The sequence below is a fragment of the Magnolia sinica genome, chromosome 10 (assembly GCF_029962835.1).
Source record: "Magnolia sinica isolate HGM2019 chromosome 10, MsV1, whole genome shotgun sequence".
Classification (NCBI taxonomy): domain Eukaryota; kingdom Viridiplantae; phylum Streptophyta; class Magnoliopsida; order Magnoliales; family Magnoliaceae; genus Magnolia; species Magnolia sinica.
Window position 1 is genome coordinate 41847326 of NC_080582.1, and position 72089 is coordinate 41919414.

The 72089-nt window shown below is 40.0% G+C and overlaps 3 long non-coding RNA genes across 3 annotated transcripts; 2 read left to right on the top strand and 1 right to left on the bottom strand.

The window, feature by feature from the left end:
• Positions 1-20626: 20626 nt before the first annotated feature.
• LOC131257443 (uncharacterized) lies at positions 20627-22476 on the top strand. Its single transcript, XR_009177406.1, has 5 exons — positions 20627-20970; positions 21067-21225; positions 21312-21394; positions 21738-21780; positions 22289-22476. It is a non-coding gene; the product is annotated as an uncharacterized LOC131257443 (long non-coding RNA).
• Positions 22477-25134: 2658 nt separating this feature from the next.
• On the bottom strand, positions 25135-25590 carry LOC131257444 (uncharacterized). The gene is made up of 3 exons (XR_009177407.1): positions 25530-25590; positions 25418-25457; positions 25135-25316 (listed from the first exon to the last, which is right to left on the bottom strand). It is a non-coding gene; the product is annotated as an uncharacterized LOC131257444 (long non-coding RNA).
• A 4646-nt stretch (positions 25591-30236) lies between these two features.
• On the top strand, positions 30237-30851 carry LOC131257445 (uncharacterized). The gene is made up of 4 exons (XR_009177408.1): positions 30237-30344; positions 30442-30497; positions 30621-30704; positions 30812-30851. It is a non-coding gene; the product is annotated as an uncharacterized LOC131257445 (long non-coding RNA).
• The last annotated feature ends 41238 nt before the right edge of the window (positions 30852-72089 follow it).

The following is a 72089-nucleotide window of genomic DNA, read 5'->3' on the forward strand; positions in this document are numbered from 1 at the left end:
CTTCTGGAAAGAAGAAGTCAAGTTGCTGGGACATGTGGTGTCCAGAGAAGGGATAGCTATGGACCTTGCCAAGGTAGCCACAGTTCAGGACTGGAAGCAGCCCGGTTCGGTTACTGAGGTGAGGAATTTCCTTGACCTTGCAGGTTACTATCGCCAATTTATTCGGGATTTCTCAAAGATAGCTAGACCTTTGTCTCAGTTGACACGGAAGGATCTGAAGTTCGCTTGGAATGAAAAGGCGGAAGCAGCTTTTCAGGAGCTGAAGGACAAGTTGACGTCCGCCCCTATGCTAGTATTGCCAGAGTAAGGGGTCAAGTGTACGATATACACGGACGTGTCTCGCATCGGTTTGGGTGGTATTTTGATGTAAAAGGATAGGGTTATTGCCTACCTGTCACGACAGTTGAGGAAACACGAGGAAAACTACCCTACGCATGACTTGGAATTAGCTGCCATTATCTTTGCCTTGAAGATCTGGAGGCATTACCTCTACAGAGAGGAGTTCGAGCTCTTTTGCGACTACAAGAGCCTCAGATACATATTCACTCAGTGGGACCTGAATATGAGGCAGCGGCAATGGATGGAGACCTTGAAGGACTTCAAGTTCGAGGTTTCTTACCATCCCGGTAAGGCCAACCTTGTGGCAGACGCACTGAGCCGTAAGAAGGCATTAGTATTTACGGCTCCGTTGATGCTAGCAGAGTGGGACATGGTAGAGTTCGTGCGAGACTTTGAGCAGAAACTCAAAGTGGAGGAGTCGTATGAGGGCATTGCACATATTCGACTACAGCCCCTCATTGGTGACAGGGTTATCGCGGCTCAGGCAGACGATGAGCTGTTGGTGAAGATGAGAGAGCAGGCTAGCAGTGATGAGGACTCAGAGTGGTGCGTTGGTACAGATGGGGGCTTACGTTACCGTGACCGCCTATGCGTCCCAAACCTCCCTGACTTAAGGAAGGAAGTTCTTGAGGCTGCTCACGATTCTAGGATGGCTATGCATCCAAGCAGTACGAAGATGTATTGTGACATGAAGAGGTCGTACTGGTGGGACAATATGAAGACTCACATAGCAGATTATGTATCCCGTTATCTCACGTGCCAGCAGGTCAAGGTAGAGCATTGTCGACCTCCTGGTTTGCTTTAGCCCATGCCCATAGCAGAATGGAAGTGGGACTTCATCTCTATGGATTTCATTTCAGGTCTGTCGAAGACGAGGAAGGGATATGATTCCATTTAGGTGATCGTGGACTGGTTGACGAAATCAGCTCATTTCCTCCCTATCGGAGTTTCGAACTCTGCAGACGAGTTGGCCAGGTTGTACATCAAAGAGATTGTACGTCTGCATAGAGTTCCCTTGGAGATCGTGCGGACCGAGACACGCGATTCACATCTATATCTGGACTCGTATCTAGGAAGCGATGGGTGTGAAGTTAAAGTTGGGTACCGCGTTCCACCCACAGACTGACGGGCAGATGGAACGGGTGAATCAGATTTTGAAAGATATGTTGCGGGCCTGTGTGCTGAATTTCAAGGACAGTTGGGACGACTGTCTTCCCTATGCAGAGTTCGCCTATAATAATAACTTCCAGGCGAGTATTGGCATGGCTCTTTATGAGGCACTGTATAGGGGCCCGTGCAGAGTGCCGCATTGCTGGGCAGAGATTGGCGAGAAAAGCTTGATAAGACCAGAGTTAGTACAGGCGACCTTAGAGAAGATCGACATTATCAGGCGCCGACTGCTGACAGCGCAGAGTAGACAGAAGAGCTACATCGATACGAGGCGGCGACTGCTAGAGTTCGAGGTCGGAGACCATGTGTTCCTCAGAGTTTTCCCTATGAAGGGAGTCCTTCGATTTGGCAAGAAGGGAAAGCTTATGCATCGATTCATTGGCCCATTCTAGATACTTGATCGAGTGGGAGTGGTAGCGTACCGCCTTGCTTTGCCCACACCACTTGCGGGCGTGCATAACGTATTTCATGTATCTATGCTGAAGAAATACGTTCCCGATCCTTCCCACATTATCAGATGGGAGCAGGTACAGTTGAGCGAGGACGCTACATATGTACTGCGACCGATGCGTATCCTAGACAGGAAAGAGCAGGTATTGCGTAACAAGGTCATTCCACTTGTGAAAGTGCTGGGGACGCATCACGCGGAAGAAGAGGCTACTTGGGAGACAAGTTGATGTTCGAAAGAACTATCCTCAGATTCTCGAAGAGTACGAAAATGTACTAATTTCGAGGATAAAATTTTTCTTTAATGTGGGTAGATTGTAACGTCTTGAAAAAATCGGTACCAGGACCCGAGTACCACCTCAGGCAGAAATTACCTAGGACCAAAACCTTTTAGAAATTAGGTTAATGCTAGCAAGTGCTAAACTAGAGTGCTTATGAAATTAGCACTAATCACTTTAAATATGATCTGCAAGACTAAAAACGTGCAGAATCATTGACGCTACATTACCCTGAAATCTAGAATCCATCTCAAAACCCAGTTCCTCTCGGGAGCACACCGAAACTCCGTATCGGACCTGGACCTCACGTCGAAAGTCCGATTACCCCGAAACTATACGGATATGACTGCATTACTGGACTTGACGACCCCCTCAAAAATTAAGTCTTAATTATGTCTAGAACTACACAACTTGAGCCCGGAGTGAAGAGTGTGAGAAATGTGAAAATATTTAGAAATAAAAATCTGAATTTAAGTAATCTGAGTCATGTCGCTTGCGGGCCAAATATAAGGATTCAGACCATCAGAATCTGACCCAAATACACCTTCGGATCAGGAGAAATGTCCCTCATATGTCGATGTACTTGTGGCCCTGATCGAGTGACCGTGACCGTTGAACTGAAACTGATCCACCACGGCTGATCTGTAAATCCGATCGGAACGAAAACTCAGCCTGACCTAGATCCATGGTCAGGGAGCTTAAGTCCGACCGCACGTGGAAAAGGGGCCACCAGAAGTGCTCCGTTGGACCGGAACGGCCCATATTTGGATATAACCTAAGTATACCTTGGCCCTGGGGCCATTCCCATCAAACCTGGGCCTAGATAAGGACCTTAAACACCCTCTCTCATACCCCATACAATTTGATAAAACCCTAAGAGAGAGAGAGAAGAGAAAAGAGAAGGGAAAAGAGTGAAAGTGAGAGTGAGAGTTGGAGATTCTTCTTGGGATTCGATCCCGCTACTCCACGCACTCAACCGCTGCTCCTGTGTCACTATACGGGCAATCCCAATCCCATTCTTAGGTAAGAAAACCTAACCTTAATCCATTTTAAGATTTTAGGTAGTGCAAGTTATGAAATAGCTAACCTAATTTATGCTATAGGTTGCCAATCTGCCGTAGACAAAGACCTAGCTTTAAAACTGAGTTTGTTACAAGTCTACAGGCGAAAGGTGCGGATTATAAATGTATAGGTTATGGTTTTCAAGGCTTTCAATGTCGGTTAATGGTTTATTATTGATGTGGGTGCAATTTCACATGCCAAATGCGATATTTGTATCGTGTTTCTGATATATATGAACTATATTGAGTTTAGTGTATTCCATGTATATGTAGAAAGTATTGTATACGTATGAAATTTGAACATGTGTTTGCCATGATTAATTGTTGTGTGTTTGTGCTAGTTGTATGTGTAACAACTCCTTGGCAAAAGGATTTGTCCTAATATGTGCCATCACCAACATACATCATGTATGTTGGAATATGTAGTCTAAGTGTTTGTAGAAATGTCTGAATGAACAAGTGTATAATATATTGTACTTTATATGGGCGTTGAGAAGAGATTCTCAACTACCTTAACGATGTGTATGATTTTCTCCATGTAACTTACATTCTTTGACTGTTTTACTTAGACACTGCTTATGTGTAAATTCATGTTTAAGTTGAAATCCATCAAATGCTCACATGGTTGTACGAATGGAATTGTTGATTCATTACTGTTCTATTTTGCTTGTATGATTATCTGTTATAATTGAATGGGTTTGGGACTACGAAAGAGTCCAGGCAATCGGTAACAGGTACTGAATAGGTGGCTGAGGTTGTCTCGCCACATAGGACGTGATCGATGAATCCGAGCCGTACTTGGGATGTCGGCAGTGGTTAGGCCACACGGAGTGCTTACGCACTTCATGTCGATTAACTTAACGTGCGCTCGTACTAATCGAGCTCGTCAAGTAACCCGATTGACCCAATGTATGTTCACCATGTATGGACGCTACTGCTTGAATCTAAGGTACCAAACTCACCAGTGAAAATCCCTTTAACCTTAGTACCTCGATCCGCTAAGACTCATAAGTCGGGTATGGTGGTATGGGACACCGTGGTCGAGCTGTCAGCCTACACTGGGGTGACGAGCTTCCCCGTAGTGACCAGTGAGTAACCCAGACTTGTGAGCCGAATACGGTGATATGGGACGCTGTATTCGAGTTGTCGGCCTACACTGATAAGGTGACGAGCCCTTTGTAGTGACCTCGAGCGTACACTAAGACTGTGTAGAGGCACGATCCCTTACGTAGTAACAAGAGTACACTAGGCCTGCACTGATAAGGTGACGAGCCCTTTGCAGTGACCTAGAACCATATCATCGTATGAGATTTACTAGGACTGACGACCCTAGAATGGATCATTGTTTGAGAATTGATATAAGGGAGGTATCTTAGCTTCCCAATCCTGCTATATGAAAAGGACTAATAATAACTCGGTAATCACGCTCATGTCATCGCATTGCATGTGCCCCGGGTTGAAGAGCACAGAGGGAAGAAAGCATGTCTCGACCGTAAGATGGTGTCGCACGAGGGAGTGTAGGCGAGGGCATGCATCATGCTTACATTTCATCCTTGCATTAATCAGAGTACTTAGGGATGTTTGATTATATTGCTTTATCATTACTGCTTAACTGAATTGAGAACATATTAACCTTTGCTTTATTGTTCCACTGAGTTGATCACTCACTCCCACGTTCTGGGACGATGTTCTGAACACCCACCAGACTTTGTCTTAGTTGCAGATGATGATGTGACTCAGGAGGAGAAGCCCGATTACTATGACGATCAGGATGAGTTCTCATATATGCAGTTCTCCGGTAGTTTCGCTTAGGCCATCCGGATCGACAGGGCTACAGGGTTTATTTTGTAGTTGAACTATTTTGAACTATTACATGTATATGATGACTCAGTAATGTATTCATACTCTGGAGACCGATCATGATCATTTTGGTTCATACACATCTATATACATTTTTCAGTTTTCCGCTTGCGTTATATGAATTGATTTGGAGTATGAATTACTGTTTTGTTATAATCCTACTCATGATTAATGCACTAACACAGACAACATTTAATCATCATTATTTATGTTGCATAAGTGATGCGTTGGAACTCGTGGATTGATTTTATGCTCGACCCCCGATTTTCAGGGCGTTACAACGCTGATATCCACTATGTGAGGATATTAGGAGTGGAGTAGCAAGCTGTATGGCTGTTGCTTAACAGTTGGTGTACACATAGGCGAACCACTATAATCTTTGTGTTTTGTGGATGTGTGGTTTATTTTCTATATCTTTTATCATTCAATATTGTGGAATGTATTTGTGAATGTGAATGTTGTAATCTTTTACGTTTCAAGCATTGTGGGGAATGTTGTAATAGCTTAGAATTTCTTTCTTGCTATTTATTTATTTATTCCTCTCTATCAAGTTTGAGTTTTTGGTACAAAGAACTTTCTAGGAATCAGGTTGTCCTACCATAAACCTTTGTTTTTGGTGTAAGGTTGTCTTTAGAATAACATTTGTATCAATCTCTCAATACTCATACATTTGAGGTTGCTTTACATTTCAGTATTGTGAATTGATTATAGTGCTATCTTTCCTTTATTTGTTTAAATTCCGCTGTTATCATTTTAATTTGGCATAGTCCTATTCACCCCCCTTTAGGACATATAGCTTGGCCTTTTCAACGTTGTGAAGAAGGAAGGTATTGCGGTTGATACAACCAAAGTCGAGGCTATAGTGAAGTGGCAAGGACCTGATATGGTCACCGAAGTCTGGAGCTTTTTGGGACTGGCTAGATATTATCGGTGATTCATAAAGGAATTTTCTCGTATCGCTCGACCCCTAACTCAGTTGACTAAGAAGAATGTGAAATTTAGTTGGAACGCTGAAGCAGAGACGTCTTTTCAAGAACTTAAGAAAAGACTCACCATGGCCCCTGTGCTCACACTTCTAGAAGAAGGGGTTAAGTACGTGGTCTATAGCGACGCATCACAGACTGGACTAGGATGCGTGCTCATGTAGAATGAGAAGGTGATTGCTTATGCCTCTAGGCAATTGAAGACACATGAAGAAAATTATCCTACCCATGATCTGGAACTTGCCGCAGTGGTCTTCGCCTTGAAGATTTGGAGACATTACTTATATGGTGAGGAATTCGAATTATTCTGTGATCACAAGAGTCTGAAGTATCTCTTCACTCAGAAAGATCTGAACATGTGGTAGTTTCAATGGATGGAAACACTGAAGGACTTCAGATTTGAAGTATCCTATCATCCTGGCAAGGCGAACCTCGTAGCAGATGCCTTGAGCCGAAAGAGGAATCACAAAGTTATGGCCGGTCTCATGATAAGGGAATGAGAGATGCTAGATTTCATTCAGGACTATGATGCGCAATTCTCTTTTAGAGGACCGATTGTTCTGGTAGCCTCATTGGTTGTGGAACCAGCCTTAGTATGTCGCATCATCAAATCGCAAGATCAGGACGAATCACTGAAGAAGTTGAGACTAAGGTGCGAAAGTGAAGGAATGTAGGACTGGTATGTCAATTCGGACGACGGCCTAAGATATCGAGGTCGTATCTGCGTACCTGCAGTGCCGGAATTAAAACAGGCAATATTGAACGAAGTGCACAAGTCCCGTTTGACCGTTTGTCTTGGCAGTACAAAAATGTATCGGGACGTCAAGAGTCAATACTGGTGGGAAAATATGAAGCGGGATATTGCAGAATACATTTCAAAGTGTCTCACCTGCCAGCAAGTAAAGGCAGAACACCGCAAGCCGCTAGGTCTTTTGTAGCCATTGCCCCTCGCCAAATGGAAGTGGGACTGTATCAGCATGGACTTCATCTCGGGACTCCCAAAGATAGGTGGGAACCATGACTCCATCTGGGTGATAGTTGACAGACTTACCAAGTCAGCTCGGTTTCTCCCTATACGTGCGAGTAATTCAGTTGACGACTTAGCTAAGTTGTATATTCAGGAGATTGTTCGTGCATACGGTATTTAGCGGGAAATTGTGTCAGATCGCGACACCAGATTCACCTCCACCTTTTGGAAAATGCTGCAAGAAGAAATGGGTACAAAGTTGAAATTTTGCACAACACTTCACCCCCAGACAGACGGACAGACCGAGAGGGTGAATCAGGTGCTAGAAGACATGTTGAGAGCTGGACTTTAAGGGCAGTTGGGATGAGCATATCCATCTCGCAGAATTCCCTTATAACAACAGTTTTAAAACCAGCAATGACATGGCACCATTCGAAGCTCTATACGGACGACCTTGTCGAACACCACATTGCTGGGCTGAAGTTGGAGAGAGGAGCTTATTGGGACCAGAGATAGTCTAGGAAACTACAGAGAAAATTGACCTAATCCAAAAATGTCTGCGCATGGCTCAGAGCAGGCAGAAGAGTTATGCAGACAATCGTAGGCAAGATCTGGAATTTACGGTTGGTGATCAGGTATTCTCTAAGATCTCTCTTATGAGGGGCGTCATGCAATTCGGGAAGAAAGAGAAGCTCTCTCCCTGATTTATTGGGCCTTTCAAAATCATGGACATGATTGGAGCCGTTGCCTACCGCCTAGCTCTACCACCAAAGTTTGCCAATGTTCATAATATTTTTCACATATCTATGTTGAAGAAATATGAACCGGATGCATCTCATATCATTAGATGGGAAGAGATCGAGTTAAACGACGATGCTAGCTACATAGAAATTCCTGTTAGCATTCTGGATCACAAGGAACAAAACCTGCGCTCCAAATCCATTCCATTAGTGAAGGTTATTTGGTCTCGTCGTGGAGTCGAGGAAGAAACATGGGAGCGCCAAGCTGAGATAGAAGAAAAGTTTCCACTCCTTTTCAACGACCTCACTCAGGTACAATTTCAAGGATGATTTTTTTTTTTAGGAGGGGAGATTGTAACGACTCTCAAATGTTTTTATCATGAATCTCAACTTGAAATGGGACCAACGACCTCACTTTCCAACACTATGAACTAACATAAATCCAGTAACTATATCCCAGTCCGAAGAAAGATTCTATCTTCCTTTAAACACACTTTGGGATTGCTAATCTACAGCCAAAAATATAAACTAACGGCCCCAAATTGAAATGATCAATACTCATGAAGAGTAAATCCGCAAGTAGGACCTATCTTTATTTTCAGTCCAGAGGGTTTAAAATGTCTGCCAAGAAAAAGGTGGACGGTCCAGATCATGTTGGTCATCACGGGGACCCCACTTTTGAAATATGCGGGTACACAGATTGTGTGCACTCGCTGTACACGAGACCATGTATATGGTCAAATCGGGTTTGACCCAATAAGAACCAAAGCAAATTCAAATTCCAGATTCTTTCTCCTGTCTGTTGTGAATTCAAACGAACTGCACCATTCGTTGATGTGAATCAGACCACCATACAGGGCCACATCGATGATCCGAGCCGTCCATCACGATCAATAGAACCCACCGACCATAACCTAGGTTGGATTTAGTGTCGAACAGGCCGCTTGGACGCTCGAACAATGGAGCATCAAATCCACCTTGGCACAACGTCTGGATGAGAAATCTTCCCAAGGCGCGCTTCTAGCTGGCAATCCAGACGGCCAGGTGGACGTAAGGCCACGCGCATATACAGCGTGTAATGCGCAGTCACTGTCTATTTCTGGTGATGACACGGCGACAACAAAAGGAAGAAAGAATCATTCCGTTTATGGAATGATCCATCTCAGCCGACCATTGGCTGCTAAATATCTCTCTCAAACGAATCCCAGACGTCGTCTTTAGGGGTCTTTCAAAATCTCGTAGCTAGCCGAGAAATCAAGGAGAATCTGATGAGATGACAAATCGACATAAACCGCCTGCATTCAGCTAATCATGCTTGATTTCTCAGCCATCCATCACCGTGTGATGGACCCCACAAGCCTGATGGACATCATCTGGACCATCTGAACGCCCTAGATCGACCGATCATTCGTCCGGCTAGAAAACACCATTAACTAGAATCCATCTTCTCCAATCTGACGAAGAAAACCACATTCGGAGGAAGTGGCCCTCTCTCAAATCCAAACCGTCTATCGTGTGGCCCACCCCATTTGAAGTCCATCAGGGTCGAAGGTATAAACCCGTGCACACATCCAGTCAATAGAGAGACGGCTGATGATGGGTTTCTTAGCACCTCTTTCATTAAAAGTGCACTAACCCATCTGATTAGCTGTGGAAGCATCTGGAAATAGAATGGCTATATATAGCCATGCATTAGGTTGGATCCCAAAGTAAAAAAAGAAAGAAAATAGTAAGAGAGTGAGAGAGAGAGAGTTTTTTGCGCCGCTGTAGCGAGTTGCAAGCTTCGTAGCAACTCGACTCAGCCACCTAGCCACTGAGTCAGTAACAGATCCTGACTCATTTCTTTGCTGAGAGAGAAAGAGAGTGAGAGATTGAGGGCTGCATTGACCTCAGCAGTTGGTTCGTACCAGGCATGGATCAGGAAACCCAACCAGCCCATGTGACCTCCTCCATCAACTAGCTATCGCAGGTAACTGGTTGTTATTCTGCAGAATTTTTGGGCGAGTCTCTAGCGAGCCATTAACTCTCTGGCTTAACCCAAATCTACATTGCATGGTAAGAATCCCTGACTCAGATTGGGTTGGGAAGCAGTCCGCTCCATCTCTCCAAATCGCCAGGTAACCTAACTATCACCCAGCTGTTTAAACAAAACTACACTCAGCTCGGTAACGGATTAACTCGGTGTTAATATGCTAGAATGGTGTCCACAGGGATGCCTTCAGCTGATTTCCTGGAAGGTTAGATGACTCATCTTCTCTAATATCGGGCCTGCATCAGACTTCCGACTCGACATTGTTGAAAACGAGTTGGGAATCAACTTCCCCTGTTCAACCCAGTTCAGCGCCGAGTCACAACCCTGGGACCCGATTCAAGCCAATCAGAAACTAACCCTCTTGCTACTAGCAAACGGTTCCACTCCAGTCCAGGTATGAAGATAAATCTCTTTCCTATCACCACCTTACTTCAATCCGCTGGTGACTCAATTCTAACCGAGTCAAATCCTAAGGCTACCAGTAATCTAAGTTTGGGTCGGGATTGTGTGTCCCTGGCTTCAACAAACTCGGGTCAGGACTCCTCATCCAAACAATCTCAGCAGCTCAAATCGATCATTGAAACCAGGTTGAAACTCTATAACCAATAGCTGGTATTCCCTCAACTCAGTGATGAGTTGACTCGGCTGATTTCCCCAAACGAGTCAACTCCACCCTTAGTAACGCGTCAACTCGGCCAGTTTCCTGGCTGTGTCTAGCTGACTCCAATCATCTGTGGATGATTTGAGAAGCCCAGGGTTCAGTGGATCTTCAATCTCACCTTTTAGGTGGTATAACTCTTGGAGCTACTCAACTCATTGATGATTGAAAACCCCGACCGAGTCAACTCAGTCATGACTCACTAGTGTTTTATAACAATTCCGCCAGGGACAACCAGTAACTATTTTACCCTAGAAGACACTCTACTTGCAATCTGTTGCATTAAGTAAGTAAAGGTCTAAGTGTTTATAGCTAGTAGATTATTGGAATTAGAAGATTAATTATACATTTACTTGGATTTCAGGATCTTTACAGCCACATCTCACAACAAGAGGGACTTCCAATCTAGGTGAGGGATATCCCACATGGCTTCCTCATTTCATGGAATTCCAAAATAGTTAAGCTTAAAAGTATAATGATCTTGTGATTGCATAGTAGTTACATTTCTCTTAAAATTTCATTGATAATTATGTGAGTAATGTCCCACACTACTTCTTCATCCATTTAAGTCATGATTAATTTAAGCCTAACTTGTGGGAAGCGTTATAGTGTTTACTATCATTCATTTACCTTAAATTTACATAGATGATCATGGAGGAATGTTTATAACCCTATTGCTCAATTTCCATTTTTATAGAATTTTACCTTACAATTATCATGCCACCGTTGTGTTCGTTTGATCATGGTACGCTTCTATTAATCATAATGTGAGGTAGGAAGTCCTATGTAAAACTATCATACTAATTGTGTGGTGAGGAATCACCTTTATAGCTTCCTATGTCCTTACGATTCCTAAGTTAGTTTGAATCCAACATGTTGTAAAATTTCAGATTATGGTGAGTTAAATCTACTGTTCGATTGAACACTTTAATCCTGTTGTCCAAAACTCCATGATTACATTTATTCTAAATATCAAGACATCACATGGATAGCTATTGCTTATGAGAAAACTTCTAGTAATGTGACATGAGTCTTGCAAATTCCATTTCACTTTTTTATTACAAGGATTTCGTAGGGAATATCCTGCTTATTGGAAAGATAGTATGTACTTTTAGTAAACCTAAACTACCTAATCCTACTCGAGATTGACAATTTGTATTGGTAAGCAAGCACATGGACTTAGAGAAATTATCAAGATTCAAATGAATTCATGCTTGGATGGTGGTTACCTTACTTTGAAAATGCCTTTGAAGTAAGGAGTTATTTTACAAAGTCTATAGAATGTGCTTGAGTATCATGGTGCATGACATCCACGCATGACATATGAGATTTTTTGAGTTCTCAATGTAAGCCACACTCTGCACGATCTACTGATGGTTCTATCACTTCAGTAAATTCCCAGAATCTGTGCATTTAGGTCACTTTGAGCGCTCTTAATTTACTTGAGGCTTTTCCGAGATTAGACACTCCTCGGGCGTACCCCGTGTATTTTTTCAGGAGTCAGGATATCTTTGGGCGCTCTCACTTGCATGGTCTTTTCCAGGTAGTTTACCTACCACGGGTGATCCTTTAGTTTGACAACTGGATGTGCATCCCAAATTTGTGACTTGTGCACGCATTTATACACCCATGTACTTGTATTTATGTTCACATTATCTTCCATATGATTGAATATGTTTGGTTTGAATTGTTTTGGAATGATGTGGTATGCATGAATCCTTACAGAAAATTCTCTCTGAGTTTGCACTCACCCAATAGTACGGTTGCACCAAATAGATACAGGTATGATGGAGGAAGATGACGCATATGATGGGATCCCTAGCACAGCTGATAAGGAGTATGGAGAGGAAGGACAATATGTTGATACGGTTGAGCCGTTGGAGCTCAATTGATGATATAGGATCTATCTACTTTTGTGTTTTCAGACATTATCTTCATGTTATTTATTTTAAATTTTATAATTAAAAATCCCCTGCTATGGGATCTTGCTTTATTTCCTTATGTTCCACTCACATATGTTGAACTCTTCTTAACAGTTTATAAAATAATTACATTTCAATGTCATGAAATATGTTAGATATTAGATGAATGGTTGTTACATAGCATGACGTAACCCTCGGGATTCTTGTACTCGAGCGATCATCCTCGGGTTATGAGAATCAGGGTGTTACAATATAGCAACTGGTAATGCTTGTGCTCAGCTTATTTGGATAAAAAGAATGTTAGCTGATAATGGTATTGCGCAAGATACAATGACATTATACTATGATAATTCGAGTGCAATTAATATTTCAAAAAATCCAATCCAACATTCTCGTACTAAACATATCGATATTCGATACCATTATATTCGAGAATTAGTTGAAGATAAGAGTATTGTGCTAGAATACATTCAAACTGAGAAGCAGCTTGTAAACATACTGACCAAACCACTCAACAGGAATAGATTTTTCAATTGAAAGAATGATATTGGTTTGTGTATTATTAATTAATCATATTGTTTATGCATTTATTTATTTTATGTTTATACTAATTAATGCATAAAATGATAATAAAGTGATAAATTAAAAAAATATACATAAAATATAAAAAAAAAATTCAGATTTTTATGTTGCTCGACGAGTTGAGTACATACTCGACCAGTCGAACCCTTGATGAGTCAAGTATGTGCTTGACTAGTCGAGGACCACACGATTTCACCCAAAAAGGGGAAAAATCACTTTTTTCATTTCATTTCCACTTTCTTCCTCAACTAGCCGGTGCTCCACTCGACGAACCCAACTTCCAAACTCAGTTGTAAGTGTTTATTTTTTGATTTCCTTTAAGTTTTGGGTTAATCTTTGCTAGTCAATCTCATATTTGTGGTTTATTCTCGATTTCAAACCCTCTTTGTAGTGGGTTTTGGGTAAAATTTGATCTACCTTCAATCCCTCTACTCTCTTTAATTATTTCTTGTGCAAACATTAAATGGAGCATCATATTAAAAGAACGACAACACACAAGAGTCATGGTAGCTCGTCCTCTAGGCCGAATCCAATTAGTGTGAGAACCCTCAGGGGTCCCGAAGAAGATTCGGAGCAAGTTAGGGATTTCAGATCAAGAGATATAATTATCAAGCGTACTATCAATCTTAATCACATTGCACCATTTGAACTTGTTCCTCTTCTTTCTAATGTTGGTTGGGATGACATTCTTAGTTGGGGCAGAAAAACTTGCCGTTCCATAGAGCAAGCGATGTACGCTTCTATCTGTGATGTGTCTCTAGAAGACCTTATATTTACAATTAAATTCGTTGAAGGGACATTCACAATAACTCACTATACTATCTCAGCATTGAATGAGATTAGCATTGCAGAAGATGCAATTCTAATTGATAATTTAACTGATAAAATGAGTATAATTTAACTGAGATTTTAGGTTTGGGGTGTGGATTAAGTAAACTAATCAGTATAATGAGTGTTTTTCTTAGTTTTGAGCAAAAATTGTGGAAATTTTCAATTTTTCAAAGTAAAAACCTGTTTGAAAAGCAATAGTTCATGCATTCTTTAAGAATGTTTTGAGTATGATAAGATGAAGATTGAATTCTGAATTGTTGGATTTTGATCAACTGATTAGTCTATCACTTATAGTTCTTGCATTCAATTGATTACGAGGAAGTTTGAATATCATGTTGATCTAAATCACAAGACATTCAATTTGCTTTCTGAGAGTTGTACTAGAATTACTGATTGTTAGTATGTGAATCATTGATAGATGTTGAAAATTAAGTCTGGAGAATTTTATCTACCTTAAAAGATGAAAAGAATCAGTTAAAAAACAGTGATCGAGATCGACAAAAAGGTCATGTATGATGAAAAGACTGTAAAAGAATGAAAAGGAATAAAAAGTCTGAAAAGAATAAATAAATAAAAAGAGATCATCGATATAAAATAAAAAACTGAAAAAAGAAGGAAAATGGGATAAGTTTGGAATCAGTACTTGATTATTCAATTAATCTTGAGGTGATGAGCATGACTAATATTATGTAATGATAGTATGTTTTTATGGAAAGTAAACTGGAATTCACTAAGCACGTTAGAAAAACTTGATATTTGAGCTTATGCTCTTAAATGATTAATGAAGAACCTATTTGATTGATTGCTCACTTGGTTCGGCTCTAGGTTTTCAAATTTTCACTTTTGCTTCTTTGGATTATACTCATTCATACTCATCTGCACAAAAGATTGTTTTCCGAAAGAAGTTTTGAACTTTGAGAATGGAAGATTATTTGACACATGTTTTGCTCGGGACTAGCACAATGTTGGTTGCAGAGTGTGTTAAGTGTCAAATATTGCATATTTTTCCCCTAATTATATCTTAGTTTTAGGAATATGATAATGCTTAATGGTATATATTATACATGTTTGTGTTGCAAGGTGAATGTGAGAACTTGGATTGAAAAGAATGCTAAAAACATGGATTTGACGCTCAAGAATCACCAAGGAAAAAGATGGATCTTAGGAGACCAAGAATGAAGAGTTCATATGCCAAAGATCCAAGGAAACCAAGTACAAAAGATGAAGAAAAGACTTGAAAGACTTCAAAATTTGTAGCAGAAAATAGACAAGTTTGATCTGACTGAAATCGCACAAAACAGTCGAGCGACCAAAGATGGAATTCAGAAGTTAATTTGGTCCAAATGAAACCCAGTTTAGTCCGACCAAAGGGAGGATTCGGTGCGACTGAAAGTGCACAAAAAGCTCCAGCGCTGAAAGGAGTTAATTTGGTTCAACCGAAGATTAATTCGGTCCGACCGACAAGGTAAGTTTGGTCTGATTGAACCTAAGCTCAGTCCAATTGAAATCGGACAATTGATGAAATAGAATCCTGTCAAGCTTCGGACTCGACTTCGGTTCGACCGATGCGTAACGTGAAAAGGCCGAGCTATATGTCCTAGGAGAGGAGGGGGGGTGGTGAATAGAACTATGCCAAATAAAAATTAATAAGCGGAATATAGACAACAAATAGTAAAAAAGAATGTAAATAGAAAAAAGAAATAACAACCTCAAAAATCAAGTATTGAGAGGTTGATACAAACTTGGTTCTAAGGACAACCTAATACCAAAAACTAATGGTTTATGGCAGGACAACCTTACTAGAACGTGGGTGAGTATCAAAAACTCAAAGTCAAGAGGATATGAAAGAAATAGAAACTAATCTATTACAATATTCATCATACAATGCTGAAATATAAAGATTACAACATTCACATCCACAAATACATCCCACAATCTTAAACCATAAAAGATAAAGAAATAAATCACACATCCACCAAACACAGAGAATTATAGTGGTTGGCTTGTGTGTACACCAACTATTAATAAGAACTACTCCACTCATAATATCGACTCCCTTGGGATATTAGCGTTCACTAATCAAAATAGGTTTCTCAAGGTTCACCTAAAACCTTCACAATTGTGTCTTTAGATGGGCTTACACAATTCAAAAACCCCTTGCTTTGAGATTTTCCGGATCACCTCAGACAAAACCAAAATAGAGATTTTCTGGAACAATCTCATAAACCATAAATAAATTGAATTACAGAAAGAGTAAAAACTTATCTGTATGACGATTCTGAAGTAGCCCGGTAGAACCAACTTGATGACGATGTAGATGTTTAACGTTCAGTCTCATAAGTGTATATGGTTCTAAGTCTAGATGATTTTTAATAAAATCAGCAAGGGTTTTGTATTGATTTTGATCTCAAAGAAGGGTAAATTAAATATCCCTTTTCAAAATGAGAATGGAATAGAGAATCAAAATAAAAAAAAAATAAGAGCTACTTTCAAGAATCTTAAATATGCACAAAATAGCTTAAAATGTACTCAAAATTATCTCAGAGTGATTGCTTAAGAATGATAAGAATTAAATAGAAAGCTATGAAATATGAGCACTATTTATATGTGAAAAATCGATTCGCACGACTGGCCTTTGGTTAGCTATGACGGCCTTATCCAAATAGATTTTCAAAAATTCTGACGCGATAATATTTTTCAGTCGCACGACTGGCCTTGTGGGTCCCACAATTGGTCGAGTGGCCTGCTCGACTGGTCGTGGACACCACACGACTGGTTGTGTGAGTCCAGATTGACTGGTTGTGTGAGTCCAGATTACTAGCTGGAAAATGAGTCGAGCATTACACGACTGGTCAAATACTATTCACACGACTGGTTGAGCAGTTTACAGGATTGGTCATAGACTAATAGAAAATTTTCAAAAATTCATAACAAATCTTGGACTGGTCGAGGAAATACTAGGACTGGTCGAGCCAGTGCTAGGGCTAGTTGAAAGAACAAAATTTTACACTTATAAAATGACCAAAATGACCGACCGAAAGTATGAAATGATTTAATAATGATCTAAGGTCAATTTAGGTTAATCATACCTAACTTGTGAGATGGAACATATAAACACTTAATCTATCGATCACTTCAGTAGCTTTAATTCTTGCGATCTTCAAAGCTTGAACTCGACATACCAAACATAATATTCAACTAGGTCTTGACTTCTTGGACTTTTTTGGTTCCAGATCTCGAACCGTAATGTTCTTGAAAACTCTGTCTTCACTCAATATATAAAAGTCTTCATTTTCTTCCAGTTTGAAGATCTCGGTAAGTTCTTCGTAGATATTGGCAAAATAGATTCAACATGAACAGAACGAACGTCGAAGATTCAATGTGAACAGATGCACAAGCTTGATACAAATCAAGATACAAACTTGAATTGGTTTGTCACACCAAAATTTTACAATACTTAGGGTTTATCAACATAGCACTTTCATAATGCGGCTACGTAAGATGAGGCAGTTTCGTGATCGGATTGCAGAAATTCTAAGTCGGTGCGTAAGATGGAGCTTCACAACTATAAATAGGAGTCCCTAAAAGTTCGTAGGTATCTTCTAGGGTTCAAGGAGTGGATTTAAAGGGTGGAAGAGCTGTCGCCAAGAGTTTTTCTTCTTCTTCTTATTTAGTTTTTATTCATGTTTTGTTTAAGAGATTTTGGTTTAATCATGTCTATCGTTAACTGAACCTCTTAGCTAGGGCTAAGAGGTGAAGCTTGTAGTATGACTGGGATGTTTATCTTGCTTTGATTCTCGTTTATATTGAACTTCATTGATTTCTAATTGATTTTAAGGAATATTTTTAGTTTTTGATGGTTTATTGTGACTCAAATTACAGTAGACGCTGCGATAGCTTTAGATATCTTCTCTTCCTGTTTAGAGATTGTGGGATATGTAAATCCTGTTGTTCACTATCATCTCCTGGGCATGGTAGGGTGATGGAATCCCTTCCAAATCTTCACAATTCTCATCCTTTAAGGCTAGTTCAATGAAGAGTTCAAAGATTTGATCATCTCCTCTTCCAACTGGATAAGATAGGACTCTGATTCTAGTTGTCTCTCTTGAATCAAGTAAGGTAGCATCTTGATAGCTACAATGGATCCTTGGCACCCCAGTTCCTACTTTGAAATTCACAAGTTTCAATTACATTATTTACAATTACTCTCTCTATTATTTTAAATTTAGATTTAGATCTTCTTCTAGTTCTAGTTCTGGTTCTTTTTAGAATACATACAAGTTTAGTCCCTGTGGATTTGACCTCGGTCTCACCGAGATTATTACTGTATCACGACCCTACAGTTGGGGTTGTGAACAATATTCTTTGATATGAGATTGAAGCAGGACGGTTGCAGTTACTTAATTTTTGTCAATTGTAGTATGGTACAGGCATAGAAACCAAAATTTCCTACAACTCTCCTTTTCATAGGCAAATCTAAAGTGAACCTTCAAACTAGTTTTGTGTTGGATACGAATATTAAACAAAAAGCAAATACAAAACCCAATTAAGACATTGAAGAATCTGTGATGGGATTTTGATGAAGGGAGATGCTTCAATCGATGGCGTTGGGACTCCATCATATTTAATATGCAAAGAAAAACAACAAGCAATTGCATAATCCAATCAAAACATTTAAAAGAGTTTTACTTAATACCATTTGTAACTAGGAATAGATCGAAAGAATAAAGAGCATAATGTGTGTGTGCGCATGCATATATCTATTATGGCATCTCGCAAAAAGAATTTTGGATGGAGTCTCAACACCATAGACTAGTGAAGAATCTCACTTCAAAATAACCTCATCAAAAAACATCCTCTAGAATTGATCACTTTCTTTGACTGGTGTTATTGCCTCTGCTTTTGCAAGTGGTGAGTAATATGCAATCATGTCCAGTATTTTAGATTTCATGCATACCTTCTTAGCTGTATATGCTACTCGGATGTTGCACCGTTACACTGTGCACACCTTCTTAGTTGTAAATGCTAGTTGGATGTTGCACTATTACACTGCAAATTGTAAATATCATTTCTAAACATATTTTGAACTGTCAAACATGATTGGACATTTGGAAGATCCCATTTAGATACCAACATGTGTTTATTTATATTCCCTAGTTGGGATGTCTATGGCTCACACGGCTATGGTCATTTTTTTCTTTTTTTTTAGTTTTGGTAGTGAATTCTTTATCTCAAGGAACTTGTTTTTCTACCATGCCTGGGTTTGAGAGTTCTAGTATTGTTTCTGCTTTTGGCCTTGCTGATTTAGGTTGGCCTATGCATGCGTTTTTTAACAACTCTTGTGACTTTCGTGTTCTACTCATTATCTTTTGTATTATGGGTGCTCATGTGAGTTCTGATTTGCATGATCTTTGGATATCATCCTGCAGGCCTGGTGTATGCTTCTCAATGATAAGGTCTCTTTTAGGATGAAGTGGTCATAATATTCAGATTTACAGGTTAATGGTATGGTAGGCTTCCCACTCATCTATTCATTGGTTGAAATTTTGTTGTCATTTGATGATGGGATTCTTGAGGTAATCGTTCACTATACTTAAGGTTCTTTAATTTCAATGCATGATATATTTACCTTTGCATCCATATTCTTGGAATAGGGATGTAAGATGCTATTACTTGTGTCCATGCGAACAATTTCGAGCATTCTGCAAGTTGAACAGAAACCTTAGTTGGGCAAACTGTCTACCAAGCTGTTGATCCTGCTTCGAACCAAAATGTTGTGCTTTATCTTTTGAACAAGTTTCATTTGATTTGACAGAGTGCATGAAATAGCATCCAGAAGCATCTAATTGGGGGATTGGGATCTCTAGTTTTAGAAAAAATGCCTCGTTTCAAGATTACCATGGACTCAAAACTTTCAGATAGGTATTTTTTTAAAATATGTTTCAAACTTTGAATTTATTTCTATAAAAGCACCTATCTCTGATGTCCATTTTTTCTTTTGATGTTCGTTCTTTTTAAATAAGCCACAGTTGTTTGTACAATTCAGGACCTGACTCTCATATGAATAGTTCAGTGCATTCCCAACCAACATCAAGGAGCTCATCCTTCATTTTGTTTATAATATTTGATATAAACATCATATTGTTTCCTTTCTTCTATGTTGCCTGAAGAAAACTGTTTTCGGTGGACATCCTACTAAAGCTGACTACAAACATATACCTTGTGCTGTATTCTGGTAATTAAAATATTCCACCTAAATTTCGAAGTTATTTTACATGACACTGCTGTATTCTGTGTGAAGTAAATTACAAGAAAAAAGTACCGCTGCATAATTAATTATTTGGAATAAACTAATTCACATATCGATTGATAAATGTGTCAATGTTGTGTATCCTCTACTAAACCAGACACCAAAAACTCCTTGAAAATTCCAATAAATATCATCTGCATGCCTTGTTTCAAGATTTTTACTATGCGCTTTTTCCTTCCCCAAAGGTTTTTTTGTCACTTTCTCTTTTAGAGCCCCTTTCAATATATGATCTTGGTAGATGTATGTTATATATTCCAGTCCACTAAGGTGGAGCTCAACCATATGCTTCGTGAAAGCTAATGAATTATCTTGTAGTATCCTGAGAGGAAGGAATGTGCAAAATTCTTACAGAGGGAATCAAACAACAATCACATTTCTTTAACCAAGGGAGCTAATGTGCTTCTTGCATTGAACATAGGGGAACCTTGCCTTTTTTTGTGCTTATTCCTGCATGATCTGTGGATATGTCATATGTATAGTCACTTTGCTCATGGGACCCCAGTAGGAGGCCAATGGCTGTAGAGGCCCTCCAACATTCAAATGCGCAGTATGCTATCAAGTCATCAGCTGTCAAATATTGGCAGAGTGGTTCTCTTTCTATTTGTATGTTTTCTTGAAAAGATCTTGGCTGCAGGTTGGACATGAGATGCAGGTAGCATTCTACCTCATCCAGAAGTATGTTGATATGCAATCTATTGGAACTAAATTATAGATAATATCTGCATTTTCTGTTGAGCATGTGAAAGGTTATATTTATATTGAAGCTGATAGGGAACGTGATGTCGTTGAGGTATTTTCTTGCAAATGTAGAGCACTTTCATTTCTTCTTTTTCCCTTTTTACATGCTTCCCAGACTAATTAGGAATGGAACCAATTTTCAAAATAGGTATGTAAAGGGCTTTGTAGTATATATTCTAGTAGAGTGGTGCTGGTTCCCAAAAATGAAGTTTTGTATCTGCTTTCTCTTCAAATCAAATCAAGTGAATTTTCTAAGGGCACATGGGTCCGCGTGAAGTATGGGAAATACAAAGGGGACCTTGCACATGTATGAGGTGTCTTTTCTTGAGATGAGAATTAGCTGGCTTTCTGCTAGTTTTAAAAGTTCTCTTTTATCTATACATCTTTTTGTAGGTTGTGGCTATTGATGATGCATGGAAGAGGCCACCGTAAAGCTGATTCCAAGGATCGATCTCCAAGCCATGGCACAAAAATATGTATGTAATTTCTTTCTTCCAGAAAATTTATGTGGCAGTGATTTTGGAATTGTGAAGCAACTACTGTTGGTTGCATGCTATTATTTTCTAACCATACTGGGATTGCTCTACAGACCCTCATCCTTGTAGTAATCATGTGGCGTACTGACCGGGAGAAAGAGGCAAGTGTATATTGCAACACATTTCTATATTCTTTGTTAGTCATCTGTCTTCTTAATGATTTAATTTTCCTTAAGCTTTACTTTATCAGCATAGCTAGACGTGAATGAAATTGACTTGAGGAAATGCATTCCCATGAGGCAGGGAGGTTCAGTTTTTGAACCTTGTTTCTTTATCTATGCAGAGAAATAAGGCGTGGGTTTTCATTTACCCCAAAAATATATGAGGTAATGCTTTGATATTTTGGAATGGTTTTCTTTGATTTTTTTCTTTTTTTAATATTAGAGTGTAATTAAATTAAGAGTTGTTGTAGATGCCAATAGATTCTCAACTTTCTAAATCTGTTCCTTTACTACTATTATTGTGATCATTATGTAGAAGATTCTTGCTTAGATTCTGAACACATCATAGATACCATCCAGTTTCATCCATGTCAAAGCAAATCATAGAAATGTAATTAATGAACCCGATTCACCACTAATATTGGTCACGTATACACTTGAATGTCACGTGTGAAGGGTGCATATGGATGGAAGGTCGTGGATAAAACACATGCATCAATGCAGGGCCAATAGATGTAATGGAATTCGAGTTACAACATTTGTTGCATTGATAGTTTTTGACTTTTTAAGGATAGGATCAAATGATTAATTATTTTCCATGCATCAATTTGTTGAATGCTACTTTTTCACTCTCTCTCTTTTTTTTAAAAAAATTTTATTTTCTTGTGTGCAGGATTTTAATCAATTTTGCCTGAATTTAGGCCTACAAGCACTTCAGCCTTTTGACGCCACTCGTGTTACGAGTAGACCATATAGAGAATTTGTTTTTATTTATTTGAGACCATTTTTAATTTATTGTAATAAATATTATATTTTTTTTATTATGAAGTAATATAAATTTTATTTAATATTCAGTTTTAATTGTTTTGCATCATTTTTTATGTTTCAAATATTTAAAAAATGTAGCTTTTTTCAATTGAATTATTTATAATAAAAAAATATTATTGGCCTACTGGGGCCTTTCAAATCTATATAAAGACTTTATTGGCGCCTATGTGGATTTTTATTGGCGCTTTAATATGGGAAAAAGTGTTCAGAAACAGTACTTCTCTCGGCGCTTGGATAGAGTTCTACCGGCGCTTTAAACTTATGCCAGCGCTTCTGTCAGAACTACCAGCGGCCACCAAAAGCGCCGCTGAATATAGAATGAGCGCCGCAAAGGCTACAATTGTCTAGCGCCTGTGAATCTTTTACTGACACCCCAAGCGCTAGGAAAAGAAAACGCGCTACTTTTAAGGCTTTTACGAGCGCTTAAAAGTGCCAGTAAAGGTCCTTCTTCTTGTAGCCAGCAGCCTCCTCAGTCATTGCATGTTATCATACTCCTCAGCAACAAATGAGTTTGTTGGAGCACATTGACCCAAGCAAAGTTGGAGATGCAAAACCATCTGTAATATGGACAAGCATTTAACTACTACACTGAAAATTTATGGTTTAATGAGTCAAATTTTAGCATGATACAAATGCATACCTTTGAGGAAGCTAGTCATTCGAAAGTGGAAATGCAACTCTTTTGAATGTCAATCCAGAAATTGGCAAAACGTGTGACATGTATAGAACCACTACTCCATGCAAAAAGTTGGATCCATCATGAGGATCACCTGTCCCAAAAATCACGCCGATTCATTAGGTGGGCCACACTTGCATGTTGGATGTCCATTGATTCCAACAGTATGTCCCACCAATGAAGGGACTAGCGTGATTTTGATGCTAGGCGATCTTCATTGTGAGTCTCAGTCAAATGACCATATATATATATATATATATATATATAACACAACGGTGAGTCTCCATCAAATGCATTGTCCACTACCTCATCTATTGTACCCATACTCAATTCCCTTAGGCCTAGATATAGGTACACCAAAACCCAACCTGACCCTTTGAGAGCCCCTACATATATACCTTAAGTTTTACAATCTAGCACCAGTAAAGTCATTCCAATCGACTGTGTAGCAAAAAGTGAAAAGCAAAAAAAAAAAAAAAAAAAAAAAAAAAAAAAAAAACAAAAAGTAGTGGTCAAATATAAAAAATACAAATTACAAATAGTGACATAAAATATAATAACCATGCACAAGAACAAGGTATTTTAATAATACTGTAAGGGAATGTTAGGTAGTTGGGGAATTTATTCCCTGGTTTTATCTTTCCTGGGGAATGTTAGTAGTAGTATTTCTTGGGGAAGGAATAAAGTGGATTTGTTGATACACCAGGTTAATTTCCCCATTTTTTGAGGAAAAGTTGTTAATGGAATTCCTATCAAATGTAAGAACCCACAAAAAAGTGCGAACCAAACTTCTTCTTCTTCTTCTTCTTCTTTTCTTTTCTTTTCTTTTCTTTTTTTTTTTCTTTTTAATGAAAGCCAAGGAATTGCAAAGCTTAGAAATATATAACCAGCAACCAGACACCCCTTAAAGCTTAGCTAGTTGCAAAAGCCTTGGTTGCACAGAGCATGAGTAGAAGGGGAGGGAATCTGATGCTAGAGCAATGAATAATCATAGACGAAAAAATGTTAGTGAGTTGTAAAGGCCTAGGAAGTGGAAGCAGGAGATTAGCATAGGGAACTAGCATAAAGCACTCAACGTCCAATGGTGTAGATTAGCTATAAACTTTAGAAGTCAAACCAAATTCGGACGAATACACAAGTGAACAAAAGAAAATTTGCATAGACTATGGTTTGTCACTTCCTTTTACTTAACATGGAAGGAACTGTTGGATTAGCTATAAACTGTAAATTAATCAAATTTGCATGAATGCATAAGAGACAAAAACAGATAAAACTCCTTAATCTCTAATACATATGAACAAGACCGATAAGAAGTCTATTCAACAAACAAAACAAGAATGAAATGAAAGACATGTAACAAATCAACCACCTGTAAACATGAACCACTTAACTCTTAACTGTTGCTTCCATAACTCATCCAGGCAATAATATTCTGCTGATGCATCCAAGATACTCCAACATTTATCTATCCAGCCATTAGTAGATCAACAGTTACTCCCCTATACAGAGTAAAAACAGAAAATATTAGATTCTCACCTTGCACGAAAAGAAAAGAAAATATTAGATTCTTGCCCTACACAAAAAGATGAGAACTGGATATGTGGAGCCACAAGAAACTATGTAAATAACAAAACAATGAAATTCAAGTAAGCTAACATGTTCAAGGTCTGTAAGATCTAGAAATCTACCTCACGAAAGTGGGAAAAGAAGAAGAAGAAGAAGAAGAAGAAGAAGAAGAAGAAGAGAAGCTAAAATATAGTGAGAATCAGCAAACAAAATGTAAAGGAGCTAAAAGACCCTGGCTACAAGTTCCAAAACCCAATTTCAGGTTCAAGATGATGACACTGAACCATGCAGCAAAAATAAATACATCCAAGAGATGATTGTCTATAAAGATGAATTGGATCCAGGGACTCTCACTTCTTGCCAAGGAACTGCCCCATACAAGCTTCCTATTGGCCACATTTGTGTAGTTAAATAATGATAGAAATCTAGACAAAAAAAATTCACTAGTATCAAAGAAAGCATAAAACGACCTTGCTTTTGTCAGATAAATAATGTTGGCTACGGTCTCTGAAGTTGTTGCCATCGGATATACTCCAACGGTCACGACCATTATAATAGTCATCTCGTCGTAAATTGCCAGAAAACCATGACAAATCAATTTCATCTGTAGGCACCTCATCCATAACTTCAGCTGACAAACAATACTATGATTAGAAGATCATTGGATTGTAGAAATGAGGATCTCATGTCAAATGGACTGAATAGAAAGGCTCCAGAGTAAATATAACCAACCTGCCTACTTGACAACACTCTCAAGCCTAACTGTGTGTGGCTGTGATATGAATGAAATCTACATTCAGACAACAAAAAAGTCTAAGCAATATGAGAGAGGCAGAACACAAACCTCTTGTTCAGGCCCAGCAATTTGAAACTCTCCATCCATCATTAAGTTTTTATTGGCAACATTTATTTCATCCACAGATGGGCTAGGCAGAACTGTAGGCTCCTGTGATTTATGATCCTTCTTGGAAGGATCATAATTTGAAGTCATATTGACCATCACTGAGATCCTTGGAACTGGATGGTTTCCATCTGTTTGGGAGAATAATTCCCGCAACCCTGTTACAGTACAAAGCAATAGGCACTGATTAATTACAGAAGAAATACCAATATTGGGTCATGAAAATAACTCTTGCAACAAAATGTGAGGAAAGACGAGCAAAATTTCAAGACCACCATAAGTTCTTAGAGGTATCCATGTTAAACATACCCCTCATGTATCCATGTATCCTACTCGCATATCAACCAAGACGTGCTTTACAATCAATTTTCCTGTGTGGTAACTAGTTCACCTCATACCTGTTGAGAATAGGCAGGATTCCACTGCTGGCCTGGTGCTTGAGGAGCCTGTGGCCAAGCTTGAGGTTGAAGTCCATAACCTGCAGCCCACTGGTTCTATGCATTTGCATGTATATGCACCTATGAGCGATTGAGCTTGTCAAGGAACAACTACTTAATAGGTCCTGACTATTAAGAAGATATCAATCAAATAATGCATATCTTCGGGTTTCCACGTAATCAAATTAGCAGATTGAGAGAAGCACTTCAGATTTCTCATGAAAGTAGAATAATTTCATGTACAAACACTTGATTGTTGGAAGAAGTGGAGAATAGATCTCTTGGCCAATTGGGTTGACCAAGATCATTCAACCACTTTATTCTAACATTAAGATGTGGCAAACCCTGAAATTAGACCATTTCCTCAAGCTAAAGTGGAGAAAAGATGATTCTGCTATGAACATGAACTATCATCCTACACATATGAAGATTAAACTAGTTGCTTGTGATCTTTAGTCATTGTACATGTACCATCTTCATAATAATATACCTTGTAAATCACATTGATATGATTTTACATAAAACCAATATCTATCATTTATGACATTTGTCTTTATTTATTTGCCTATGCTAAGCCAAATAACTTATGAAAGAATACCAATAATTTGTCTAATCATCATGTGAACCACCAGTTCCTATCTTTTAGAATAAAAACTTGCTCATGATCTACATCCAATATCCACGTGTGGATTGCTTGATGAGTAGACTATCTTGATTTTTGTATGGACATTTTGATGGTGAGCCTCTCTACCTAGTGTTCAAATGTCCCACAAGCTTGCCACATTAGAATTTGCATTACATGTGAAGATGCAAATAGAGAAGGGCGTGTTAAGAGTTATAAATACTAAAATGTGATAAACTGTTGACATACTCATAAATCATAATGTACATTGCATTGTAGCTTAGATTGTGCCATGATTTTTTTTTAAAAAAATGCTGGCCTCACATGTGGAAGTATATATCATAAAATGCTCTAGTTCCATGGCTCGATTTAGACAGATTGTGTTTCAACTATAAGATCATGTGTTTGAGTGCCCATGTGGTGTGATGTGGGTGTGTGACCGTGTAAAAAAAAGTATATTGTGTAAGTGCAGGGTTTATGAGTCCAAGAGTCACTATGTTATGAACCCCAATGGTTTATGAGTTCTAATGCTTTTGGCAAGTTGGTTAGGCTCTCAATAATTGGTAAAAGAGCCAACACCACATACTATGTTTGGGTCACGGAAGAAGCCAATTGTAGCTGCACAAAGTAACTGAGGACTAGACTAAAAGTAGCTCTGGTCTCGTGACTATTTGAAAACCAGTAGATTCAACATGTCGTGTGAGTCTCTAGAGGATAGGCAGTATAAAAAAGGGGGCCATGCCACACCTAGCTAAAAGTAAACATATACAACACTGAAAAGCCAAAACCTGTAAAAGGCCTATGCCTGAACAGAGGACAAATAGCTAAACTCACTTGACCACTCAGAACAGTGGCAACCGCTACACAAGAGCTAGAATTGCGACTAAAGATCTGTAGCAACTTCATCGGATTGAAAATTCTTCCCCATGCACCCCTCCAGTGCAAGGAGCAAGCAAGCGGATAAGAAGTAGACACTGCACCATTGTTCTAGTAACCACAAGATTTTCAGCAGCCAGCAACTCAAACAAGAAATGCATAGCCCACTCCTGGAGTAAAAACAATTCAATGACAAATAGAACTGCAAGCAGCCCATAACCAATTTAGAACATATGATGATGTCCTATAAAGAGAATAAGGGACATTGATGTTTTTCTCATTAAAAAATTTGATATTTAGAAAATACAATAAAAGTAAGAGTAACTCTACATAAAAGCACGACAATGATGAAACGCTATAGTGTGGTCAAAGAGAGCAATTGGTGCATCTAGATAATCCATATGGTGGACCAATTATACTGAACAAACAGTAGAAAAATTACACCCAGGGTCAGGAATTATGCCTAATTTATTTGGTTTTCAAACCTTCGAACACCCCTGCAAGAAAAAAGAAAAGAAAATAAAAAAGCACTAAAAGTGAGCAATGTTTGTACCACTAAAAGTGAACTGTTTTGCTCAATTGCAAACAATAGTTGCTTCCACTTCTAAATTGAAAAAGACAAAATAGAGGAAGCCAATAGTTAATATTGCAAGCCCTAAATTCTTACCACCTCCACGCTTTAAAGAATGCTTTCCAAAGAGCACAAAAGAATGCAGGCATGTGTTGGTTTCTTTTCTTTTCTATTTTTTTTTTTTTTTTTTTTTTTCCATTTCCCTTCTTTAAATACTGTTTAATGCATTGGATGTAAGGAATGTTATCACATGTTGTTTCATTTTAGTAGATTTTTTTACATTATAGGATTTGTTCTCCAGAGTTTCTAAACTTTTTGTTTTTTCATCTTCTATTCAGGATTGAACCAAGGTGTTAGTGGTCTTCCACTAAAGGGATGACCTCCACTTGTGATATTAGACAAACTAGGCTCATGACTACCAAATCCATGCATTCATGGGGTGCCTCCTCTTGTGATCCAAATGACACCATGCCAAAGCCATGCATGTAACTTTTGGGAAAATTTACTGAATGTCTCCACTTATGATTCAGATGAAATGAGAAAAGATCATAATAGAATTTCATGGCAAGAATGGAGGAAAAATATTATTGCATTTGGTACACATGATAATCAAGATGCATATGCATTGAACGAGAGTAGTCCACACTGGTTTACAATGAGAAATTCAGAATTCTTAACATTGCCATTAAGGCCTATCCCAGTTATTTGGGATAGGCTGAAATTCATACATGAGATGAAATTAGAACATTTCAATGAGTATGCATACCTCATCAAATTGAACACTTCCAACTCTTGATAATTGTCAGCAATTAGATGCAATATTTTGCAGCTCGCCACAAAAAAAAGAGTTAAAAACATGCTTCAATATAATTTTTTTTTAGATTCAACAATATAAAAAAAATGTATAGAAACAATAACAAGGAAACATTTTCATGCATTATATACAGGGTTGTTTGCTAGATACTTAAAAATGAGTTCATCTCATTTTAGTTACTCATAATATGTATTAAAGATAATGAATGTTGGTTATTAAGATTCTTTTTAATCCTAAAATGTGATCTCTAATACATGATAAAGATTGAAAAATATGAGATGAACTCAATTTAGGCATCTACCAAACAGTCTCTGAATATGGACAACTTCTACATTCAATAGAGCACCACTAACAAACCCGTATTTGTTTAATGCTTTGTAGCTCTTCAGCCCCGTATTGTTGAGTCTCAGCCTATAGAAATTGAACAATAATAAAATCAGGACAAGATATACTAGTGTAGCATCAAAATACTAAATTCATGAAAGAGACAAAACCTATGAGACACGACATGGATAGAGTAAAATGGGCTAAACAAGTGCTATTCTAAACACTTGAGTGTCTTCCTTTGCCTTCCTAAGCTTCAACAAACCCTTGATCAGCCCATGGTAAACACTCACATCAAGCTATCTTATCCCCTCCATAAACCAAAGCAGCCAATGTTGCATTAGCAGCACTTATCCCTCTCTTACGCATTTCGTCAAACACCAATTATGCTTCATTCAACTTCCCCTTTCTACACAACCAAGTGATCAACAGATTTCCATAAAACAATCCTCAACCATAAAAATGCTATTAAAAAATAAAAAAATCAATAGATTTTCAGCAGAAAAGGGGGGAAAAGTGAAGATCAAAGGGATGGATCTAACTGTCTTCGTCCTTCTCAAACATGCCAAATGCCTCCTTGAACTCAGAGATCTGATCATCCCCAAACTCACCTCTATTAGCGTCGATGTCGGCGAGGAGGGCAAACTGACCATCTTCAACGAAAGAGAGAGAGAGAGAGAGAGAGAGAGAGAGAGAGAGAGAGGGAAATCGAGATCGAGAGCAAGAGAGGAACAGTCGATTGAGGAGAAGACGATGGAGAGATAAAAGTATTCTGTGGAGAAGACGAGAGATTGGTTTTTTTAAAAGGGAGAAATGGTTAGTCAGTGGGTTTTTTAGGGAGGAGATGAGAGAGAGAGAGAGAGAGAGAGAGAGAGGTGAGGCGATTTGGGTTCCGGGACTTTTACAACATATTTGTGACTGCAGGTCATTTAGGGGAACTATCTGTCAGCCACTACTAAAAAAGCTCTGGTTATTCCAGCATTTCTTATAGTGTGGACATGGGATGTGTTTAGTGTGGCCGTAGTAGTTGTTGTGGAGGCTGCTAGACATAAGATGAGATGGATGTTGCTGTGGAGGGCCACTACATGCCATGGCTCTGTTTTTATTTTTCTCAGTACAGCTGTGATGATTTATGGGTTGCTTATTTTTGGATTGCTTTTAGTCCTTGTCTAAGCTTAGATTCCTTGTAATTGGTTCTTTTTGTGTCGAAGAGTGGTGTTGTGCAATAGGTAAGGGCCGACACTTTTTTGTGGCACTCAACAAAATGGTATTTTTCAAAGACCACTTGCATTTTACTGTTATGTTCATAGATTTAGTTTCATTGAAAGCTTTTAATCATCCACTGATGCTGCAACTGATGTTGGTATTTTTGAAATTCTGATTTTTAAAGGACGGATAACTTCAAATGATGTGTATTAAGATCAGATTCAGCATTTCCTAATAGCAATGTCTTTGCATGTTTGCCGATATATATGTAGGCAAACAGATAAGAGTCAGATATACTTCTTGGCTGTTTGAATTTGCTTTAATTGTTGGTTTTTCTTCTATACATCTCACATCTCTTAGGATTTTCTGTTGTAGATTGAAAGTGTATCTGGAACATTGGTTATGCGCTGGGTTAGCGCTGTGTTAATTCACAGTTAGGGAAGAATTTTAGGATGGGTCGAACGGGCCATTCAACAGCAGGTAATTTCTTAAGTTTGTCCAAAACCAAACACATTGCTCAGTGCTTCTTCATTACATTATTAGCAGTTCATCACAAACAATGCTTTTATTTGTTAAAGAGTTGATTCGTTTGATCACCATTTGCTTCACAGTTGTTACCCTCTTCTACTGCTCTCTTTACAATCATGTGGTTATTGGGTATCTATAGTTTCAATCATGTGGCTACAATCATCTTGTTCTTCTTCTTTCCTTTCTTTCTTTCTTGATTGTAACTTTGTCATTGTTCTACTGTGGAGCAGGGTGCTATTCATGTAGCTTTTTTGGTGGCCATCAGGCCCATGTTCCCAGCACTCTAGAGCAGCCCTTATGGGAAGAAAATCCTTTCAAGCAACAGCATGGAGAAATAATTTATGCTGTTTAAGGAAGTTCTATGAGCGGGTAATCACTTTTCCTTTTTTGTTCCCAAATGATCGTTAAAAAAGGTGTGACACTTTTTCATGGGTCATGTGGTTACTGCACAGGATATCATGCAACTTCAAACAATCTGCCTTCCTATGGCTGAAGCATGACGTGACCTCTCATCCAAATAGAACATAATGGATGGGTTGAATGTCTGAACCACATTTTAACAGACCCTGTAAATAATCAAGAATAGGTGGGTATCTAATTTGAGCTATTATATATAGTATGGTCCACTTAAGTTATAGATTGACTTGATTTTAGTCCCGTGGCCCACCATAAAAGGGCACATCTGATTGATGGGGTGGATGTCCAACTAGATTATAATGGGCCCACCCAGCTCAACCTCAAAGGAAGCTTCCCATGGGTGGTGAGTGGGTGTTTTCAACAAGCTTAAACATTGGAAGGACATGAGATGCAGGCCAAGTAGATGTCACACACAACATGATAGGCTGGTTTTGTACCCATTGCACACAACAGGTGCTATAAATAGCGATCTGGAAATAAAATTGCTAAACTTTCTTATACAAGACACTACAACAAAACTAACCTTAGCCGACCGATGGGGCTACCCGTCACTGGCAGCCAATTTTAACGCTTACAGGTAGGTCCCTATTAAAAAAAACCCTAATCTAATGAGCCAAATCTTCCTCTCTCTCTCTCTCTCGCGATCTCCCTCTCTCCCTCTCCCTCTCCCTCTCTCTCGTGATCTCTCTCTCCCTCCCTTTCTCTGCCTCAGCCTCTCTCTCTCATTCTCCCTCTCCCTACCCCTCTCACTCTCCTTCTCCCTCTCCCTCTCACTCTCTCTATCCCTATCTCTTTCTCTCTTTCTCTCAAAACCCTACTCTCTCTTTCTATCTCCTCAGCCTTCTGCTGCAACATCAAGTATCTCCCTCTCTACTCGATCTACCGCACATCAAGGAGCATTCTGCTACAACATCAGGTATCTCCCTCTCTCTCTCTCCTTATCTATTCATATCAATTTGGGCATTTTTTTGGCATTTTTTATCCTTCAAGTAACATTGTCCAATGATTTGTGTATTAGGAATATTTGAGTTTCGAATCCCTAATTAGGGATTTGTAGTGTCGATTCCCTAATTGTGGATTAGTGTAGAGGTGTTGTCTAAGAGAAGATAGTCAAGTATTAGAGGTCTTTTTGGGCGTAGGGCTTTATAGATTTGCGGTTTTGATTCCCTAATTGTGGATTTGCAGTGTAGATTCCTTAATTTTTTCGATTTGGGCTAATTTTATTTGGGGCTTTTTGGATTTAGGGCTTTGTCAATTTAGGGTGTACTTTCTTTGATTTAACAGTATTTGGCCCTGTTTGGTAGACTCCTAAAAATGAGTTCATCTTTATGTTATGTTGCAAATAGATGAGTTCTTGCAATCATGGATATTTTGCAGCTTTCCTAGGTCAGAATCAACTATTGTGCACATTTCAGCACTATCATGAGTGGGAAATCTTAAAGCAGTTTAGTCATATAGATGTTTTTCTTCTTTCTTTGAAAAGATTAATCATCAGAGTGATAGTAATTAGTGTGTTTGGATGCACAATTCAGTTGACACCATGTAGACCATCAGGGAGACCCTATCATGGAGGGTCCATTAGTTCAAAAGTCACATCAGGGAGGCTATACCGTAGCCTAGACTATTTAAACCATCAGAGCAGTAGCCTATAAATAGGCACCGTGACATGAAAAGTAAACATCCATGATTAACATGCAAATGAGGAAAAAAAGAAAAAGAAAAGAACATAGTCCGCATGGGATTATTGAGCTATGGAGCAACAATCCACTATGGCCTGCTTAATTAATGGTTCAAATCTGGTAAAAGTTTGACATGTGAAATGGAAAAGGAAAATTGACCAGCCTTGTGAGTCATGATTCACCTTAGAAGGTAAAAAAAAAATAAAAATGTTTAGATGTTAAATCATTATTTGGATGCTCATTTCAGGTTTTGTTTATATCAGCATACATGAATGTTTTGGTTGTTCATTTTAGGTTTGTAACATCTTACATGTTTGAGCTCAGACTATAATTGTTTATTTGGCCTATTTGTGCTTCCAGATTCCTATGTTGATGCTGAGAACAAAGCGTTTCAGCATCTTGAGAAGATTCTAAGTTTTCCTAGTATCTTACTTTCTCTAACCAACATATGACATGAAAGTTTCATCTACCATATTTATTGTTGTGTCTTATTACTTGTTAGAGTGTCTTTCATGTTGATTGTGGTTGGGATAAATTGTGGTTGTTCTTAATTCCACTTTCACACGAAATGTATGCAGCGTGGTGTTTATTTTGAGATCACATACTCTCCGCTTATATCCGATATTCATGCCAGGAGACAAATGCTTCCAGGTGCCAAGGTGAGAGTACCTACTCATCACAAGTATTCTGATTGTACCACCCACCCAAATAGGAAGATGTATTGTCATAAATGGGCAATTATGCCTTTTTTAAATGAACTATAAATTGAAATCAAAATTTCTTTTGGAAAGTGTGGAAACCCATTCTTGGCTTGGCTTAGTTTAGAAAGTCTATTAAACTGGTTCCAAAGCGATAGTGAGTTCATTTATTGGGATGGAATCAATTGGAGGTGTGGCCATTGGGCTGAAGGTCAATTTGCTCACTGCAAATATAGTAACTCCAAAATGACCCTTGAACATTCGATAAGGTTTGCCTGTTGAAGTTGTGCACTGTAAAACCACTATGAATCTTATCTATTGATGACATGGATGATATCCAGTGATATTGATGATCTTGACCGTAGATCATGGATAGTTTTCCACTATTAATTAATATGTGGGTGTATCATAAATATACATGACATTGGTTGAAGGAGAGGAATTTCTATAGTTGTCCCTGGGAACTTGAGAGTGGACACAATGGTTACTAACTAAGGGAGATTTGTGAGCCATGGATCTTAGTACCGTGTTGTACCATGACCACTTAGAAGATCATAGGATAAATGTTACTCTATATATGGTAGGAGACTATTTATAAGAAAGTGGAATATTCTTGGTAGGAGACTATTTATAAAAAAGTGGAATATCATTGATATACCATGCAACATTAAACCTTCTTTTCTTCAGATGATAGACGATCTTTAAAGTTCATGAAGCTTGATATCGTGACACATAATGAAGCTTGAACTTGTGATCTTTTGAAGCTTGATTTTTTAGGACTCGAGTTGTACTTCATCTTGAGTCTTGAGTATGAACAGTTCACTTGTTTGTTGATGTCGCTTTAAGACATTGAGCTTTGAAGCTTAAAGGAGTGAACAATGTACTTGATCTTGCATTTCTTTGAAGTAGATCTTGTTCATGTCTTGAAGCATTGTCCTTGTACATGTGATGCATTGCCTTGAATATATATATCAATGTGCTACACAAGACACAGATTGTGGTTTTGGCACTACAAAATTTGACAATCAAAGGAGCATGAGACCATAGCATTTACAGGAACCGCGACGACGGTGAGGTCGCTAGGGTACAAGTCTCGGGTCGAGCCGACTCTGATATACAGGATGCAACTTATGGTCACGTGCAAGCACCAATTAGAAGTCGTGGGTCACCCGAAATTTGACGGTGAGGATCGTGAGAGTCTAAGGAACGGTACGGACTAGGAACAGGCCTTACACGAGATACATGAGTCATACTATCCAGTCATGCATCAAGCTTGTGCATACCGCGCGATCATGTGGGGTAACTCCGTCTCATAAGGAGTCACATAAATATCTCAGCCCAATGACATATTGTAAGACCCTAACCCAAGCATGCACGTCTTTCCTTTAGGTCTCGTGGTCCTACCGGTCAAATTCCGATGACCCGTGACTTACGGATAGTGTTTGTGGTCATCCTCAAGTTTGATCAAGTAGACCTGACTCAGAGTGACTCGAAACCTATGCCATTATTCTGCATCAGCACCATGGTTCTAACACCGCGTCCTGTGTGTAAATCTGACGTGTACATCTCAAGTTTTAAGCAACATTCAATATAGACCCTTGATCTGTGGGTGGTGGACCCCACTCGCACGTTCTCCCATGCAATTATGGTGCCAAGGCTGGATTTTTTTTTAAAACCTACTACCTAAGTATTGTTTGTATCACAATAGGCCCGCATGATTACTTTCTCTACCTTAGGTAAGAGAAGTAATCATGACATAGCTTAAAAAGTCTCTCTCTCTCTCTCACCCTCTCATTTCTCTCTACTCCTTCCTCTCTCCTCTCCCTAACAACCCTCTAACATCTCCTTCTTCCCCATTTTCCATCACATTCTCTCCTAAATATCCCCCCATCTATCCCTTCTCATCTCATCTCAACCGTTGATTCATGTTTCTTGGAGTCTCTTGATGAAGGTGATATAACTTTCAAGGTTGATCCCTAGGTGGGTGCTCCTTTAAGATAAAAATATGATTCCCATGGCTTAGATCTTCTTCTTTCTTTCATAAGGTAGGTGTAGGGCCCACCAATCAATGGTGGCGATCTTACACAATCCCATGGGTGTGGCCAACGACCTACCATGTGCATGCATGATCCATGCATGGGGCCTTTCTATATGGGCCCCATCATGGTAGTTTTTCTTAATTTCATGGCATGATAGGGTCATCTAGACCTTAGAACCTTGGTGGGGGTAGCATTCCCACCATAGATTTTGATTCTAGGCCCATGCATGTTTAAGATCTATGTTGTACATGTAAATCTATGCATGATGTATGGTTGTGATTGATCTTGAAGGGCTCATAGTGGTGGAGTCCTTCTTATGGCTGGATCTTTGTTTTTCCCTTGTAGATAACCTCTGATCATGGTGTGGCCCACCTTGTGGACCAATAAAAATCCAGATTGTCCATGGAGGTTGGACGATCATGATAGTCCACTTTGGACTTGTGGCCCCAAAAATCCACCTAGATGGGGCACATGCAAGGGGTTTTTATTATTGGGGAAGATCTGGATGTTTGTGGGGCCTACTAGGGTAGTCCATTCCATGATTTTCTGGGATTAAATCCTAATTTAAATAATTTTTATATTTAATTTTTTTCAGTTATATGTTGCTATCCAGAACTGTCTGGACAGATTTTTTGGGTCAACTTGAGGCCAAAATTTGGGGCTTTTGGTGAGGAGTTTTATACCAAATAATATATGAATTTTAAATGTGTATATCTCACCTATAAGCATGCCAAATTTTAGCCTCAAATGATCTCATTTGGGTCTCCATAAGAGTGGGCCAATACGGGTTTGTTGCTGGATTTTTCTGCTGTAAATTCCAGCAACATTTTAGTTTGGAAATCTTAAAATATAAAATAGTTTTTGTATTGGTGGGCCACTTTGGTGGACCCTACCTTGTACTATACATATGTGAGGATGTTAAAATCAAATTTTCCTAATTTTTGGAGACCTTGGGCCCACCCCATTGGGTGCTTAAAACAGTGTCAGCCATAATTCTGCACTAACCAGATTTTTGGACAGCCTGTTTTCTTTTAATTCATAAAAATAGTTTTCAAGCTAGAAAAAATCTAAAATTTTAACTGAAGGTGGCCCAACCCTACTAGGACCCACCTACAAAATTTCAGGCCTAACAGACCACTGAGTGATTTATGGCGAGCGTTGGACCGGCCCATTAGGCTAGACGCCCAAGGCTGGGACATCCAACATGGGCTGGCCATCCACCCCTTTTTGTGGCTCACCATGATGTGTTTTTTCTCCCCCTGACCTTCCTTTGTGTGGCCCACTTGTGTATGGTTCATCTAAGTGTGGAGTATATGTGGTGGGGCCCGCCTTTTTGCTAACACATGGGCTGGGAGTCCATCCCATTGGGACACCCCATGTGGACTACCTACTGGACCTTGGTCTAGCAGTGTGGCCCACCTTTTTCCCCAATTAATGTGATGTAATCCTATGTGGTGGGGCCCTCTTACTTGATGGCTGGACTACTTGGATTGATGTCCTAATCAAATGGATCTTTTTCTAGGCTCCAATAGGCCCATAAACCCATTGGGTTAAAAATCCAACAATGTGTTATAATTATACTTGGCCTTCGGGCTGAAATTTTGAAAAATGGGGCCCACCACATTGTGAGTACTTAGAAGGAATAAATCATGCTTAAATCTCCTAATTCTTGAGCTTAATTAGTGCATCTTTCAGGCCCACCATAGTTGGAGCTTTTAAATGGGTCCATAAATGTAACTAGTTGTTAGACTCCTTAGGCCCATAAAGGGTTGAAACTTTCTAGATAGGCCCCTTGGACCCTTGAGCCATTTTTACCATATCATTGTGATGGGTTTATGGGTTGGATTATACAAGTGGTGGGGCCCTTGGTTTCCCACCAAATCAACTCTATGCATGGGCCGGGTTGTAGGCCTAACTCACTTGACTTATACATGTGAATTGCCCATGTGGTTTGAGTAATGGGCTGCCCACTAGGCCCACTGCAATATATGGACTAATGACCCTTATGATTGGGCCCAAACCTTACTTATGGGCCCATGATATTACATATGGGTTGGGCTATGTGTGTTGCCCACTAGGCCATGTATTAGTATAGGCCTTGGGCCTTGATCCACAATTGATTAGAGATAGGCTATCTCTTGGTCTTGGGGACCAGTTGTGGTTAGATGTCCATATTGAAAATCCTACGATAGGCCCATGGGTTTCTATGGGTGGTTAAAGGCCCACCATAGACCCTTGTTAGGATCGTTCATCTATTTAGGCCTTTGTCATTGTTCTCCTTAGTCTTGTGGGCTACCCCAAACTATTGGGCCCCCACTAGAGGTTGACTCCTAAGAGAATTTGTCTAAATACATAGACTTAGTCCCTTCTTGAAAAGGAGGCGTATGCTATGGCATCATCGCTGTATGGCGCACCTAGTTCATCCTCATGACCCATATGCATCATTGTATGGTTGGATTTACATTGTGTGTGGTCATTGGGTAGATGTGGTAGAGGGATGGAGTTTCCCCTCCTGTACACGTTGAGTGCTTGGAGCTGGTGCATGATTGGTGTGCGTGATTCATGCATCTGGCATCACATCTCATGGATATTACTGCCCTTGCTTCATCAGGGCCAATGCCTCCACTGGTATATCATGGATGGCCGTTTGTGGATATCGAAAATACTATTCGAGCATTTGGGGTGCATACGATGCCCCTGGGTGAAAGCCCCTAAACCTTCAAGGTACCTAGAAGATGCCTCAACGCCGTGACCGAGTGAAAATTATGAGTGCCCGAGTGCCTTACACCATTAGGCCGTGTCTCCCACTGTTATGTAGTCGGTTGAGATGGGATGTGGCCTTATCTGCCTGAGTGAGTGGGCATTACTAGGCTGAGTCTGACCAGCTCGTGAGTGGGTTTGCTACCATCGAGCCTTGCTAGTGATTGGTTGTCCACAGGCGGGTAGTGAGGTCTCCTACGCTCGTTTGACTGTGCGGGTCTGTAAAGCGGTAGTCATCCTGCGATGTACTTGACCCTGGTAGATTCCTTATGATGGAACTGTACTTGATATGTGGATTGGATATGAGGACTAACATTACTTTGCATTGCATGTGCATTTACTGTATAAGCCTTATATTGCATTGCCTTAGTATGGCACCCAGTACTTATGTATTGCATTACATAGCCTTGGTATGGCTTACTACATTCATAGCTTGGCCTCGGTATGGCTAGTGTACATTCATAGCTTGGCCTCGGTATGGCTAGTGGTATTGGTATCATTCATGTTTCCTTCTGCATCCTCCCCTATCTTCTTCTAAGCACCATTGTCACACACCTTACATTGCCCTCTAAGCTTTCTATAAGCTTATGCACGATTGATGCATGCAAGAGATCCAAGGTCAGCGCAGTAGCGGAGGAGCCGTGGATTTGGTTGGCGCGAGCTGAGGACCTATTGCAGACCCTTCCTTCACTCTCTCTACATTATGTATTTTCTTTTGAACCTTGTACCTATAAAGTTTTAAATTCATAGTGGATTTTGCAGTGTGTTCCTTGGTTTATTTCTGAGATTTACTTGCTATGATCTTGGGTATGCTCGATTTGGTTTAGAATTGTGATATGAAAATCCTCCTTGTACGATCCCAGGATCGGAATCCTGCCCCAGGAGCCGAGAATGGGGTACTACGGAGGCTGTTGCGGTCGGAATTGGCTATCGGGTTCCTTCTGAATCCGATCACCGAGTCTGGGGCATGAAACATATACTATAATCAATCATCCCTCATAACAGGCATACCAATGATGCATATGAGCATGTATCATGATGTTATACTAAGCATGTTCTGTCATCATGTATATATATATATAATATCATCATCATTACCATGAGGATCATTTTCACTTCATGATTAACATAAACAATGTCATAAGTACTATAAATAATTACTCATCCATCATCAATGCATATGTTATAATTTACCATTCATTAAATCATATTTATCATTTCAACTAACAACTCACAATCATCATTATCATGTTACCATACATGTATTATTATCTCACCCATCACTAGGTGCATCCTACCTAGTGTGACTTCCACACTGGACTTGAACTACATGCAAGGCATGGGGTCATATAGGTTAAGTGTGAGTCCCGCTTGGTGAACCAATAGGCCAACCCAAGGGCATAAATGTCCAACTACAATGCTTTTAATGTTGTGGATCTAATTCCACAACTAAGTGGGCCCCACACATTTTACCAACTAGAAACAATGCATAATCTCAAATATAAAGGATAACATGCTAACATCTTTTATGTCATATATCATATTGGGCCCATTAGCCACATACACAACAAATCAAGAAAAAGCCCAATTATCCAGTTTATGCATTGTAAAATAGGTCTCTCTAAGTGTGGCTCACTTGATTAGAAGCAGTATGAAAGGAACGCTACCCAGTAAGCAATGGGCCTGCCCCAACAGGCTCAAGGAAGGTTATAATTGTGGGTTTCTCATTCCCCAACGATTTCTCTTAGTGTTGAGCCCGCTCAGGCCTTAGGTTTGCATCATTTAGATGGGCCCAAGGCCACCTATATCTTAGGAGTACATTTGGACAACAAGATCTATCCACTAAATATTTTACAAGTTATACAACACCCATTTACAAAATATGTCAAGTGGACCTCATTACATGAAAGGTAAGGCCCATACAAGATAGCCCATACTAGATGACCCACTTAAGGTTTTTAAGCCCAACAATATCTGAGAGTTATTTTTCAGAGTCTAGATGCTGCATTAAATTATTTGGGAAGGTGGTGGACCCCGCTGATGTGGCCCCACATAAATTTTTACATAAAACAGATTTTTGTGCAATGTTGGTTTCTGGCCATCTTCAATTAAAATTTATGATCATGTGGGACCCACATCTGGTGAAAGGAAGGATCCATCCGGTAGGTCTATGTATGGGCTTTAAAAGGTATAAGGCGATCCTCATTGGTTTGGTGTATACAATTTATGGTGATGTCCCAAATATGAATACTTGGAGGAAATGTGCAGGAAATAGTGCAGAATTAGTTTTGGCCCGATCTTAAGTACATCCCATGATCACAGGGGACCACCTTTCAATGTCCCATCAGGTGCCCTTGGTTGTACTATATATGTACTTAAAAAACTATAGGCTAGGACCAACTGGTTGTGCACACGTAATATTTAGGATAGGGCCAAACATAGGTACTTCGATTTTCTACACATAATTTTCTGCACAACCATGCCTGACCACATTTTGGGATCCACTCCCTGATCATGTGGGGTCTGATTTAGCTCGAGTAAAATATTATTTATCTATTCATTGGTATAGGTTAAAGGTTCCAAGTGGTGGCATACTCATATCTCCAGCGTGTGGTCCACTACAAAGGCCCAAAGTTGGTACAAAACGCCAATAATCAGACAATTTTCAGCAATGGGATCAGTTACAACTTAGGGCCCAATTTCTAAACACTTAGGGATCATTCCTTACAAAAAGGTGGGACATCCCAGCTCACTTATATAAGGATTAAACATCCCCCAAATGGAACCCTTAACTACAGAGTGTGGAGCCCACTACAAGGTGTCAAAGAGGCCTACATGCAATATAGTCATGAACTTGGAAAATTTTCAGCAAACAGAAAGTGCAAGGGAGATGAAATAGATCCAATGGCAAGTGGGGCCCACATGCTAGCAAACCATAGATAAGAGGCACATAAAAATATACATGGATTTTCAGATTGGATGAACTAATAAAATACAAAAATCACAAGTGATCCCGCACCCAAGTGGGTCAATAAGAGGATGAATGTTATGTATAACATATATCCAACATAAACATCTAGTAGCACATGAAATATATTAATCAAATTTTTATAATCAGATTCTCTGTTTGAAAATCCAATCCAATGGATGGTTTAGTAATACATCATTTATCCTGTATGTAGATTTCCAACCATATAGAGTCTTGGATCGATCTAGACCATTCAAAACAATTTAAGGTTTATCCTTACGGAAGTATCTGTCGGTTCAGAACTTTCTAAATTTTATCCTGAAAGATTCTGATCATAGGGACCATACATATGATTATTTACTATCTCAAGTAAGTTAAGAACAAATATCAAATGCATTTGACCGTTGGTCACGGATATCGACCACACAAGAATGGTCATAACAAGCCCCCAAATACATCTTTCATATAAAGCCAAGATCTCAGCCATTCGAACTTCGATTGAGGCTTATTATATAATGTTGGAAAGCTGGTTTGATTTTCTACGAATCCAATGGAATGTATATTTTTAATACATTCATTAAAGGAGTTAAAAATGGGTCTGTTTTAGGCAAATCGGAATCATGCATGTGCTGCTGGACAACAGCCAAGTAAACTTGATGTTACGGATAATTGGATCGTTGGATGGCTACGAAATTTAGTCCAAAGTTAGTCATATTTTGGTTCATATTATTCCCAAGCTTCAACTATGATCTTAGCATGGTCAATTTTATATATTTTTAGAACTTACTGTCCAGATAAAAAAAAGGATTAGATGTGAAGGTTGTGAATATGATGTTCGTCATGGTGGACCATACATCAGAGGTGGGAAGTCTTATTCCCACCCCAAAACCAGGGCTTAGATGGCCTTAAACAAATAGCACATGAGTAAACATCAAGATGGGGTACATGGAGGATGGCCCTATCATGGATACATGCATGCAAGTCATGGTGGAGCATTGGTCACACCTAGGGTTTAAGATGGGATCCTTACCATTAATTGGTAGGTCTCACTTGTCCCATGCATGAAAATGAAGAAATCTACCATAAAGAGCACCCACCTCTATCTTCTTCTTGGCTTCTAGGGATCCTTAGCTTCCAAGATCCTTAATTAATGGTGGATGATGGGGTTTTAATGGTTGGATGGGTAAGAACGATGGTAGAGAATGGCTGAGTTTTTTGGGTTTTTCCTCTCTCTTTTTCCTTGGACGATTTCACTCTCTTTGGGGTTGTTGGAGGAGATGGGATGAGAAAGCATGCTTGTAGTATAATGATGATATGTAAGAAAATGATGGCTTGTGTGATGATGGCATATAAGAGGTGTAGGAGGCATGGGGGCTAGAAAGTTGACTTTGGCTAGCATGCTTGCTAGCCAATGATGAGAGAGAGGGGCATGTGGGGCCTAGGTCATGATGACCTATAGCCTAGGCATGGTGGCTATATAGACAAGGCAATGATGACTTGGCTAGGGATTTCTCCAAACTGGAATCTTTTCAGATTTTGCAATGCATGGCGTCCCTCGAAGTACACGTGGGCCCACAACTCCTAAACTAGGCATCGCATTGGTGCGCAAGACGGTGCGATCGCAATAGTATAGGTTTCGGATCAAGTCAACTCGGATCTACGAGATGTGACTTAAGGTTGCTCGCAAACGCTATCTACAGGTCGCGAGTCACCGAAATTCGACAGGGAGGATCGCAGGAGTCTAAGGAACGATATGGTACTAGGGTACGAGCCTTAGTGGCTAGTCTCACAAGGAAACTTTTAGCCATGGAACTTAAAAAGGAAAAGGATAAGGAAGTTGTCTGCTGTATTTGTGCTTGCAACGTTCATACAACTAAAAATTATCCAACAATACCTACTTTTCAAGAAATACTGAATGACCAGTCGAATGCTGTAAACAACTACCAGAAGCCTTTCAAAGGAACCTCCTCAAATACATACAACTCCAGCTGGAGAAATCATTCAAATTTTAATTGGAGAAATGGACAATCTGCTACACCTCAAGGTATCCTTAACCAATTCTTGGATCAAAGGAAACCTTGAGAGGACACGGTTCAAAAACATATTCAAGACCAAGAGCTACTCAATCAAAATTCAGCACAAGCATTCCAGGATATCAGATCAGTATTGGGAACGCATGCATCATCTATTCAAAGGATAGAATCACACTTAACAATTGGGGAGAAAGGGATTCTTCCAGTCCAACCTCTCTCAAATCTAAAACCACAATATGAGATTAGTGGCTCAAGCTCTTCAAATTAAATGGAGCAAGTCAAGTCTATCACCACCCTTAGGAGTAGGAAAATAATTGACAAATCTATTCTGGTAAGGGCTGAAAAGTCTGACCCGGAAATAGATGAAACTAATAGACCTAACAATGCTCCACATGAGTTAGAACTGGAACTTCAAATTAAACCAGTTACCCCATTCCCCCAACGGTTTGTTGCACCAAAACCTCTCTAACTCTCAAGACATTTTAGAGGTGCTTAAACAAGTGAAGGTCAACATTCCTCTATTAGATGCCGTTAAATAAATACTGTCATATGCCAAATTTCTAAAAGATCTATGCACTACCAAAAGACAATAAAATATTCAAAAGAAAATCTTTTTGACAGAAAAAGTGAGTGCCATCCTAAGACAAGATATGCCACAAAAGTACAAAGATCCTGGTAGCCCAACCATCTCTTGTGTAATTGGGAACTACCGGATTGAGCACGCACTTCTTGACTTAGGAGTGAGAGTAAATCTGATTCCTCACTCGTTCCGTGAACAACTGGGTCAAATGAATTAAAACCCACTCGGACCACATTACAACTTGCTGATCGATCAGTTCATGTGCCGAGAGGGATAATTGAAGATGTGTTGGTCCAGGTTGATAAATTCTACTACCCAGTAGATTTTATCATCCTAGATACTCAACCTATCATTGATATGAGCACTCAAATTTCTGTCATTCTTGGTCGCCCATTCCTAGCGACATCAAAAGCAATCATAAATTGTAGGAATGGTGTCATGACCTTATCTTTCGGGGATATGACATTAAAGCTGAATATATTTTTCAATATTGGCAAATAGTTAAAGGATGATGACGATTCCCATGATATTAACCTGATTGATTCTTTCGTGGAAGATAGAACTCTTCTGACTTTATCCTCTGATCCTCTAGAGATGTGCTTGGCCCACTCCTCCGATTTAGATGATGATATGATTAGGGAGATGGATGCCTTACTTAATGCTACACCAGTACTCGAAGTTAACTGGTGGAGGCCACAATTTGAGAAATTGCTCCAAACCAATGTAGTGCTTCTACTGTCTAGCTTTAAAGCACCAAAGCTTGACCTTAAACCTTTGCCCTCTGATTTGAAATATGTCTATTTGGGTTAAGATGAGACACACCTAGTGGTGATTTCTTCCCACCTTGAGCAAGAACAGGTGAGTATGCTGATCTCTACTTTCATTGAGCATAAAGGGGCCCTTGAATGGTCGATCACAGATCTCAAGGGAATTGACCCTTTAATTTGTACTCACCACATTCATCTTGAGGATAATGCAAAAACCTCACAGCAACCACAATGTAGATTAAATCCAAACCTGAAGGAGTGGTTAAGGCTGAGGTTCTTAAGTTATTGGATGTGGGTATCATATACCCTATATCCGATAGTCAATGGGTGAGTCCAACGCAAGTGGTTCCCAAGAAGTCCAGAATCACCATTGTAGCCAATGCCGACAATGAACTTGTGCCAACTAGAGTCGCTACTGGTTAGAGAATGTGCATTGACTATAGAAAATTGAATATCGACATGAGAAAGGACCACTTTCCTTTGCCATTCATTGATCAAATCTTAGAAAGGCTAACTGGTCACTCGTACTATTGCTTCCTTGATGGGTATTCGAGCTACAACTAGATAGAGATAGCCCTTAAAGATTAGGAAAAGACCACATTCACGTGTCCCTTTAGCACTTTTGCTTATCGAAGGATGTCATTCAGACTATGTAATGCTCTCGCCACTTTTTAGCAATGCATATTGAGTATTTTCTCTGACATGGTGGGGTAATATCTAAAGGTCTTCATGGATGACTTCTCTATCTTTAGTCCACCTTCAACGATTGTTTGACAGATCTTATATGTGTGATGAAGAGATGTGAAGAAAAGAATTTGGTACTAAATTGGGAGAAGTGCCACTTCATGGTTCGTAAGGAAATTGTTCTTAGACATATCATCTCATCCAATGAAATTGAATTATATAAAGCTAAAATTGATCTTATCTCTACCCTACCTCCACCTAAGAGCATATAAGATGTGAGATCCTTCTTAGGACACGTTGGGTTTTATGGAAGATTCATAAAGGACTTTAGTCACCTCTCTCGTCCTTTATATAATTTACTTTAAAGGATGTACTATATAAGTGGACTAAGTAATGTCAAGAAGATTTCTCTAAGCTCAAGGACATGCTAACTACCGCACCTATCATGCAACCACCCGATTGGAGCATCCCTGTTGAGATCATGTGTGATGCGTCTGACTATGTTATTGGGGCGGTGTTAAACCAAAGAAAAGAAAAGAAGCCCTACTTTATTCATTATGCAAGTAAAACTCTAAATCCTGCCCAAGTGAATTACTTTACTACGGAAAAGGAACTCTTGGCTGTGGTATTCACTTTGGATAAATTTAGATCCTACTCGATTGGATCTAAGATCATCATCTACACTAATCATGTGACACTCAAGTACCTTCTTTATAAGAATGATGCTAAGCCTCGCCTAATAAGATGGATCCTCCTACTCGATGAATTTGATTTGGAAATAAAAGATAAAAAGGGAGTAGAAAACATATTGTTTGACTATAAGGCCCGTATCCTTGTACCGTACCTTCCGTCCAACTCCCGTGATCCTCTCTGTCGAATTCCTGTGACTAGTGACATATAGACAGCAAATGCGTGTAACTTTAAGTCGCATCTCGAAGATCTGAGTCGACTCAACCTGAAAGTTATACCCTTGCACCGCACCATCAACGCGGTTCCAACGCCACGTCTTGTACACCAATGCGATACCCAGGCTAGGAAACACCACACACAACGAATCCAGGAAGATTCTAGGTTGGGAGAGAGGAATCTCAACCCACACCTCTCTCATCATCAAGTAAAATTAACCCATATCGATCCCATCCCTTTTCTTAATAACAATGTAAGGCAACCCATACCCCATGCCACCTCATGCCCCCAAAAGTCAACTAAGCGCATACCCTCCATGTCACCTCTTCTTACAACACCCATTCCTCACTCATTCCATCTCATTTCTCCCTCAATTTCCCTCCCTAGCAACCAAGAGAGAAAAAGACTAAGGAGAGAAAAGAGAAGCCAAGAAAAGACCCATCACCCTACCACCCAATCTCACCATCCAACCATCCAAACTTCATCATCCACCATCAAGAGAGAGCTTAGGAGCTAAGGATTCCAATGAACAAAAGAAGAGGAGCAATAAGTTAGTGATCTTAGGTTTAGATCTTGATTTTAATGCATGGGGTAAGTGGGGCCTACCGGTTAATGGCAGAGATCCTATTTTAGACCCAAGGTGTGGCTAATGGCCCACAAAGATACATATGTTTATTCCATGATGGGGCTATTCTCCATGGACCCCACTATGATGCTTATTTTGATAGCTAAGATGTAGTGGTCATCTAGACCCTTGATCTTGTGGTGGGGATGGTACCCCTACCATGATTGCATATTTGTAGGCCCACATGTGGTGGGACCCATTTGATGTATGTGTTGTAATGCTTAGAGGGGAGCTCATAGTGGCGGAGCTCCTCCCTCACACACTTGTTCTCTCTCTCTCTCTCTCTCTCTCTCTCTCTCTCTCTCTCCCCCTATTGATGGCCCACCTTGATGATGTATGCATTTTACCCACGCTGTCCCATTGGTGGGATGTCCTTGCTCCCAAATCAGGGCCACTTTGCTGACCACCCTGCTGTTCATTTTCGGGTAGGCCTGGACGATGGGAAAATACAAATTTCAGCTTGAATCATTAAGTGGGGTGGCCCACTCACATGGTCCCCACCATGCATATGTGTTTCATCTAGGCCGTTCATTGGCCACGCCATCCAGCGGCCCTACTGCCTGTCTATTTTGGACATGCCTGTATGAAGGGAGAACACCAATATCAGCTTGATCAGCTGCTATTGGGCCACGTGCACGTGGACCCACCCTGATGTAAGTATTTTATCCTCACACTTCATTTGTGGGATAGTGAAACCCACCTGTATTTGTTGTATCCTCACCGTCCAGCAGATGGGACGGTGGGACCCACCCTGATGTAAGTATTTTATCCTCACCGTCCATCTGTGGGACGGTGGAACCGACTTGTATGTGTTGTATCCTCACTGCCCAGTAGATGGGATGGTGGGACTCGTCCTAATGTGTATTTGATCCACACCATCCATTGGCTAGACGCCCGAATAGGGCCAGCGGCTAGCATGGGCTGACCGCACAGCAGGCAGGCCCACTTGCTGACTATAGAAGGCTGGCGCCCACCGTTGAAACCTTCTGGGCCCCACTGTACGTTTGTGGGAGGCCCAGTGGCTGGCCCACTTCTGGGTGGTCCAGATCTAGCAGGCCCACTATGGTGTTTATTTTATCCACACTGTCTAGTTGGGCCAGGCCTACGCTATTGACAGTAGTGGGCTGGCGCCCACCGTTGAAACCTCATGAGGTCCACTTGTTGTATGTGTGAGGCCCATTATGATGTGTGAGGCCCATTGTGATTGTATGAGGCCCATTGTGATTGTGTGAGGCCCATTTATGATTACGAGGCCCATTGTGTGTGAATTTTATCTAGGTTGCCATCTGTTTGGACGCCATCAGATCCAGTATGTAGCTGGTCTGACCGTCCAAAGTGGCCCACCGTGCTATATATGTTTTACATCCATACTGTCCATCCATTGTGGGGCCCATTGATGATGTGTGGGGCCCCCACACCTTCCCCTAGTTTAGATGCAATAGGTCTAAAAATCTGGTGGACGCCCACCAGCAGAATGATGGGCTGAGCGTCCACTGTGGGGTTCCCCCGTGCAGCCCATCATGATGTATGTACTATATGCACACTATCCATCTATTTTTCTAGCTACTTTTAGGGCCATGGGTCTCACTGTCTTGTAAGGCCCATCTCGATGTATGTGCTATTCATCCATTTCAAGGCCATGAGCTGCCTTTTGAGGCCCACCATGATGTATGTGTCATATACACATCGTTTATCCATTTTTCAGGCCGTGGGCCTCACTGCCTTGGGAGGCCCACCATGATGTACATGTAATACACGCCATCCATCCACTTTCCAAATAGTTTAAGGGCCGTGGGCCCCATTGAGAGTTAGATCCAAATCCCAAGCAGACCGCACCATAGGAATAGTGGTGGTTAAATGTCAACCGTTGGAAACCATCTAAAGACTCACTGTTTCATCTCCCATCCTTTCTTTCACCTCGTTTGTGGGTAGGATCCCACATGTGTGATAGACAGACCATGATTTGGGCCCCCATTGATGTTAATGATACCCATCTCCCCTTGTTGGGCTATCCCAAATCCATGGGCCCCCATTAATAATGGTGCTTCCCACCATGCCTTGTAGGATTGTCCAAACCTTGTAGCCCACATTATGTTCATACCAGGCCTTCCATGGAAATGTGGCTCACCTAAATACATGTTTTGTCCCAGTTTAGTGACCATACCCAAGGCCCACTTAGGTGTTGAGCGGGCTACCCAATCCGTTAGGAAGGACACATAGTCCTAGATGTATGAACTTCACCAAGCCCACTTTGTGTATGTATCAGGCCCCATAAGGAAGCCCAGTTTATTCATGATAAGAGATTGAGAAAGCCCAATTGTTTACCCTGTTAGCTCACCCTGTGAACTCACCTTGCTGTATACCCACTTAACTCACCACGAGAGATGTATCCTACCTTTGTACCCCATTTACTAGGACCTTGTGACATGTATATATCATCTATACCATCCATCTCCTTGTTGAGACAAGTGCGAGGTCCATCCTTGACATTAGCGTATCATCTAGGCCATCCGTTGTCTGGAGGAGAGTGCATCATCACCCCTTGTCATAGATAGAAGAATATGTGGTATCAGATTTGATATATCCACTGTGTGGAGTCTATCTTGATGTATGAGCCTATCTTGCTGAGTATTGCGTGATATATCTGATAACATGTTAGTATGCTTAGTCTAGTAGTATACACTAAGAACATGCTTAGTATGTGTTTCAACAAGAAACGACAGCATTCGATTTGGGTGACTATCTTATTCAATCATAACAAAGAGAGAGTGTATGGAAAACGATCATCATATTTATTTATATCGAGTTCATTTACATCCTTTGATTTCCCTTGATTCTAAGATAGATTACTGAAATACAGAAATCGCAAGAGTTCGAATGTTAAATCTGAATATCAAATCAGACAGCATTTCGGCTTGCGAATTGATCGTCTTATTAAGAGGAATATTATACAGATTCGATCATCTGATCTCTCCTTCTTAAGCTCATATCCTTGTACAAGAGGAAGAACGAAGAATATGAAGACTTTAGAATCAAATCAATAGAAATCTCGGTAGCACCTTGCCTCTTTGAACACTGGTGGATGCGCAACAACATGGTGTTGCGCGGCCTGACACAAGGCCCTCCCCTTTTTCCTTCCTTCCTTCCTCCTTTAGTACCTTCAATCTTCTCTTCTTCTCCGGAGCTCTAGTCTTCTTCAAAATCTTCAACGTGTCCAAATAAGAGGGGGGTGGGGTATTTATAGACCTCCACACATGTGAACCCTCAATCTCTATGCTATGGGGCCCACCTCCCATCAAATCCAACCGTTCATCTTAAACAGTCCAATCTATATGTTGCACATGTGCGCGCAATCAACATGACGGTTTACGCGAAATCGCGTAACCAATATGGTTTGCGTGAATTCGTACAAATACCATAAATTTCCCTATTTCATCATTCTCTCCTTATCCTTTTTATTCTAATTTCTTCTTTTTTCTGATTCGTCTTTAATTCTTCATTTTATGCCTCAATAATATGACATCATGGTATATGCCCATACGCATTATTTGTATGCATGTTGTGAGGAATGATTGATTATAGCATTTTCCATTGGGCTGAGACATTTAGGGGACTCCTTTTGAGACAGAGTTGCCCCACTTGATTGTGCGGTATGCACAAGTTTGATGCATGATTGGATGATATGATTTATGCATCTCGCATTTCATGTGACATGATCACTTTATGCCCTAGCGATATCAGGGCTGTGACCTCCACAGGCATACCGTTGATGACTAGATGGGATACAGGAAATGTTTGGTTCTAGCATATGACCATTTAGTATGTCCATGGGTGAAAGTACCTAAACCCTCTTGGTACTAGAGGATGCTCCAACATTGAGACTGGGTGGATAACATGAGCGCCCAAGTGCTGAACACCAGTAGGCAGCATCTTCTACTGATCGTGGTCGGTCGGAAGGGGGTGTGGCCTTATTCGCCCGAGGGTAGGGGGCTGTAAGCTAGGCTGAGTTTGACAAGCTCATAAATGGGCCTACTATTGACGATCCAGTAGGTATTGGCAGACTACTAGTCAGGTGGGTAGTGAGGTCTTTTCCACTCTCTTGGTTGTGCGGCTAGTGAGGTGGCAGCCAGTGAGGAGTGTACTAGACCTCGATGATATCCCAAAGATGAGCTGTATTGAAATATGAACATGTTCAACATTTGACTCATTCATTTATTTATTCACTATCCACTTGAGATGGTGGCGCATAACTAAATCATTATGTGTACCTTCAAAATGGCCATGATTTCGGTTAGGTGCGCAACTAACCTAAGATCAAGAGTTTACCACGTGGAGTCTAGCTATCCAAATTCAGGTATGGGACTGGTTTGGATAGACGCCCCTTGTGATGAACCCCATAGCTTGTGACACCACGTACTGTCATCCCGACTACACACACCATCCTTGTCATTTCTTTTGCATTATGTAGCCTGGATATGACTAATTGTATTTATGGACTTATCAGGATTTGCATATTGCATTGCATTCTCAGCATATGACATTTGGCTTACTATGTCTTGCATCACATATTCTGGATTAGGTTGATTGTATTCATGGACTTGCCAGTATTTTCGCTTACTCTAATATTTGTATGCTTGGCACATGCATTGCGCACACACGCACCACCCTCTGAGCTTCTTAATAAGCTTATGCACGACCATTGTGTGTAGGTGACATTAGGTCACAACAGCGTTAAGGCATGAGCTTGTGGCAGATCATTTTGGAGACTTTGTTAATTATGTATTTCCCTTTCAGCACTATAATGTAATGTTTATATTAGTGGATATGTGGTGATGATGTTGTTCTTGTGATTTGGGTATACTTTTAGTTATACTTCTCTATAAAAAAAACTTCACACTGAAAATCCTCCTTGTAGGATCCCAGGATCGGAATTTGGTGTATGGGTGCTGGGAACTGAGAATGGGGTACTACGGAGGCTATCGGCACTGGATTCGGTGATTGGAAATTTTGTGAGCCCGGTTCTCGAGTTTGGGGCATGACATTAACCATCTATTGAGACTTGACCTCCCCAATTCCCTTGAGACAACACCTATAAATGACATGTTCCTTAACAAATAGCTGTTTAAACTTTCCCATTCACCGTGGTTTGCCGATGTTGCTAATTATCTTGCCATAGGTTTCACGCCAACACATTAGACTGTATAAGATAAGAAGAAATTCTTCGCCAAGGTACACAAATTCTTTTAGGATGATCCATATTTACTTAAATATTGCCTAGATTAGATTCTAAGGAAATGTGTGCCAGACAATGAATACTAAAGTGTTATCTCCTTTTGTCATTCTTAGGCCTGTGGTGGTCACTTTTCTACTAAAAATACCACGACCAAAATTTTACAGTGCGGGTTCTATTGACACACTATGTTCAAGGACACTCATGAGTTCTGCAAAGCTTGTGAGCATTGTCAGAAATTGGGAGCATTGTCCCGTCGAAATATGATGCCTCTGAACCCCATTCCGATCATTAAAGCATTTGATTGCTGGGGCATTGATTTCATGAGACCATTCCCCAAATCCTTTGGGAATGTATACATCCTGCTGGTAGTAAATTATGTCACTAAATGGGTCGAAGCGATCCCGTGCTGGAATAACGACCATCAAACAGTCATTAAATTTTTAAAAGAGAATATTCTTTCCCGGTTCGGAACGCCTCGAGCCATTATTAGTCATGGAGGTTCACATTTCTATAATAGGCCATTTACAAATTTAATGAAGAAACATGGCATCTCTCATAAGGTGAGCACTCCAAACCACCCACAAACAAGTGGGCAAGATGAGATTTTCAACAGGGAGATTAAACATATTTTGAAAAAGACGATTAACCATAACTGAAAGGATTGGTCAATCTGATTGACTGATGCTTTGTGGGCTTACCGTACAGTCTTTAAGACTCCCATTAGAATGTCTTCCTTTATACTTGTTTATGGGATAGCTCGCCACTTACCTGTGGAATTGGAACATAGAGCCTACTGGGCTATTAAGAATTTGAACTTTGATTTGGACAATGCTGGCTTGCTGTGCAAACTTCAATTAAATGAACTTGAGGAAATCTGGAATGACGCATACGAGAAATTAAGAATTTACAAGGATAGGATGAAGGTGTTCCATGATAAGAACATCCTTTGAAAATCATTCTTGACTGGTAAAAAAGTCCTTTTGTACAATTCTCGGTTACATCTTTTTTTAGGTAAACTCCGATCTCGTTGGACTGGCCCTTTCACAGTTATTAATGTCTATCCTCATAGGGCCATAGAGATAAAGAATCCAATGAATGACAATGTTTTCAAGGTGAATGGACATCGTTTAAAGCTGTTTGTTGAGAAATTTGATTCAGAGGACATTTCCATACCTCTGATTGATCCTGTTTACCTAGATTGACCACCTAGTCTGATGGAGGTGTAGTTAGGTTTATTGCTTTCATAAGATTTAGGACTAGGGTAGTTTGCTTTCATATGTTTTTATGCTAACCCATTTCATGCTAAGATTCATGGAAACGCTTCAAATTTCCTTCCTTCAGGTACTATCTTTCCATCATTACTCCCTTTCTTTTCATTATCTCATGTGCATTACATGCTTACTTCTTTTACATTGAGGACAATGTAGATTTTAGGTTGCTAGTGTGGATTAGGTAAACTAATCAGTGCTCTCTTAGTTTTGAGCAAAAATTTTCAATATTTCAAGTTGTAAATTTGTTTAGAAAATAATAATTTATGCACTTAAGAATGTTTTGAGTATGATGAGATAGAGATTGAATTTTGAATTGATGGAGTTTGATCAACTAAGTAATTTATCACCTACAGTTCTTGCACTCAATTGATTAAGAGGAAGTTTGAATATCATGTTAATTTAAATCACAAGACACATTCAATCTACCTCCTATAATTGGTACTAGAATTTCTAATTATTAGTATGATGACCATTGAAAGATAATTGAGTCTGGAGAATTTTATCCACCTTAAAAAGATGAAAGGAACCAGTTAAAAATTAGGAGATCGACAAAAAGGTCATGGTGATGAAAAGAATGAAAGAATGCAAACTCTGAAAAGAATAAAAAATTTCTAGAAAGACTAAAAAGAATGAATAGAAAAAGACCATCGATATAAAATTAAAAACTGAAAAAAGAAGAAAAAAAGGGGATAAGTGTAGAATCAGTACTTAATTATTCAATAAATCTTGATATGATGAGCATGGCTGACATTATGAAATATTAGTACTCTTATGAGAAGTAAATTGATTTTCACTGAACACAATGAAAACTTGATATGTGAACTTATGCTCTGATGGTATTGATAAAGAATTTTAATTGATTGCTTATGTGATTCGGCTTTAGATTTTTAAAATCTCACTTTTTCGTCTTAATTGTACTCAATCATACTTGATTGCACAAAGGATTAATTTCTGAAAAAGGTTTGAACATTGAGAATTGAGGTTCATTTCACGCATGTTTTGCTCGGGACTAGCAAAATGCTGGTTAGGGAGTGTGTCGAATGTCAAATATTGCATATTTTCCCCCATTTATATCTTGGTTTTACAAACATGATAGGGCTTAATGGTACTTTTTATATATGTTTGTGTTGCAAGGTGAGTTTAAGAGCTTGGATTGAAAAGAATGCAAAAAGCATGGATTTATTACTTAAGAATTGCCAAGGCATAAAATGGATCTTTGGAAACCAAGATTGAAGATTTCAAGACCCCAAGATCTAAGATAACCAAGTGGAGAAGGAAGGAAGTCGAAAGAACAAAGTGCTGAAATTTGCTTCATTACCCGTGTCATTGACCACTGTTCAATGACATCGAAGCTATGGTTCGATGACATCGAACACAGCTCGATGACATCGAATGTTTACTTGAAAATTGAGTTGGTCGCTGGACATATTGGGTGCAGTTTTCGATTACTTAAAGCCTCTCTCGATGACATCGAAGTTTGTTTGATGGCATCGACTTTTCTGAAGAATTATGAAGCAACTCGTTGGACTGTTTTGAACACTTTTTCGATTACTCGAAGACCTGTTCGATGACTCGAAGATATGCTCGATGACATCAAAGGAAGGCTCGATGATGCAGAGCATTAAGTAGTGCAAAAGGAGAAAAAGCATGACTTTCGGATTCAAACCCCTTCGATGACATCGAAGGCATTAGGCAGAGTTACATGGATTGCGTAAATTTGATATGATTTTGTAATTTTACGGAAACTAGCTTATAAATATGGGTTTCCTAAGAATTTTTAAGATATCTAGGGTTTGAAGGAGAAGAGTAAAGGGGTGGAGCCATCATCTAAGAGTTTCTTCTTCTCTTCTTCTTAGTTTTTAATGCTTTCTTTGAGGATTGTAGATCTAATCATGTCTATGGTTGGCTAAATCCCTTAGCTAGGGCTAAGGGGTGAAGCTTGTAGCATGATTGAGATGTTTTTCTTATTTGATTCTTGTTCTTATTAAACTTCTTTGATTCTAATTTGATATCTAAGGAATACTTTTAGTTTTTAATGGTTTGTTGTGACTCAAATTACAATAGATCTGCAATAGCTTGGAGTATCTTCTTTTCTTGTTTTGAGATTGTGGGATTGGTAAATCCTGTTGTTAGCCATCGTCTCCTGGACATGGTTTGGTGATGGAATCCCTCCTAACCTTCACAATTTTCCTCTTTTGAGAATTAGATCAATGAAAGTTCAGATTGATTTTATTGATATATCTTCCAATTGGATAGAATAGGACTCTAATTTCAATTGTGCTCCTTAAATCAAATAAGGAAACATCCTGATAGCTGCAAGTTGATCCCTAGGCACCCTAATTCCCACCTTTGAATTTACAAGTTTTAATTACTTAATTCACAATTACTGCCTTATATTCTTGATTTAGATTTAGATCTTCTTCTAGTTCTGATTCTAGTTACTCTTAGAATACACATAAGATTTAGTCCCCGTACATTCGACCTTGGTCTTACCGAGATTATTACTACATAATGGCCCTACACTTGGGGTTGTGAACATGATGTCAAGGAATGCTTGAATCCGTTAGAAGATTGCAATATTCTGAAATAACATTTGGCATATAAGTCATCTTTTAGACTGTTTGCGTAACTCATGAAAGAGTTGCGCAGGCTGAGGAGTTGCGCGAGCCCACGCAACTCGTTATAGTAGCGTAGTCCACTTTCCTTATCCCTTATTCTCTCTAATACCTATCAAAGGTATCAGAGTCTTCCCTTCAGAAAATCTAATCTTAGAATCCCTCAAATGAAAGGATATGGGGTATTTATAGCCTCTCACACGTGTCATTTCTCGAATATTGTGTCATGGGACCCACTTCACAAATCTTCTTGTTGCACGGTGTGCAACTCATGTCTTCTAAACACATGTTGCACAGACCCGTGCAATTGACATGAGTTGTGAGGACCTGTACAACTCGACTCTCTTGCACAACTTATATGTTTTTTGCTCCTCTTGGCTTCTTTCTCTTTCATTTCCTTCATCCTTCTTTCTTCTTCATTTCTTGTTTCTTTTCTCATCTCTCTGTCATTTGTACATAATTTTTATGCTCCAACAGATGCCCCCTTGATCTTCTATTTGTTCGATCATTTAGAGCAGGCAGAGGATCAACTTTCGTACTCTTTGTTACATTGAGTTGTGCGGACCCACGCAACTCTAATCGGGTCCCCCTGCAACTCGCCGTTAGGTCTGGTTAGCTTATAAATAGTGGCCCTTAGAAAATTTTCTCATTTCATTCTTTCCTCTTAGCCAAGGATTTTCACCGTGCAACTCGATCCCTCGCGCAGCTTATTTCCACCCGTGCAACTTATTTCGTCGTGCAACTGAAGTCCTGCGCAACTTAGCCTATTGCACAACTGACATCCCACGCAACTCTCTGTACTCAGTACAAATTTGTCTAAGTCCCAAAACGCCACCCTATTTTCTTCAAGTTCTGTAACTTTACTGAATTTCTTCAAGTTTTGAAATGGCTCGAATGAAAAGAACTTATCATGTCGTGGACCCACCAACAGATCAACCTTCTCATGTTGAACTTCCATCTTCTCTAGCTCCTTCTTAAATTCTTGATCCTTCTTCTTCTCCTCCTGTCCAGGAAGACTGTCCTAGAAAGAGAGTTAAAGTGACGAAGAAATGCACGGCTTACATTAAGGAGCTAGTTCTTCATGTTTTCAATTTTCAAGATCGGATTGATGCATTATCTTCTCCAATATACAAAGCTATTATAGTTGGAGACATAAAGAGACCTCCCAAACAAGGTTGAGAAGTCGATTAGGAAGCATGGCTAAAATCAACAGCCAAACTATGAACTGATTATATACGCCCACCTCCTAAAGAAGATACACCGCCTCCTTTTTCCAAAAAGAAGCGTGCTAAGTCCAAGAATCAAGAGCCTCAAGAAAAGATCAAAGAGCATAAAAAGAACAAACTCCAGAATTCTTGGGAGAGTGTGAAGGTCCAAGAAGGCATTATCAAATTGAATAGCCCTTTCAAAGATATGTTGATAGCCATCCCATTGAACATACACTCTCATCTATCTATTCTCCAAAGCGTGCCTATTGATAGGATAGCCCAGAACAGATTGATGTATACACCTAATTGCTCAATGAAAGAACCACGAATCTTGGAGAGTATTTTGACAAAGAGAGTATGGAGACAGCAAATCGGAGATATTCATCCCATGCGGTTACTCATCCCCTACTATGATCCTCACAAATTATTTCCTACGCCATTTTATGAGACAATACGTCAGCGTTTTAGGGACAAAGATTCCTTGTGGGAAAATGATGAATTTTGTACTCATGGTTTCTTGTCTCTACGCAATTACTATACTAATTGGGCAAAGGCGATTTTGGGCAAGCATTTGACCATACTAATAGAGACTGGCCTCTATGGTGCCATAGAAGTTACTTCCGAATACTTCTGCAAAGACCTGATGGTCTTCAAGGGTTTCCTTAGCTACTGGTGTCTAACTACTAATTCTTTACATCTGCGTCTAGGTGAAGTCAACATCACTCTTTGGGATCTACACATAATGGTAGGGCTTCTAGTAACTGACCGTTTTTAGGATGAATACATTCCAACGAATGAGGAATTCTCACACTTTTCGTCTTCTCAAAGGCAAGCATTGGTGTCGTATACTACAGTTGAATTGTTCAGAGAGATGTCTAAATTTTCTGACATTTGGAAGCTCCCTCATCTTCATTGGCTTACCCATTTTTCCAGAGGATTGCGGTATAATTTTCACCTTATCCTGCATCATTTACATATATAATTTTCATCGTTACTTAGTTTATTTGTTATGCTTTTGTTGTAGCTTCAAAAATAGTCATTCTGCTGAACTAGAGAAAATATGATAAAGGATGAGAGGTCTTCCAGAATACAATTCTACAGGCGAACTTGCAGCTTTTCTCACATGTTGGCTTAGTATTGTGGTGCTTCCTAGCTCCAAATGGGCTAATGCTATTGGACCAACTGTATTTGTTGTCGCAAGAGGATTGGAGGAAGGACAAAAGTATTCTCTGGCACCTCCTATTCTTTGTTCGTTATATAGGGTTTTCGGTGATATAACGACTGTTGAGGGTCAAATATTGCATATTAAATTCCAGTTATTGCTTGGGTTTGTGAACATAATAATGTTTAACGTTCTATTTAATCATTTTTTTATTGCAAGGTGAATTTAAGAGCTTATACTGAAAAGGGTGCTAAAAGCATGGATTTGATGCTCAAGAATCACCAAGGCAAGGGATGGATCTTAGGAAACTAAGATTGAAGAATTCACATGCCAAAGATCTAAGAAAATTGAGTGCTTAAAGATAAAGAGGCTTGAAAATCATCCTGAATGCAAGATCACAGGGTTCCCACCATCTGTTTGGATCGAAACTTCATATCTGGCCTGAGGACCATAAAGTAACTGTACACGTAAAATTTCATCCATTAGATCTTTGTGGAAGTGGCCCAACGAACAGATCAACCACTAAATCATTGATTTGGGGCCCACCTGATATCTGGATATGCATCAATTTTGGTCTCAACCCCTTAAATTAGATAAGAAAGATGATGGACGGAATGGATTAATCGAAACATCAGGGTTGGACCCACTTTACGTGGTGTGAGTGTGCACAACACACGTGCACTGGTGGTGCACCAGATCATGGGAGTTGGTAAACGTGCGCTGACCCGACACCCAACGTTTGTTTTACGCAAGAAACGGATGTCATTCCTTGTGATGATTAGTGACCCACCATGATCGTCCATTCGGACGATCGGAGTCGTTCATTGTGTCCAAGGGGGGCGCTGACCATAGCCATGGTGATCATCTACTCCCATGCACGTGCACACACGAAGAACACCATCAAACGCAGGATGAATAGCAGGAAGATTTGATATAATGGGCTGCACCAAACTTGAGCAAAAGTATCCATTCTTGACTAAAATTTCACCATGAATCTAATGGACAGGGTGGATTTCTCTAAAAACATAACTGTGGGGCCCACCGAGCATCTCATCGTAAGAACCTTCACAATTACGCACGTTTGGATGTCTGGCCCTCCGTGGCCCATCGTGTGATCATGGACATGATCGGATGGCCGATCTGGACCATCCACAAGCTGGCTAAGGGGCGTCCGACCCTAGCCATGACGCAAGATCCAGAGCTGAGATGATCTTCTGTCCAAAAACCTCCTCCGAACGCAATTCAATGTGCATTTTTTCATGGCTACGAAAGCCTTATGCGCAACTGACTTCTCTCACTGTCTCTTGCTGCATCCTTACGCACGACTCCAACCACCAACGTCCTATACTTATAAAAAGGAGAAGAGAAGATAGAGAGGGGCATCATCTGGACGTGGGAAGCAAAGGAGCCATCTGAACTTGGAGTGGAGAACGTGAAAAGAGAGAGAGAGAGGAGGACGGCTAGCGGCATCAAAGTTCTTTTTCTCCTTCTTCTTTCTTTTTAGTTTTTCTTTTTTTAATGCTTGTTGAGAGATTAGTTTAATCATGTCTATGATTGGTTAAACCTCTTAGATAGGGCTAAGAGGTGAAGCTTGTAGTGTGATGGGATGCTTTCTATGGTTTTGATTCATGTTTATTGAACTCTATTTTGATTCTAGTTTGATTATAAGGAATAATCTTAGTTTTTAATAGTTTGTTGTGACTTAAGTTACAATGGATCTTGATAGCTTTGAGTATATTCTGTTCATGTGTTGAGATCGTGAATTTAGGAACTCTGTTGTTCACCATTGTCTCATGGACATGGTTGGATGATGGAATCCTTCCTAACATTCATAAGTCTCTTAGATTGGTTGTGGATTGGTTAAATTTTTTTGTTTGCTTTGTCTCATGGGCATGGTTTTGTGATGGAATCAATTCTAATTCTCATACCTCTCATCTCTTGAGAATTGGATCAAAGGAAGTTCAGATGTGAATTTTAATGAATTATCTTCCAACTGGATGAAGATAGGACTCTAAATCCAGTTGTGGTCGTGAATCAAGCATAGATCTCCCTGATCTCTACAAGTGGATCCTTGGAAACCCTAGTTTTCCCACCTTTGAATTTTACAAGTTTTATTTTAATAATTCATCATTATTCTCTTACATTCTCTGATTTAGATTACATCTTCTTCTAGTTCTAGTTTTAGTTACTTTCAGAACACGTATAAGGTTTAGTCCCTGTGGATTCGACCTCGGTCTTACCGAGATTATTACTACATCGCGTCCCTATACTTGGGGTGGTGAACAGAAACTCACTGCAAGAGTCCATAGTCAGGTCTGGTTCTACTAATACACCGTGACACTACTTCTCAGGATGGCTTGGTGTATATTTTCCTTGGACTTATGATGATCCAGAGAAAGCTTACATTAGTCCTTCTTGTCTTCCTTTATGGCACTATCAGAAGTGATCGATAACATATGAATGAGTAACTGATAAGATCGAATCGATGAGCACTATTGATTTTTATCAGTTCTCTTTTTCCAAGTATGCTGATGATCATGAAGCAGTGGATAATGATTCTCTTCCTCCGAATGAACGAGCCTTCTTTATTTCGATCAGATTTAGCAGTCTTCCATTGAAAGAGGGTAACGAATTTTGGAGAGAGCCATATTACCCAAATAGATTCGCCCGTCAATTTGGTTATGACTAAATAGTGCCCGAGCATCCTGAAGTGGTAACTTGCATTATGAGAAGTTATGGCGTGGGTCCCTATAACTAGGCATTGGTCTGGAAGCAACTTCTTGTGCGCGTATCAATTACAAATTCATCATTCCTAGTTTCGGGTGGTTTGTTCATACCTCCTATCCTTAGATGAGGTGGTGGTCACAGTAATATCTTCTTGTTTGTCGTTGCATGGCAGTAGATTCTCCAATATGGGTGCCTCCACCTAGGCTAAGGAAGTGAGGCAAAGTGCAAGGGATAGGGTACACTGTTGAACAAGATCATGCCCCACTCCTGGTCAGGCTTGTGTGAAGATCCTTTTAGAAGAGCTAATTCATGAAATTAAGCTGGTAAATACTCTTAAAGGCTGGATAACCCATGGATTTCCTTTAGACCATTGGAGAACTCGAAAGAGACAAGATGAATAAATGGATATTGCTGATGCTGCAGAGACTTCTCCAACTTATGCTCCTATAATTCCCTCTTTTATGTCAGAAGCTATAGAACATACTGAGCCTTGGGAAGTATCCCCGCCCTCCCCGATCATCATCTATTTGTAGAGAGTCATCTTCTCCTATGACACACGATCTCAGACTCGGGCTAGATCCTCTACTTCTCCTGTTAACATTATTATAGGAGAGTCTATTCCTGTCGATGAAGATAAATTGTTGAAGAAAGGGAAACAGGTGATGGTTGAATAATCATCATCATCATCATCAGAAGAAGATGAAGATGTAAAATCCTCCTCTGACAGTACTTCTTCTACTGAAGATGATTCATCTTCGGGTGATTCAGAAGAAGAAGGAGATCTGATTGTAGGTGTGGAAGAATAAGGAGAAGTCGATGTTGGCGAAGAGGATGAACGAGAGATCGATATTGTCAAAGAGGATCATACTACTATAGCTACTATGGTAGATGAAGAAACACCACGGGATAATGTTGTTCCTCTGACAACGACTACTGGAGCCACTGAAGAAGAAGAACCTTTGGATTGTGGAGAATATGAAGATGTACTGGGAGCAGACATGACTATTTCTTTTAGTGGTAATTATTCTCCTCTTTTGTGTAAAATATTCTCCGATCCGATACCCAGTACTTCAATGGTTTTGGAAATGCCTCCTCCTACAGTAGATACGACTCAGAACGAAGCAACTGTTCTTATATTTGGTACACAATCTATGAGGGCGACCACAGTATCTCTTACTCCTTTAGCCAAGCATAGTACAGTAGCTCGTAAAATAATATTTCAAATGGAGTCGGTTGATACAACAACTACGACAATAGTTGCTTCTAGTTAGGGTATGAGGGCGCCTTCTTTTGCAGATATGATTCCAAACGTTTTAGGTCCTTCATCTCTCCCAGAGAGTGCAATCTTTGGAAATGCTGACTTTGGTTCCAATTGCTTCGGCTGCAGGTATTTTTATTTTGACATATTTCAATATACAAAGCCTTACAGATTTTATTCTAATTCATATATGTTTTTCTTTTTACTGCAGTCAACCCTACTTTGAGCGGTTCTACGAGTTCGAGTTCAGTCGCTACTGTCTTAAATATTTGATCTTTAGAAAAGATTCCTCCTTATGCCTTAGCCTTGATGAAAGGCACTTTGTCAGTGACTGTCTGTATTTTTAGAAATTCTGAGCAGTGGTCAGATCTGGACGCTGCTCTGGGGGCTCTAGATAATGTTGCGAAAATGGCAAAGATTAACATTTCTCCTTTGCATGATTCTCTTGTACATTTTTGTAATTCACTTCGTCAATTGGAGACTGTTTGAGGAATAGTTATCGCTCCTAAAATACTTACCAGAAAGAGTTATCCTAACTTAAAGATAAAATTTTGAGGGCGACAACGATGATTTCTAGATATAATAAAGAATTCAATTCTCTTCAAGAACGGTTGAAAGCAGAAAAGCAATCTTCGACATCATTGGTGAAAAGATATTGAATCTCAAATAACAAATCTTTGAGCTCGAGTCTCAACAGCATGAAGTGGATTTGAGAGTCAACAAACTTGAAGCAGATATCGAAGATAACATCTGAATAAACAATCTTGAGCGATCAGAAATTTCAAAAGATGAAGCAACGATTGCGTCTTTGGAACAAGAATTAGCTGATGCTCCTGATCAAGCTAGACTTATTGTTGATGCTGAATTAGATACTACAGCTTCCCAAGTGCAATTCAAGAAAGATTTGTAGAAATACATGACCGCCTTAGGTGTATCACAAGACATATAGATTTTTGTATCCAATGCAATTTCATGTAAGATTTGACATATCATGGGTGAATTTTGATGTCTTCTCATGGTGCATTTTTTCCTTTAATCATAATATGATAAACATGCTTTCAGAGATTTATAAGTATGAGTAATGTCTAATCATATGTTTATATGACGATATCTACTTTACCAATATTCACAGCAATGTTCTGACAAGACATACAGTTTTCATCATACAATAAAGTGACAATCTACTTTATTTGTTAGTATGATGTCATCTATATGGTATTTTTTTATAGGCAAAGCTATATTCAATTTCAGTTAGCTTTCACATACAGTTTAAGCTCTTGAGTAGTTGAAGCGATCATAGTTTTTTAGACTCTTACGTGGTTGGAGTCAGGGTCTTACGTGAATAGTCTCTGTAACTCTTATAAGTTCGCTAAACCATCACATCCGAGGAGTTCACAAGCCACGATCCATAAGAGGGGCCCAGTGAAGCTATTGAGACAGTGAACTCGGTAGGTTTTATGCACAGGGTTGGCTGCAGTAACTTTCTAGATTTCACGAGGCTCACAAGGCTACCTTAAGGGTATCAAATCCAAGGACGTCAGTCCATCGATAAGGGGGTGGCTCATTTAGAGGCGAGGCCCATCCTCATGAGTTTCTACAGAAATCAAGTCAAGAATCTGGGAGGGTCTTATGCATGGTTCGCCTATCTATGGATAAGCCAAAGAGCGCACACTGTGTTTCGAATAAGAAACAAATGCATTCGATTTGGGAAATTATGTTATTCGAATATAAAAGAAAAAGTGTATGAAGAACAATCGTTGTATTATTAATATTGAGTTCATTTACATCCTTAAATATCCCTTGATTCTAAGATAGATTATTTAAAATACAAAAATTGACAAAGTTCAAATGTCAAATCTGAATATCAAATTCGGCAGAATTTCAACTTGTAGTTTGATCATCTCTTTAAGAGGAATATTGTGCAGGTTTGATCATTTGATCTTCCTCTCTTGAGCTTATGTTCTTGTGCAAAAGGAGAACTGGAGATGCTGAAAGCTAAAATCAACAATTCCAGCAACATAACAACTCTTAACTTTCACTGGCTGTATAATAGCTCAGTTGCGCGGGCCGTGCAACCAATATGGTTTGCGCGGACCTACGCAAACCCTTGCGCCCTTCTTCTCCTACCTTCAAAATATTCTGGAGCTCTGATCTTCTTCTAAAATCTTTCAACCCCCAAATGAGAGGGGGAGTGGGGTATTTATAGACCTTCACACGTACGAACCCTCGGTCTTGGTGCCATGGGGCCCACCTCCATCTGAATAATTTCTTTATCCCTTTGCTCGGTTCACGCAACCAACAGAAACATTTGCGCAGATCGCGCAATCAATAAATCCTTTGAGCAGCTTGCGCAACTAATATCTCCTTTGCGCAGTTCACGCGATCTCATAAAATAGTATTCTTTCTCATTTTTTTCTTCTATCTTTTACTTTCTTGATCTTTGATCTTTGTCCTTCTTCTTTTTATGCCTCAACACACTGCAATCCACTTTTTCTTCATCTGCAAGGTCTAACCCATACACGGGAGGGCATTGTCTCTCACCATCCCCCGTGGGGCTATCAAAAGATGTACAAACAGTATCGGTCTCGCGCGTGGTTGGCCATATAGGCGCACTCCGTTGTCGACATAGGTCTAAGCATGTGATGGCTTTCACGGGCTTTTTAGAGCCACTGACTTTTCACTGTTACCCGAATAATATTTGATACATCGCCGATCATGATAGGTCTTATGCTTGGTTGACCATATAGGCGCACTCCGTTGCCGTAAATGATAAATTGATAAATGATATACATTCCAACGAATGAGGAATTCTCACACTTTTCGTCTTCTCAAAGGCAAGCATTGGTGTCGTATACTACAGTTGAATTGTTCAGAGAGATGTCTAAATTTTCTGACATTTGGAAGCTCCCTCATCTTCATTGGCTTACCCATTTTTCCAGAGGATTGCGGTATAATTTTCAACTTATCCTGCATCATTTACATATATAATTTTCATCGTTACTTAGTTTATTTGTTATGCTTTTGTTGTAGCTTCAAAAATAGTCATTCTGCTGAACTAGAGAAAATATGATAAAGGATGAGAGGTCTTCCAAAATACAATTCTGCAGGCGAACTTGCAGCTTTTCTCACATATTGGCTTAGTACTGTGGTGCTTCCTAGCTCCAAATGGGTTGATGCTTTGGACCAACTGTATTTGTTGTCGCAAGAGGATTGGAGGAAGGACAAAAGTATTCTCTGGCACCTCCTATTTTTTGTTCGTTATATAGGGTTTTCGGTGATATAACGACTGTTGAGGGTCAAATATTGCATATTAAACTCCAGTTATTGCTTGGGTTTGTGAACATAATAATGTTTAACGTTCTATTTAATCATTTTTTTATTGCAAGGTGAATTTAAGAGGTTAGACTGAAAAGGGTGCTAAAAGCATGGATTTGATGCTCAAGAATCACCAAGGTAAGGGATGGATCTTAGAAAACCAAGATTGAAGAATTCACATGCCAAAGATTTGAGAAAATTGAGTGCTTAAAGATAAAGAGGCCTGAAAATCATCCTGAATGCAAGATTACAGGGTTCCCACCATCCGTTTGGATCGAAACTTCATATCTGGCCTGAGGACCATAAAGTAACTGTACACGTAAAATTTCATCCATTGGATCTTTGTGGAAGTGGCCTAACGAATAGATCAGCCACTAAATCATTGATTTGGGGCCCACCTGATATTTGGATATGCATCAATTTTGGTCTCAACCCCTTAAATTAGATAAGAAAGATGATGGACGGAATGGATTAATCGAAACATCAGGGTTGGGCCCACTTTATGTGGTGTGAGTGTGCACAACACACGTGCAATGGTGGTGCACCAGATCATGGGAGTTGGTAAACGTGCGTTGACCCAACACCCAACATTTGTTTTATGCATGAAACGGACGTCATTCCATTGTGATGATCAGTGACCCACCATGATCGTCCATTCGGACGATTGGAGTCGTTCATTGTGTCCAAGGGGGGCGCTGACCATAGCCATGATGATCATCTACTCCCATGCACGTGCACACACGAAGAACAGCATCAAACGCAGCGTGGTGGAATCATGCATCACATCGGTCCTCACATACACCGCTTGGGCCACATCCCATGGGCGTCAAATATATCATAAGTGTCCACATCATATGGGCCTCATATACATCAAATGGGCTGCAACAATGGGCCTCATATACATTAAGTTGGGCCGCATATGGGCCTCAAAAGCATTAAATGGGCCGCATTAACAGGCCGAACCAATGGGCCTCATATACATCAAATGGGCTGTATCAATGGGCCGCACCAATGGGCCGCATATACATCAAATGGGACATATTAACGGGCCGCACTAATGGGCCTCATATACTGGGCTGTATCAACGAGCCACACCAATGGGCCTCATATACATCAAGTGGGCCACACCATCTACACCATTCATTTATATTTTAAAGATCATTTTAGAGCATTTCCAAGAAGATAAATCATATTGAAAGATTATCTGGACCATACCACAAATAACAGTGGTGATAATGATTTTCATTGTTGAAACTCTACAGGGCCCACCATCATTTTTATTTTCCATCCAGTCTGTTCATAAGGTCACAAAGACCTAAATTAAGAGAAAAAAATAAATATCGTATTGATCCAAAACTTCTGGGACCCCAGACATTTCAGTGATAGGCATTTCAACCCACCACTGTTTTCTTCGGTGTGGTCCACCTGATAGGCAGATCTGTCCTATTTTTAGTCTCAAGCCTAAAGATGATCTCACCATCTGAATGGATGGTTTGGATGTAACACATGCATCAGAGGGACCCACAGAACTTGCTGCCGTCAATCCAGCAGCTATTCAGCTGGTGGATGGATGGTCTGGATGTCGCATATACATCAGAGGGTCCCATGTGGTGGGACAGTGTGAATAAAACATTTGCATCAAGGTGGGTCCCATAGAATTTACTGACGTCAATACATCAGCAATATTGCTGGTGTGAGACGTACACCAGCCAGTCCACTTCACTCAACGATGGGTGGGTCCCACGTAGGGCCCACCATAATATATAATATATTATATTATATAATAATAATAATTTATTTATTTTTTAAAGGACATCAACGTCTAGGTCCTGGACGGCCTGGATATTACATCATGGTGGGGTCCACGACCATGTCCAGATGGACGAACGGTGTGGATGAGACCCATACATCAGGTTGCCCTACATGAACCATCCAGCAATGGATGGTGCTGATGAACAGCATGGGTAAAACACATAAATCATGTGTGGGCCCCACAAACTATGCTAAAGTCAATACATCAGCTATATCACTGATGTGAGGTACATCAGCCAATCAGCTTTCCCCATCAGGTGGGTCTAGGGCCCCCCATATAATATATTAATATATATATATATATTTATATTTGTTTCTTGTAGCTCCAGTGTCCAGTCCGTGGACACTGGATGGGTGACCTGGTTAAAACACATGCATCCGGTGAGTGTCGACGTCCCTGGACAGTGTGGACGGCGTGGATCAAAGCATACATCTAGTGGGTCCCACGCACATGTGGCCCACTAAAGTTTGGATTAGCTAATATTTACATTTTTCCCTACATTTGGGCTTGCCCAAATCATCTAGTAGGTGGACAACAAGGTGGCTGCAACTAATGGATGGTTTTGGATTTACTTAATTCATCAAGGTGGGCCACACATCAGAGAGAGAGAGAGAGAGAGAGAGAGAGAGAGAGAGAGAGAGAGAGAGAGAGAGATGGTGTAGTGGAGGGAGGGACCCCGCCACTATGGGCGCCTCATATGATTACAACACATGCATCGAATTTTGTCCCATCACAAGTGGGCCATCAAATTGAAAATCAACAGTGGATCACCTACCTATGACACTCCTTCTTTAGCTTCTTGGACTCCAAGGCTCCTTGGCTTGCTCTTTGATGGTGGATGATGAAGATTGGATGACTAAGATGGAATAATGGTGGTAGGGAGTGCGCCACACTAGGCTCTCTTTGGGAAGAGCTTGGACGTTGGCTCTCTCTTAGGGTTGCTTGGGAGTGAAGAGAGAAATGAGAGAGAGAGAGAGAGAGAGAGAGAGAGAGAGAGAGAGAGAGAGAGAAGTGATGGGATGAAATGAGATAAGTGAGTGATGGGTGGAGTGGTTTGTGTAAGAGATGGGATGGAAGGTATGGGTGGAGAGAGAGAGAGAGTTGATTTTGGGAATGAGAGAGGGATGGGCAAGGTAAGGTTGTGTACTTGACATTAATTGATGGATTGATGTGATGTATTGTAGAGATTCCCTCGGTATTCATAATGTGCTACGTTTTCCTCAAAATAAATGTGGGCCCACAACTCCTGGCCTGGGTATCGCATTGGCATGCAAGACACGGCGTTGGACTCGCAGGGATGGCGCGGTCGCTATGATACAAGTTTCAAGTCGAGATGACAAAAATATACAGGATGCGACTTAGGGTCACTCGCAAATACCGATTACAGGTTATGGGTTGCCAGAATTCGACTGGGAGGACCACGAAAGCCTATAGAATGGTACAGTCTAGGATACAGGCCTTACAACTCTCACCTTCTAATAAAAATTTCATCCTCGAAATTTACACAATCATCACAACTTAATATAACTCATAAGGAAGAAGAAACATAGTATCATTATATAAAATCAGAGACAGCAAACAAGATACAATATATAGTCAATCGTCAAAGAGATGGGGATAATGCTCTCGAATCTCGGCCTCGTGCTTCCAAGACGTCTCATCAATAGAATGGTGACCCCACTGCACCTTCACCAAGGGAATGATCTTGGTCCGGAGGGCCTGCTCCTTCCGATCAAGGATATGAGCTGGCTGCTCAATGTAAGAAGCATCCTATAACGTCCCATTCCAGTACTTAGGTGTTATCATGGAGATCTAATTTAGTAACATAAACCTAGTTCATTGAACATTCACCATCATTAGGCTAAACCTAACCATGCATCTTAGGCTTTGAAGCATGAATCAATGGGGCCACAGCATCTTGTCCCTTGACACGTGGCTTGGTCACACTAATAGGGCTCCCTAGAGATCTTTCACCATCATTAGGTTCGCAACATTTCAATGATCGATCTAACCATCGACTTTCCTAAATCAACCATCGGATTATAAAATCAAGCATAAACCTTTGGAGTAGCATGTACACATGGCTTGATATGGAACTATTCAAATCATTTATGACTTTGATTAAAAGCAGATCCTACAAGAAAAATTAAATAGATAAATAAACAAAATAAGTATTTAGGAATACACATATAATAGTGATGCATATAATAAGTTATACAATAATATGAATAATATCATTGGAAAGATTTTAATAACAATAATGGTACTATCAACACATAGAATGGGTGGGTCTGAACACACAAATGATCCTAAAGTCTATTGACCATTGATATCCAAATTAGAATTGATCCAACCATAGAGTCATGGAGACCCTACTATTTAACCAGACCAGGTTGTCGCATCATTAGACTGTCATAGACATTTACTTAGTAGCCTAAACCCTTTGGACACTTGATAATTTGAATTTAGAATTAATCTAACCATAAATCAACGAAGTGAAATTGGTTAAGGACTTGATCATTCAGTGTGAAGTAAAATAAATATATATAAATAAAATGAACATTAACAATAACATTAAACGATATTTTAGTAAGAAAAATATATAGAAAATACCACCTGGACATTCCTAGTCATTACTATGACCATCAATAGACTCCTAGTATAGAAGTAGGTCCTCTTTAGACCGTTGATTTTTGATAGTATCGCAATCTGACCATTAGAGCAATAAGAATTGAGGTTTATAGACTGTAATCCATTGGCATGGCCCACCCGAGCTTTGGACCCACCTGATCTTGGGTCAAAGCCTATGTTTGGGCCCACCAAGTGTAATGAATGGAGTGGATTTCCCACAAACATCACTGTGGGCCCCACACATGCATTGCATGTGCACAGGGGGAGCGTGCCTCGCTGTGCACCAGTCTGGGCCACCCGGTCAAAGCAGGTTGACCCGCAATTCCTTTAAAAAGAGAGGATTCTCTCTCTCACTCTGGCTTCTAATAGCGGACGAACGTCTGTCCATTTCGGTAATGAGTGGCCCACCTACACTGACCACTCAGGAAATTCGAAACGTCCATCTGACTCGGGCAATGGGCTCGACCAAAACCTAGCTATTATATCAGGTTTCTGGTACGAATGGGTGCACGATTCTTAATGCAAGAGTAGCCTACAAACACAACATTTCCTGAAATGGAAACTGTTCTTCGTGCAAACACGCTGGCGATCTACGTGAGAGGGGATCCTCCAATCACAGTCCTCCCTGGATGAATCCAAATCATCCACGTGGATTAGGCTTCCACAAAGGAACCGGTTTCTAGGGCCTCCTTTCTGCCAACTGTTTTCCAGAAAACCGGATAGCGGGATTTAATCTCAGCCTTTCAGTCTCATCCGATGGCCCTGAGGGAGTTCATGGCCCTATTTAAGTCCAAGAGATGGGAGTTACAATGGGTCTCTCTCCCACTCCCTTGCCTCAACTCGAAAATAGCCATTTTCTTCTTCCTTCAAAACCACCATCCAAACCTCCATAGAGCTTCGATTCAAAGCATCCATAAGCGTCGGTGTAGTGATTCAAACCACCCAGAACCGTCGTTTTGAAGAAATACTCATCGAGACAAGATTTGCCATTAACGCCCCATCTCCTTCCTCGTCGGTAGGCAGCTACCGTTCGAGCTGCATGGCCATAGAGTGCACATCAAATGGGCTTCCGGACCTCATTAGATCACATCCAGGTTGATCTAGGTTATGGCAGTAGGTCATCCAATCTAGGTAAGGTGCATGTTGGGTTGCTGCACTAAGCAGTCGCACCATGACTCGATCCGAGCCTGTCGAGTTGGGCCGTGATTGGGTCGGGTCTTGGCTCGCCCGACCATGCAGGGTCTGGGAAAAGAATAGAGAAAGAAAAGAAGGGGAGGAAGAGAAATGGAGAGAGAGTTGGAGTGGTGCGTTGTTACACCAGCTGGAACCGGTGTGAGTCTGACTCACTGTCATTGTAACTCAAGTCAGACCCGGCTTTGCTGAGTCCACTACTAGGCATCTTCTAACAAAAATGGCAGGGAAAAGAAAGGAGAAGAAGGGAAGAGAGGGGAGAAAGAAATAAGAGGAGAGGGAGTCGAGTCCTGAGTCACTACCGAGTCGACTCGGCTGGAGCTCACTGAGTCTAGCTGGGCTTAGGTCTAGCCCAGGAGTGGTTGGACATTCTAGCAAGAGAAAGAGAAAAAGGAGGAAAGGAGAAGGAAAAAAAAAGAGAGAAAGAAGAGAGAGGAAAGCAATGGTGAGTCGAGTTGGCTCAACCGAGTCGATTAGGTGAGCCACATTTTCTTTCCATATAAGATTATTTTAATTATATTATTATCATTACAATCGTCATTAGA